General features: G+C 44.7%; 1 protein-coding gene, 3 long non-coding RNA genes and 1 pseudogene across 9 annotated transcripts in view; 2 read left to right on the top strand and 3 right to left on the bottom strand.

Moving 5' to 3' along the window:
- LOC115830903 overlaps window positions 1-9625 on the bottom strand; it is an 11733-nt gene extending 2108 nt beyond the window's left edge. Inside the window, exons 1-3 of the long non-coding RNA XR_004026443.1 lie at window positions 9083-9625; window positions 7419-7475; window positions 5686-5814 (exon numbers count right to left, since the gene is read on the bottom strand). This is a non-coding gene — a long non-coding RNA (uncharacterized LOC115830903). The remainder of the gene's footprint in view (window positions 1-5685; window positions 5815-7418; window positions 7476-9082) is intronic.
- An 8962-nt stretch (window positions 9626-18587) lies between these two features.
- Window positions 18588-24086, top strand: LOC100597722 (annotated as a pseudogene).
- A 7236-nt stretch (window positions 24087-31322) lies between these two features.
- LOC105737696 lies at window positions 31323-35008 on the bottom strand. The gene is made up of 2 exons (XR_001113369.2): window positions 34275-35008; window positions 31323-31956 (listed from the first exon to the last, which is right to left on the bottom strand). It is a non-coding gene; the product is annotated as an uncharacterized LOC105737696 (long non-coding RNA).
- A 1336-nt stretch (window positions 35009-36344) lies between these two features.
- Window positions 36345-55271, top strand: ZNF12 (zinc finger protein 12). Of its 6 annotated transcripts, XM_012496317.2 has the most exons (6): window positions 36345-36884; window positions 38087-38152; window positions 46001-46127; window positions 46377-46472; window positions 51117-51218; window positions 51333-55271. In XM_012496317.2, the coding sequence occupies exons 2-6, from the start codon at window positions 38138-38140 to the stop codon at window positions 52970-52972; spliced, it is 1980 nt and encodes a 659-aa protein (XP_012351771.1). In that variant the 5' UTR covers window positions 36345-36884; window positions 38087-38137; the 3' UTR covers window positions 52973-55271. The 6 variants fall into 6 exon arrangements, with proteins under 6 accessions (XP_012351771.1, XP_003277965.1, XP_030652314.1 ...); XM_003277917.4 differs by having other exon boundaries at window positions 51117-55271; XM_030796452.1 differs by lacking the exons at window positions 36345-36884; window positions 38087-38152 and having other exon boundaries at window positions 44948-46127.
- Window positions 55272-70030: 14759 nt separating this feature from the next.
- LOC115830904 overlaps window positions 70031-71327 on the bottom strand; it is a 7914-nt gene continuing 6617 nt past the window's right edge. The window contains exon 3 of the long non-coding RNA XR_004026447.1: window positions 70031-71326. This is a non-coding gene — a long non-coding RNA (uncharacterized LOC115830904). The remainder of the gene's footprint in view (window position 71327) is intronic.

Below are 71327 nucleotides of genomic sequence, written 5' to 3' on the forward strand. Positions count from 1 at the left end.
CCATTCTCCTGCCTCAGCCTCTCCGAGTAGCTGGGACTACAGGCGCCTGCCACCAGGCCCGGCTAATTTTTTTGTATTTTTAGTAGAGACAGGGTTTCACCGTGGTCTCGATCTCCTGACCTTGTGATCCGCCCGCCTCGGCCTCCCAAAGTGCTGGGATTACAAGCGTGAGCCACCGCGCCCGGCAAAATTAGTTGTATTATTAAGGTCAACTTACCCTACCTAGGGTAAGGTCAGTTACCCTAAATTACTTTATAAATATGCAATCCCAATAAAAATGCCAAAAAGCTTTTCCCTGGAACTAGATAAGCTGACACTGCAGTTCATATGGGGTGGAAGAAAATCAAAAACAACTCAGAGAAAAACATCATTTGGACATGGATAAAACTAGATCCAGGCCAGGTACGGTAGCTCATGCCCGTAATCCCAGCACTCTGGAAAGCTGAGGCAGGATTACTTGAGGCCAGGAGTTTGAGACCAGCCTTGGCAACACAGCAAGACCCTGTCTCTACAAAGAAAAAAATATATATATTAGAAAAAATAGAGAGAGAGACATGAGGACTTCTGCCCTCAGTTGTGATAAACTAACAGGTACTGGATATACCCTCCAACCTGAAATGGCACATAACAAAGAACAGCAGCAACAATAAATCAAAAACAGAAAGAAAAATAAAACGGAGAACATATATGAAGCAATGGTTTCTTTGTTTTTTTGTTTTGTTTTGTTTTTGAGACGAAGTCTCGCTCTTGTCTTCTAGGCTGGAGTGCAATGGCACAATCTTGGCTCACTGCAACCTCCACCTCCTGGGTTCCAGCGATTCTCCTGCCTCAGCCTCCCGAGTAGCTGGGATTACAGGCATGCACCACCATACCCGGCTAATTTTTGTATTTTTAGTAGAGCAGGGTTTCACTATGTTGGCCAGGCTGGTCTCAAACTCCTGACCTCATGATCCGCCCGCCTCAGCCTCCCAAAGTGCTGTGATTACAGATATGAGCCACCATGCCCGGGCTGAAGCAATGGTTTTCAAGGCACTGATTATCAGGCAGTAGAGTTATCTGTGAGGGATGGGAAATAAACGAGGTGAACCAATCAACTTCTGCCTTGAGCATTTCCAGGCCACGGAGCAGGGAAGAAGAACGGAGGGAGATGTGAGGAGTAAGAGCTGTGAGACGGGAAAAAGGGCAGGAAATTACAACCCATAAGGAAGAAAAGAATCAGTCCATCGAAACTGGCCCAGAATTGACACAGAGTTTACAACCGGCACAGAGCACTGAGAGAGCTCATCATTCTTTTACAAATGTTCAAAAAAATTGAGACAGGCAAGATGTGAAAAAGACCCACGCTAACCTTCTACAGACAGAAACTACAATATCTGAGATGAAAATTATATTGGACAAGATTAACAGCATCGTGGAAAAAACAGATTAGTGAATATAAAGACAACAACAGAAGTTACATAAAATGAAACAGAGAAAAAAGAATTAAAAGCAAAGAAAGAGCAACCGTGTGTTGTGGGAAAATTTCAAGTGACCTAATATACAGGCAACAAGAATCAATGGAGGGGAGGTGGTGGCTATTTGAAGAAATAATGATAAAAATGTTCCCAAAGTGATGACACCATAACCCAAGATCCAAGAAGTTCAATGATCCCCAAAACAGAAACATGAAAAAAATGATACCATGACATATTGCAATCAAACTGCCCAAAACTAGTGATAAAAAGTTTAAAAAATTAAGGGGGGAAAGACAAAAAGACATGTTATATATAGGGGAACAAAGATGAGTATGAGATCAGATTTCTCTTAGAAAAAAATGTAAGCAGGAAGACAATAGAGAAACATATTAAAAGCACTGTGGAGAAAAATCCAGGAAAAACACCTTAAAAGCAAAGACACAATGAAGACATTTGCAGACATACAAGAATTCACCATTGACTAGAAGAAATGTTAAAGAAAGTCCTTCAGGCAGAAGTAAAATGACAGCAAATAAAAATTTAGATTTACACAAAGGAATGAAGAGTACCAGAAATGGTAACTGTGTATTTTCTCTCATTACTTACATCTCTTTAAAAGATAACTGGGCCGGGTGTGGTGGCTCACACCTGTAATCCTAGCACTTTGGGAGGCTGAGGTGGATGGGTCACCTGAGGTCAGGAGTTCGAGACCAGCCTGGCCAACATGGTGAAACCTCGTCTCTACTAAAAATACCAAAATTAGCCGGGTGTGGTGGTGGGTGTCTGTAATCCCAGCTACCCGGGAGGCTGAGGCAGGAGAATCACTTGAACTCGGGAGGCAGAGGTTGCAGTGAGCCGAGATCACACCCCTGCACTCCAGCCTGGGGGACAGAGTGAGACTCTATCTCAAAATAAATAAAAGATAACTGTTCAATTAACAACAACGTAATAGATTCTGTGTGGCACTGATACCACCTGTAAAAATAAAATGAACAACGGTGTAAAGACCAAGAGGAGAGAAATGGAAGTATCCTATTGTAAGCTCTAAGCAAAATGGATATTACTTAAGAATAAACTATGATAATTAAAGTTGCATACTATAAATTCTAACTCACTAAAATAACAAAACAGTGTGATAGCTAAAACCCAACAAAAGATACAAGGTAGAATCATAAAAAATTCTCAATTAATCAAAAGGAAGGAAGACTAAGACATTTTAAAAAGAAACAAAGAAGATGAGACTAGAAGAAAGCAAAGACAATGGACTATAAGCTAACTAGTTTTATCAATAATCACATTACATGTAAATGGTCTATATATCCCCAATTATGAGACAGAAATAGACTGATGAAATCAAGCAAGATCCAAATCTTGCTGCCTACAAGAAATAATACTTTAGATATAAAGATGCAATTAGGTTAAAAGTAAAAGGATGGAATAAGATATACCATGCATGCATTACTCAGAAGAATGCTACATAAATAACAAAGTACATTTCAGCCTGGAGTATTAGCAGGGATAAGGAAGGTCATTTTACAAAGTGCTTAATTAATCAACAGGACGTAATAACCTTGAACATTTATGTATCTAATATAACACATAAAGCAAAAAGTGGCAAAATTGCAAAAAGAAACAGAACCACAATTGCAGCAGGAGATTTCAATCCCCTCTCCCCCACAATTGATACAAGTAGGCACACAATCAACAAGGACATAATACACCTAAACAACACAACCAACCAACCTGATCTCATTAACATTTATCAAACACTCCACCCAACCAGAGCAGAACAAGCCATCTTCTCAAGCATGCGCAGAAGTTTCCCAAGACAGATCCTATTCTGAGCCATAAATTTAAGAGGTTCCGTGTAGTATTTCAGACAAAAATTCAATCTAAATCTAATCATGAAGAAAGATCAGGGAAACCTAAACTTAAAGACTTCTATAAAATCATTGGCCTGTATTCTTCAAATATTATAATGGCACCGAGGAACAAATCTGTATTAAACAGACTTAAAAAGCATGAAAACTAAAGGCAATTGACAGTCCTAGACTGAATCTTCTACCAAAAACTAAAAATCGCTATAAAGGAAATTATTGGGAAATTGGCAAAACTAGAAAATGAACTATAGTTTAGATAAAAGTATTAAATCAATGATAAATTTCCTGAATTTAATTACTGTGCTATGGATATTTAATAGGATGTTCTTGATTTTATGAGATATAATCCAAAACTTTACAGGGTAAAGAGGCATGACAAATCATACCTACTCTCAAATAGTTCAGAAAATATATATATAAATATACATATACACATATATGTATATATGCATATAAATAATTAATGTGGGAAAATGTTAAGAATGAAGTATCTGAACAAAAGGAAGTATCTGGGATTTCTTTGTAAAATCCTTGCAATTTTTCTGAAAATTTGAAATGATTTCAAAATAAAATGCTGACTAGAAAATAATGCTATCAAATATCTTTTATATGTCTGTATTTGATATCAAATATATCAAATATATTTCAAAAGGACTCAGAAACCAACTTAAAGGGATTCCATCTGGCCAAAGATGGAACCACTTAATTTTCAAAAAGAATCACAACTTTGATGTACTGAAATATTTACTATCTGTTTAAACCCATAAGATTATAATGTTTGTAACATGGATAAAAAAAACATCATAAACAAAAAAAAAAAAACCGATTTCACTCATAGTAAAACAATGAAAATAACAAAGGAACATACACTCGGGACTGTGGGGGGGGGAGGGGGAGGACACATTAGAATAACCTAATCAAAGAAAAAAAAAAAAATAAAAAAAAAAAAAAAAAAAAAAAAAAAAAAAAAAAAAAAAAAAAAAAAAAAAAAAAAAAAAAAAAAAAAAAAAAAAAAAAATTATAATGGTAACAAAACAAAAAAACCTTCCTGCTTAGAAGCCTACTCGATATTTCAGAAACTTTCTTTCCTGCATGAATTACATAACCAAATAGAGAATAGAAATTTATCTTTAGAAAAGTATTCTAGGCCAGCTGTGGTGGCTCATGCCTATAATCCAACACTGGGAGGTCAAAGAAGAGGATCACTTGAGCCCAGGAGTTCAAGACCAGCCTAGGCAACATGGAGAAACCTGTCTCTACTAAAAATTAAAAAATTCGCTGGGCATTGTGGCACATGACTGTACTCCCAGCTACTTGGGAGGCTGAAGTGGGAGGATCACTTGAGCACAGGAGTTTGAGGCTGCAGTGAGCCATAAATGCGCCAGCCTGGGCGACAGAGTGAGACTGTGTCTCCAAAAAAAGAAAAGAAAAGAAAGGTATTTTCGCTAGTAAATAAAGAAGAAATGGTAGAATTAGCAGATCACCATTTTGCCTCCCCTAATGAACTAGTAAATCACAGCAATAATCAACAGTCAATGGTTCTTAAGTTCACAAAAACAAAGAAGGTAACACGTGCCTCCAGAAGTAGACAAATGCCACGTATGGTACAGCTGTGTGAAAAGAACTGAACATAAACCTGATTAGACTTCCAGATCAAACTACCAATTTTACAAGGCATAAAAGATATTTTTTTAAAATGTGCTTAAAGGTGAAACAAGGGTAACACAATCCAAACTGAGGATAACCAACCCACTTTCTTCAAAACAATGAGCACGCAAGAGACATACTATGGGAACTATTAAAAGATTTAACCCAACTGCCACATGTATTAAGAGAGTATTATGGGTTATTCCTAGCCCCTTTCAAAAAGATTCCTTATTGGCCAGATGTGGTGGCTTACACCTGTAATCCTAGCACTGTGGGAGGCCAAAGTGAAAGGATCACTTAGATCAGGTGTTTGAGACCAGCGTGAGCAATACAGTGAGAATACATCTCTAGGCCGAGAGTGGTGGCTCACGGCTGTAATCCTAGCACTTTGGGAGGCCGAGGCGGGCAGGTTGCCTGAGCTCAGGAGTTCAAGACCAGCCTGGGTGACACAGTGAAACCCAGTCTCTATTAAAATACAAAAAAAATTAGCCGGGTGTGGCAGCGTGCGCCTGTAGCTACACAGGAGGCTGAGGCAGGAGGATCGTGTGAGCCCAGGAGATTGATGCTGCAGCGAGTTGTGATCACGTCTCTACACTCCAGCCTGGGTGACAGAGCAAGACCCTATCTCAAAAAAAGAAAAAAAGAAACAAAACAAAACAGAACAAAACAGACTTCATCATTTAAAGACAAACAGAAATACTTACAGATGAATCTTTTCAAAAGCCAAGAAAAGAGAGACTCCATGGAGAAAATATCAGTTTGGAAGTAACAGATGTCAAAGGCAGACAAAGGGTCCTGTGAGGTAGGGGCTAGGAAATGCCCGCTGGATTCAACTGCAATTAAATCATTGGTAATCTTTACCGACTGACTCAGCAACGTGAAAAGGACAAAACTAAAACACTGAGAACTGAAATGAGAAACAGAAATGAGGAAATCTTCACAAGAGAGTAACTGTTTGTATTGTTTGCTGTGCAACCCAAACAGAAAGACAAACAATTATTTGAAGGATGATCACGTCTTTCATTCCCCCCATGATCTAGGACTCAACAGTAAAAACAGAATTCCGTCTACTTGGATCACAATATTTCCATCCCTGGAAAAATTATATGCACCAGGTTCTGCTTGGGCAGCAGGCCCTCTGCTTACATAAGCACCAAGAATAAGCCATAAGTTACGGTAATTTAACGGTTGTTATTAGGAAAGCTATCTGCAATTATATCGACTGGAATGAAGAAATTTTTCCAAGTCCTAGAAAATCTTTTAAATCCACAAGTAACAAAATTGGTTTCTCCTTATAATCAATGCAAGCAATGTCATGGATGGTGATATGGTTTCGGTTTGTGTCGCCACCCAAATCGCGTGTTCAATTGTAATCCCCAATGCTGGAGGTGGGGCCTGGTGGGAGGTGATTGGATCATGGGGGCAATATCCCTTTTGGTGCTGTTCTCCTGATACTCAGTGAGTTATCACAAGAGGTGGTTGTTTAAAAGTGTGTAGCGCCTCCCCCTCCCTCTTCCTCCTGCTCTGGTGATGGAAGATGTACCCGCTATCCCTTCGCCTTCCACCATGACTGTAAGTTTCCTGAGGCCTCTCAGCCATGCTTCCTATGATACAGCCTGCAGGCGTGAGCCAATGAAACCTCTTTTCTGTATAAATTACCCAGTCTTGGTTATTTCTCTATAGCAGTGCGAGAATGGACTAATACAGATGGCATTTTCCTTTTGTGATGACCGCCAAGAATATCAGTCCTGGGTATGGCTCAATTTCAACAGCCTTAAAATATACTACCCATACATATAGGCTTCACAAATCATTTTTGGTGCTGATCTGCCACACTAACTATATTTTACAGGACAATGTCTACTTCCACATTCCCATTTTAAAGTATGAATCCTGGCTGGGCACAGTGGCTCATGCCTGTAATCCCAGCACTTTGGGAGGCTGAGGCGGGAGGATCACCTGAGGTCAGGAGTTTGAGACCAGCCTGGCCAACATGGTGAAACCCTGTCTCTACTAAAAATACAAAAAATTAGCCGGGCGTGGTGGCGGGCGCCTGTAGTCCCAGCTACTCAGAGAGGCTGAGGCAGGAGAATGGCGTGAACCCAGGAGGCGGAGCTTGCAGTGAGCTGAGATTGCGCCACTGCACTCCAGCCTGGGCAACACAGCGAGACTCCGTCTCAAAAAAAAAAATTAGTTGGGCATGGTGGCACATGCCTGTAATCCCAGCTACTCAGGAGGCTGAGGCAGGAGAATCGCTTGAACCCAGGGGTGGAGGTTGCAGTGAAGTGAAATTATGCCACTGCACTGCAGCCTGGGCAACCGAGCAAGACTCTATCTCAAAAAAATAAAAGAAAAAAAAAGTGTGAATCCTTACAAACCTCTTAAAATGCATCATAAAATAAAGTGGAAGAACATATACACAAGCAGGAAAACTCACCCGCAATGTATTCATTTTCTGCTGCTCTTAGAAACGTGCAGAGACTGGCTGGTAGACCTAGAGGGGCAGAAGCAGGTCATTGAAGTCATGAGTGCTCTGGCCTGCAGCAGGAATCTCCTGCGTAAGAACCACAAAAGAAAGCTCAATAGGTTAACACCCTGTGAACACTCAGCCTACAAACACTCGGAAGGACTTAAAAGAGTGATATAGGGTTTCACCATGTTGACCAGGCTGGTCTCGAATTCTGGCCTCAAGTGATCCGCCTGCCTTGGCCAACATGGCGAAATCCCGAATCTCCTTAAAAATAACAAAAAAATTAGCCAGGCGCAGTGTCACATGCCTGTAGTCCCAGCTACTCAGGAGGCTGAGGCACGAGAATCCTTTGAACCTGGGAGGTGGAGTTTGCAGTGAGCCGAGACCACGCTGCCGCACTCCAGACTGGGTGAGACACTATCTCGAAAAAAAAAAAAAAGTGAAAAAGACTGATAGGGGAAGCACGCACTTGTAACTTTGTAACTCTAAGATAATCAGGTAGCAATTAGATGAGTTAGACTCTCATGGGTAACGTGACTCCTTTTACAAATAGTCTGCCATCATCAAATACAACGTGCAAAAAGAAACAAAAATTCCCATTATATGGCTCATGTTTTTTGTGGTTTGTTTGTTGAGACAGGGTCTCAACCTGCCACCCAGGCTGGAGTGCAGTGGTGCATTCACGGCTCACTGCAGCCTTGACCTCCTGGGCTCCATTGATCCTCCCACCTTAGCCTCCTGAGTAGTTGGGACCACAGGTGCATCCCAGCATGCCTGGCTACTTTTGTATTTTTTGTAGCGTCAGGGTCTCCCTATGTTGCCTAGGCTGGTCTCCAACTCCTGGTCTCAAGGGATACTCTCTCTAGCCCGGCAAAGTGCTGGGATTACAGGTGTGAGCCACTGCATCCCGCCCGCATTTTCTTATTGTCTCTTTAAACTGCTTAAAAATCAAAGAAGCCATAGGAATCGAGCATGTGAGCTCTCAGAAATGAAATGAATGTGTATAAAATATGGTTTTCTTTCTAAATTATCTAACTGAACTTGGTTATTGCTGCACCTAATAATCTTCTATTAAGAAAACTAGGATACGGGAGAAAGAACTGGCCTGGGAGATAGACTCCTGAGTTCTACTATGGGCAACTCCACCCACAAAGCCGGTGACCCGGTCAAGTCACCCACCTGCTAAGGCCCAGTCTCTTCCCCTAGCAACTGAGGCAGCAGGAGAGAATCCCTGCAGACTGTTCCTGCATTATTACGAGTCTCCAGGACAGATCTAAGGGGGGAATCAGCAGACACTGAAATGAGAGAACAGAGGTGCTGACGGACGTTTAGAGGCGGTCGAAATCTGCAGCACGGAGAGGAGGAAGAAGGGCTGTTAGGGGTTAGGGGGGAGTGGAGGCGGCGTCCGCACCTGAGGCTGGTGACACCCTCCACGCCCCCGTAAGCCTAGTTCTCCCAGATCTTCCCATGCAGCACCTGTTCGGTGCAGCCGGACCCTGCCCTCAAACCCAAACACACGTCTCTCCTGCAAGCGATCGAGACCCTCCCCCTGCCCCACACTCTAAGGTCCTGAACACACGGTGACTTCACCCAGGCCCTTCTCGCTCCGGGCCGGAAAACCCAAGACCTACCCTCCTGGGTCTCCGCAGCCTCTGCCTCACGGCTCCCGAGAGGCCGGGGCGGAGCTGCTGTCGCTGGCGCGCGTCTGCTTTCGAGGTCCCCTCTTGTCCACCTCACCAAGGCTGTTCTGCTCCCGAGGGGCCCGGGCCGGGCCTACGGGGCAAATCCAGACGGGTGTCCTTCCCGGGGCCCAGATCCGCCTCCCTGGGGCTCACCGTACAGCGGCGGCCTGAGCCAGGCCGCCAGGACACACACGGGCCAGGCCCGGGTCCCGCCGCCCCTTCGCCTCCTCCGCCACCTCCCGCTCGGCCCCCCTGGCCCCAGCGCCGCCGGCTCCGGGGCTCACGCTCGGGGGTCCCCGCTGGAGCCTCCACCCAGAGCGTGCGAACCCTGGCCCGCACAGCTCCGCGCCCGCCTAGGTGCTGGCCCGGGCGCTCAGCGTCCAGCCCCGCAGGCTCAGCGATTCTCGTCCACTGGAGGCCAAAGCCTGGGAACTAGAGCAAGCGGTGACCTGAGGACACACAGGAAACGATGGCAGTGCGGCGGTGGCGCGCATGCGCGAACACGCACACAGGAAGAGGTGCACACGCGCGGGAGTGCACCGGAAGTCCGGCTCCCAGGGCCCACCGTTTGTCCCAGGACAAGTACCGGACTCTATTTCCCATGAGCCTACCAGCGCCCCCCAAGTTTAGGGGCCGTTTCAAATGTCTCTATCCCGCCTAAAGGTTAAGAAGCTCCAGGCTATATGAGCTTTGGCAGCCCCGATCCCCGGACTGAACTTCGCGTTTGTCTTCACTCCCTTTTAGGGTCAAGTCCAGGGCTGCGTGACTGGGTCCTGGAGCCCAAGGCCTCTGGGTTAGAACCGAGTTTCCCATAAGGAGAAGGAAAGGAAAGGGTGTATCATGGTCACTGTGCTGAAATGCTAAGAGAAGTTTCACTCAAATACTAGGACAGGATAAATGCCCAGCGATGCTTTCCAAGGAAGAAAAAGAAAATAGAATTTGTGGCTGGGCGCAGTGGCTCACGCCTGTAATCCCACGACTTTGGGAGGCCGAGGAGGGCGGATTGCGAGGTCAAGAGATAGAGACCATCCTGGCAAACATAGTGAAATCCCGTCTCTACTAAAAATACGAAAATTAGCTGGGCGTGGTGGCGCGTACCTGTAATCCCAGCTACTGGGGAGGCTGGGGCAAGAGAATCGTTTGAACCCGGGAGGCGGAGGTTGCAGTGAGCCGAGATGGCGCCACTGCACTCCAGCCTGGCGACGGAGCGAGACTCCGTAGCTTTTCTAGATCACATAGCGAATGCCTAAAAACTGTAGAGAAATCAGGAAATACACAGATCAAATGAAGAAAAGAGATACCTGTGATCTCACCTTCCCCAGGAGGATTATGTTTAGGGTTAGGTAATGTTGACCAAAAAGAGTCAAAGTCTGTAAAGAGTTTTATTCTGAGCCTCCTATTTGAGTGACCATGGCTGGTGACACAGCCTCAGGGGGTCCTGAGAACGTGAGCCCAAAGTGGTTGGGTAACAGCTTGGTTTTATACATCTTTGGCAGTTACAGGCAAAGACATAAATCAATACATGGGAGGTATACATTGGGTCAGCCAGGAAAGGCTTTCAGGTTACTAGTTGATTCAAAGATTGGCAGTTGATTCAGAGTTAAGCGTTGGCTGAACAGTTGGAAGACGACATAAAGAAATGGGCCATTGTGGTTGCTCATGCCTGTAATCCCAGCATTTAGGGAGGGTGACCTGGGAGGATCACTTGAGGCCAGGAGTTCAAGGACAGCCTGGGCAACACAGCAAGACCCCCATCTCTACAAAAAAAAAAATTATCCAGGTGTGGTGGTGCATGCCTGTAGTCCCAGCTACTCAGGAGGCTGAGATGGGAGTATCGCTTGAGCCTGAGAAGTTGAGGCTACAGTGAGCCATGATGGTGCCACTGCACTCCAGCTTGGGCAACAGAGAAGAAGAGAAAGCGAGAGGAAGGAAGGGAGGGAGGGAAGGAAAAGAAAGGGAGGGAAAGAAAAGAAAAGCTGGAGTTAAGATAAAGGGGATTGTGGAAACCAAGGTTCTTGTTATGTAGGTGAAGCCTCAGAACAGGCTTCAGAGAGAATAGATGAAAAATACCTCTTATTGGATCTTAAAAGGTGTCAGACTCTCCAGAAAAGACCTGGACTCTTTTCTATAAGGAAGGAGATTCTCTAGAGAATACAAATTTCCCCCAAAGAGATGGCTTTGCAGGACTATTTTAAAGTGTGTCAAAGAAAATATATTATGGGGTAAAATATTATGATTTCCTTCAGGGACTGCTATCTGTCATGTGATGCTACATCAGAGTCTGGATGGACTTGGGTATCTTACTGATACAAAGAGCCTGTTTTGTCAGTCTTATGATCTGTTTTCTAGTGTTAATGTTGGTCAGCTGTGCCTAAACTCTGAAAGGAGGAGAGTATGACAAGGCATGTCCAACCCCCTCCTTCCTGTCATGACCTGCATTAGTTTTTCATGTTTATTTTGGATCCTGCTGGCCAACAGGGGAGTCCATTCAGCAGTTATGGGGGCTTAGAATTTTATTTTTGTTTTACAATTAAAATGTCAATTTTCAAAAATAGGATCATAAGGACAATGATTCATCACAATTTTTTAGTGAAATCTAACAGTGTTCTTGCCCAGTTGTTTCATAAAAACTGGTAAGGAAAAGACTAAAAATAAATTCTTCTGAGGCCAGGCGCAGTGGCTCACGCCTGTAATCCCAGCACTTTGGGAGGCCAAGGCGGGTGGATCATGAGGTCAGGAGATTAAGACCATCCTGGCCAACATGGTGAAACCCTGTCTCTACTAAAACACAAAAAATCAGCTGGTGTGGTGGTGTGTGCCTGTAGTCCCAGCTACTTGGGAGGCTGGGACAGGGGAATCACTTGAACCCAGGAGGCAGAGATTGCAGTGAGCTGAGATCACACCACTGCACTCCAGCCTGGCGACAGAGCAAGACTCCATCTCTAAATAAATAAATAAATAAATAAATAAATAAATAAATAAATTCTTCTGTTAACCTAGAATATTCTCTCCACAAATTCAGAAAATAAAGAAAACAATTTTATTATTGAATAAGCATTAAACCAGACTGTGATGCCCATCACAGGTGATCCATTAATGAGATGCAAAGATAAATAAAGCCTCCTCTTTTTTTTGAGACAGAGTCTCGCTCTGTCGCCCAGGCTGGAGTGCAGTGGTGCAATCTCGGCTCACTGGAACCTCTGTCTCCCTGGTTTAAGTGATTCTCCTGCCTCAGCCTCCCAAGTAACTGGGACTACAGGTGTGTGCCACCATGCCTGGCTAATTTTTTGTATTTTTAGTAGAGATGGGGTTTCATCATGTTAGCTAGGATAGTTTCGAAATCCTGACCTCGTAATTCGCCCACCTAGCCCTCCCAAAGTGCTGGGATTATAGGCGTGAGCCATGGCACCTGGCCAAAGCCTCCTTTTTATATAGCCTGGCAGATACAATCCATTGCATACACGCACTCAAGATAAACAGTAACTCATCCTCGTGTAAAAGGACTTGCTATGCATTTTTTTTTTTTTTTTTTTTGAGACAGGGTCTAATTCTGTCATCCAGGCTGGAGTGTAGTGGTGTGATCTTGGCTCACTGTAACCTCCACCTCCTGGGTTCAAGTGATTCTCATGCCTAAGCCTCCAGAGTAGCTGGAATTACAGACATGTGCCATCAGGCCCAGCTAATATTTGTATTTTAGTACAGAGTTTCGCCACATTGGCCAGGCTGGACTCAAACTCCTTCTTTTGATTTCTGTGTGGCTTCAAGTGATCTGCATGTCTCGGCCCTCCCCCAGAGTGCTGGGATTACGGGTGTGAGCCACCGCGCCTGGCCTGCTATGCATTCTTAAACACGCATCCTAAATTCACCTGGAAATCAAGGTGGCCACCCATGCTAGTTAATTACCTGTATCCGATGAAAAACAAAACTTCTCACATCTCCTTGACAAGCAGGTAGTAACAGCTCAAGGTGCCTAGGCAACAGGAAGATAGGGACACTATCTTCCTCGAGGTTTACATTTCAAAGACAAGGCTCTCAGGCTCTTAAGAAAAAAATTCCTGGGTTGTGACCAGGCACGGTGGCTCACACCCGTAATCCCAGCACTTAGGGAGCCTGAGGCAGGTGGATCACCTGAGGTCAGGAGTTCAAGACCAGCCAGACCAACAAAGTGAAATCCCATCTCTACTAAAAACACAAAAATTAGCCAGGCATGGTGGCAAGTGCCTGTAGTCTCAGCTACTCAGGAGGTTGAGACCGGAGAACTGCTTGAACCCAGGAAGTGGAGGTTGCAGTGAGCTGAGATGGGACCACTGCACTCCAGCCTGGGTAACAGAGTGAGATTCTGTCTCAAAAAAAAAAAAAAAAAAAAAAAATTCCTGGGTTGTAATGTTGGCAAGAAGTTCATTTACCTTTTTAAAAGATTTAGATACATATCAAAGGCACAAAAGAAGTTACTTATATTACAACGTTTATCAAGGAAATACTCTTTAAAAAGGAGAGGAGAAAAGGTTAATTTACCTTTGGGCAAATAAGACAAATTTAATCTTTTTTCTTTTTTAGAAAATCCATACAGTGAGGGCTGGGCACAGTGGCTCACATCATCTGTAGTCCCAGCACTTTGGGAGGCCAAGGCAGGCGGATTGCTTCAGGCCAGGAGTTCAAGACCAGCCTGGGCAACATGGGAAAACCCCGTCTCTACTACAAATTCAAAAATTTGCTGGGCGCGGTGGTGCGCGCCTATTGTCCCAGCTACTCTGGAGGCTGAGGCATGAGAACCGCTTGAACATGGGAGGCAGAGGTTGCAGTGAGCCGAGATTGAGCCATTACAATCCAGTCTGGGCAACAAGAGTGAAACTCTGTCTCAAAAAATAAAAAAAATAAAAAACAAAAACAGCCTCTTTTCCATCTCCCCGCCATAGAGTTGTCTGCAGTAATTTCATTCACTTTTTTCCTCAGGGTTTACTGGGTTTCTGGGTCCCAGAAGGGGAAGTTCTCTTCAAGGTACAGAAACCACGACTCCACAGAGAACCGCAGAGATGGCAGCATGACCAGACCGTGGCCAGGTGTGGAGAGGCTGCTGGGCTGAGACTTGGGCTGAACTTCTGCTGCAGGTCGACTTATTCCCATCAGCACCAAAGCCACTGGGGGGGGGGGGGGTCATCTACCAGCAAATGAAGCAGGGGCGCAGCTTGGAGGCTGTTTCAGAAGGTCCCACTGAGCCAAGGACTCAAGGCCTGGCCACAGCCCTCCCAAGCGAGGCCCAGATCATATTTCACCACACTCAGAAAACCTTGTCAGCTCATTTCAGTCCATAGTGACTTTGCTTTCTTTAGGATCTCTCTTGCACTGTCCAACCCAGAGAGTTCCAAATCTGAATGGATTCCAATGGTGGAGTTAAATCAGGCCCCACCTCAGCTTTTGAATTACAATCAATAGGGCTGGGTCCCAGCATCTGTATCTTAGCGTTCCTCCATGTGATCCTCATGCTGAAAGGCTGGTATTTGCAAATCCCTTTTTGGGGGGAGTGAAGAGTTTTTTTTTTAGAGACAGGCCTCACTCTGATGCCCAGCCTGAAACGCAGTGTTAGGATCACAGCTCACTGCAGTCTCGAACTTCTGGCCACAAGAAATCCTCCCACCTTAGCCAACCAAAGTGTTGGGATTACAGGAGTGACCACTGTGTCAAGCCAGGAAAGCCCTTCTGTTTCACTTGAATGATATTTCCGCAGCATACCTACAGCCATTGTTGTATTAAACTGCATCATTGCAGGAAAAGAAGAGGTGAGAGGTGACCGTTTTGCTTTTTTCTGAACATATCAGACCAAACCTGGGCTGTTTAGAGTTTTGTTGTTTGTTTGTTTGTTTTTTGAGATGGTGTCTCGCTCTGTCACCCAGACTGGAGTGCAGTGGCACAACCTCGACTCACTGCAACCTTTGCCTTCCAGGTTCAAGTGATTCTCCTGCCTCAGCCTCCCAAGTAGCTGGGATTACAGATGTGCACCCCCACACCCAGCTAATTTTTTCTGTATTTTTAGTAGAGACGGATTTCAACATGTTGGCCAGGCTGGTCTCAAACTTCTGACCTCTGGTGATCTGTCTGCTTTGGTTTCTTAAAGTGGAAGGATTATAGGCATGAGCCACCGCGCCTGGTTTGCCAATTTTTTGACAATGTATCAACATCATTTAAGATGGGCACAGCCTCAGTGTAGTGTGTCTAGACAAGGGGGCCAGAAGAGAGGGGAATATGCAACCAGGCTTGAAGATGGGTTAAATCAGAGCTTTTCATTCCACAGAAGAGAAATTTTAACGGGGTCAGAACATTGATCTTCCAATATTTGAAAGCCTGTTAACTAGGAAAGAGATAGCAAACTGTTTTATTGCAGGAGGACCCTCCCAGCTCTGACGATTTAAAGCATCATGAATGCAAATTTGAACTCCAGAAAAGCAGAGTTTCCTAACAACGGGACTTCCACAGCAATGGGATCTGCTTCTTCACTCAGTCTGTGCCTTTCCTATGAGCAAGAGACTCCTAGGAGAGCCGCAGCCCACTAGGAAGCCGTGTGGGAACTCACTCACAGGTTATTTTTCTTTGAGATGGAGTTTTGCTCTTGTTGCCCAGGCTGGAGTGCAATGGTACAATCTTAGCTCGCTGCAACCTCCGCACCCGGAGTTCAAGTGATTCTCCAACCCTCCCTCCTGAGTAGCTGGGATTACAAGCACCTACCATCACGCCTGGCTAATTTCTTGTATTTTTTGTAGAGGTGGGGTTTCACCATTTTGGCCAGGCTGGTCTCAAACTCCTGACCTCAAGTGATCCACCCCCTTTGGCCTCCCAAAATGCTGGGATTACAGGTGTGAGCCACTGAGCCCAGCCAGGAACCCATAGGTTTTTTGGATGGTCTCTGAATGTCATGCAACTCTTTTATTTTGTATCAAAAAAATTTTTTTTGACACAACATCTTGCTGTGTTGCCCAGACTGAAGTACAGTGGCAACATCATAGCTCACTGCAGCTTATAACTCCTGGGCTCAAGCAACCTTCCTGTCACATGAGTCTCCCAAGTAGGTGGAACACAGGTGCCAGCCACCACACCTGGCTAATTTGGTTTGGTTTGGTTTTTTTAGAGATGGGCTCTTGCTATGTTGCCTATACTGGTCTTGAACTGCTGGCCTCAGGCAATCTTCCTCCCTTGGCCACGCAAAGTGCTGGGATCACAAGCATGAGCCACTGTGCACAGCTGAGATTTTTTGACTTAGTCTTTTTGTACATGCGATATTTTATTCATAGAATCCATAAATGGAAGGGAAATTTCTGAGTTCAGAGCAATACATATGATACAAAACTTGATATACAGACTAGAGTTTCTTGGCCGAACTGGAGGGGCTGGTTTAGGTAATCCATGGACTCCCTGAAATTGGGGACACCATTGGAAATATGTGTGATCTCAGGGGCAGTTGCCTATGACTTTCAGGCCTCAAAATGTCTCTTGGACTCAAAGATGCCTTAGAGAAGAGGACCCGTGTACCCCCAGTATAGAATCTCCGACAGTGAATGTCAGTAAACATTCGGCAGAAAAGCTCTGCCAAATTGAGTGTTCTGATGTGACTTTTTCATCAAGTCAATGTTCCTGGGATCTCTTGTACATGATCTTCTCACTCTTGTATGTGATAATCTCACTCTTGTACATGATCATCTCACTCTTGTAAGGTTTCATCGTTTCTGCTTACCCTAGTTTTCTTTCCCACCCTGTTCCCTCTCCCACCAGACTGGACTCTGAAATGGGCATGTACAGAGAAGAGGAGACCCCACCATGCTTCAGGCTTTGAGTGGAGAGGACATGGCCTTTGCTGGGACAGGGAACAGAGGGATGCAGAGACCCTGAAGATACTTTTGGACAGCGGTCTGAGGTTGGGAGAGTGGCAGGAGATACCGTTAACCCAGGATCTCCAGGACAAGAGATAAGCCTGGCAGTTACATGTGTTTTTCTTCAAACTGGTTGCCAGGTTGGAATGACCAATGACATCAGAGATTCCAACCTTCCTGATTGGAAGGACTGGACTTCATGGGTGCCTGGGAGCTCAGGTGGACAACCTTCTCAGAGCTGTTCTCCACTCCTGACTTCTTCCAGCCTCGAGAACTGATAACACGCTCTTCTGGGTCCTAAGAGTCCAGAAGGCGGCCTTGGACAGAACAGAGACTAGGTTCCGTGGAATAGGACAGATTTTGGGAAAGATCATGACCAGCCATCAACCACACCCCCAGGATAAGAAGCAGAGCCCCAGCCAAGCACATCAGGGTACCCCCTCCAAGAGGTGGTGGATGATGAAGTGACGGGACCATCAGGTGAGGGGACTGGAGGAAGAAGAGATAGGATAGGATTGACTAAGACGAAGGAAGGGGGCCGGGCACAGTGGCTCACGCCTGTAACCCCAGCACTTTGGGAGGGCAAGGTGGGTGGATCACCTGAGGTCAGGAGTTCAAGACCAGCCTGGCCAACATGGTCAAACCCCATCTCTACTAAAAGTACAAAAATTATCTGGGCGTTAGTGGTGCATGCATGTAATCCCAGCTACTCGGGAGGCTGAGACAGGAGAATTGCTTGAGGCTGGGAGGAAGAGGTTGCAGTGAGCCAAGATTGCGCTACTGCACTCCAGTCTGGGTGAGAGAGTGAGACGCTGTCTTGAAAAAAAAAAAAAAAAAAAAGGGTCAGAGGTCAGGAAGGAGAACTTGAGGCGGGTGTGTGGGAAGAATGGAGAAATTCAGGCCGGGTGCAGTGGTCACATCTGTAATCCCAGCACTTCAGGAGGCCAAGGCAGGCAGATCACTTGAGGCCAGGAGTTTGAGATCAGCCTGGCCAACATGGTGAAACCCCATCTCTACTAAAAGTACAAAATTGAGTTGGGCATTATGGCAGGCACCTGTAATCCCAGCTACCTGAGAGGCTGAGGCAGGAGAATAAGTGGAATCCGGGAGATGGATGTTGCAGTGAGCTGAGATTGCACCACTATACTCCAGCCTGGGAGAAAAGGCAAGATTCTATCTCAAAAAAAAAAAAAAAAAAAGGGAAGGACTCAGAGAGCCAGGGACCAGGGAAGGACATGAGGAAGTGTTCTGAGGACAGAGATGGAAGAATGGGGAGGTGAAGGAGCAGCACATGGGGCTCAGCAGAGGAGAAATTCAGAAAGATGGCTTGGAGAAGCCAGCAGTCTGTGAGGCTGGGGAGGATGGAGAGTGGTTTGGGGTTTGGGGTCGGGGTCTAAGGTGATCAGTTGCAGAAGCATTACATGGTGGCCTGGTTTCTTTACTCAGCCCCTGGGGTAGATCCCAGCCCCCCATGTAGGTCCTTTTGCTGGCAAAGGAAGAGGGAGTGGTTGGACGAATGTGAGGTGGAGCCAGAGAAGGAGCTCACCCCTGAGCCTGAGGAGACCTGGGTGGTGGAGACGCTGTGTGGGCTCAAGATGAAGCTGAAGTGATGGCGAGTGTCACCCGTGCTCCCTGAGCACCATGAGGCCTTCAATAGTCAGACTGGTAGGAGGACACCCCAGAGAGCACCTCCAATCCTGTTCTTCTAAAAAAGAGGAAACATCCAATAACCACTACTTTCCAATGGGAAAAATATGCCCCCAGTGGGTGAGCTCTCCATGTGTGAGGACTCAGAAGTGATCACTCATGAGGGACACTTAGGAGACAATAGAGGATTAGGCTAGACTTGAAAAAGGTCAGCACTTGGGATAAGAAAGCTTGCTTTCGGGCCAGGTGAGCTTACGCCTGAGATACCAGCATATTGGGAGGCTGAGGCAAGGGGATTGCTTGAACTCAGGACTTTGAGGCTGCAGTGAGCTATGACTGCACCACTGCACTCCAGCCTGGGTGACAGAGCAAAACCCTGTCTCAAAAGAAAAACCAAGGCTGGGCACGGTAGCTCATGCCTGTAATCCCAGCTACTCAGGGGACTGAGAGGAGAATCGCTTAAACCCGGGAGGCAGAGGTTGCAGTGAGCTGAGATCGCGCCAATGCGTTCCAGCCTGGCCCACACAGCGCGACTCTGTCTCAAAATAAATTGATTAATAAATAAAAATAAAAATCAAATAAAGAAAAACAAAATCAATAAAGAAAGTGGTTTCAGCTGTGCTCTCTGAAACTTAATGTCTCTTACTGACTTTTCTAAACCTAAGTGTCTCCATCCATAGTGGGGGATACCAAGGCCATGGTCACACCCTGATGTGACTGTCTCATGAGGAGATGATGGGATTTCCTTTATGACTCTGCAGTGGTCCCTCTGTGTCTGCTGGGAGGGCATTCTGGCTGATTCCCAGCTCTACATCCTGTAGATTCTCACACCCAGGGCCTCCTTCGGCCTCTTCTCAGGGGATTCTCAGAGCAGGAGCCTCGCTCCCTTGCCCAGTGAAAGTCATTCTCCCCTCTCCCATCCGCCTCACCCGTGGCCACAATCCTGAGACTTCCCCCTGGGGAGGCACACTTCTCGCTGCCCTGCTGCTCCCACAGAAAGCTTCTCACGCTGACATATGCGTGTTATATCCTAATAACAGAGGATCCTGTCATTAAAAGATTCCTGGCCTGGGACAAAGATCTGAGGGTGTCAGACAAGGTAAGATTGTTCTCCATGTAACTGTGTTCCTGCTTCAACGCACCGCCGGAGGGAGGGCACAGCTTCCAAGCCCACAGTTCTCCCTCCACCACCTCCCACCAGATGCTCCTTCAGTCTTTTTTGTGCGTGTGTGAGACAGAGTCTTGCTCTGTTGCCCAGGCTGGAGGGCAGTGTCTTGATCTTGACTCACTGCAGCCAACACCTCCCGGGTTCATGTGATTCTCCTGCCTCAGCCTCCAAGCAGCTAGGATTACAGATGTGAACCACCACACCTGGCTAATTTTTGTGTTTTTAGTAGAGACGGGGTTTTGCCATGTTGGCCAGGTTGGTCCTGAACACCTGACCTCAGGTGATCCACCCGCCTTGGCCTCCCATGATCTGAGATTACAGACGTCAGCCACTGTGCCCGACCAGCTCCCATGATCTTGAGTCTTGGCACCCACACATTCTTTTTTCTGAAATAGAGTCTAGCTCTGCTCCCCAGGATGGAGTGCAGTGGCATGATCACAGCTCACTGCAGCCTCTAATTCCTGGGCTCAAGCAATTCTCTTTCCTCAGCCTCCTGAGGAGCTGGGGCTAGGCACATGCCACCATGCTCAACTAATTTTTGAAATCTTTGTAGAAACAGAGTCTCGCTACGTTGCCCAGGTTGCCTTCGAACTGTTGGGCTCACATGATCCTCCTGTCTCCACCTCTCAAAGTACTGGGATCACCACTCCCGGCTATTCTTGGTCTTTTTATGATTTGTCAGCATCTCCCTCAGGACTCTGCTGGTCTCTTGCAGAGTGAATGAATGGCCCCTGCCTCTCCTACGGGTCCTTTAGGATCTGAGCCCTGGGCCAGAGTCTGGCCGCAGCCCTGAAACTCCTGGCCCCTCTATTCTCAGCTCTTTGGGACAGTTCTCTGCCTGGCACACAAAAGACCCTCCTGACACCAGTTGACCTAGACATGCCCCCTCCAAAGATCCCATCGGAGCCCACCATCCTGGGAGCATCACCGAAAACCCTTCCTCCAGCTTCTCAGATTTGCATCCAACCTTCGAATACCCCTCCACCCTGCAATTTCCAAATGAGTACAGTCACCCAAACACTGAGGTCCCTTCTCTGAGGGGCAGCCCCTCCCCAGACCCTCATTCTCCCTCTCCACAATCTTCCTCTCCCTCTCTGTGTTCCTTTTTCTCCATCAGTATCTCCTGGCTATGGGCATAGCATATTTTAGCTATGCTGGCCTCTTCTTCTGGCAATACCAATGCATTCATTTCTTCCTGGCTCTGTGAGTGGTTTGCTGCTTCCTATCCCTCAATATCCAACGTCCTGGGACAGTGGGGGACATGGGATTCCAGCCTTTCATTTATCCTTTCTCTTATTTGTCCTCTTTACTCTGTGTACAAAAAAGACAGGATTATACTATCTTGTTCTTAGATTGTTGTTTCTAAAACGAAACTCAGGCTGGGCACAGTGGCTCATGCCTGTAATCCCATCACTTTGGGAGGCCGAGGCAGGCGGATCACCTGAGGTCAGGAGTTCGAGACCAGCCTGGCCAACACGGCCAAACCCCGTCTCTACTAAAAATAGAAAAATTAGCCAGGCATGGTGGTGTGCACCTGTAATCCCAGCTACTCGGGAGGCTGAGGCAAGAGAACCCCTTGAACCCAGGAGGCGGAGGTTGCAGTAAGCTAAGGTTGAGCCACTGCACTCCAGCCTGGGTGACAGAGCAAGACTTTTTCTCAAAAAAAAAAAAGCCAAAAAACAAACAAACAAACTCCAATGCCAGTGTACAAATAAAAGAATAAAACAAAAGGAACCATAAACCGCTCCTAAGGCGAGAAGAAAAGGAGTAGAGGAGTGGACACGACACTTCCCCCAGCAAGCAGACGTTTCTGGTTCTTCTCTCTCTCCCCTTCCCACATCAACCGCAAATGCCATCGACTTCCTCTGGGTTCCCACGACAGAGGTCACAGTTCAGGTCCCCCTGGCATCACTCTAATCCACTGTCAAATGCTCCCTGCTGGCATCTCCTGGAGTCTCTCCCCAAGCCAGGGGGATTCCTAGTGCAGCCTCAGCATCTCTCCAAAGCACAATGCCCTCACTGCCTACCTGAACAAATTCCTTAGCTGATGTCTTTCTAAATCGAGGCCAGGGTCCACAGTGCCAATCCCACCCTCTCTACAATCTCTACAAGCAAACTGGCTCGCCATCTTGGTGTTTCCTGGCTTGGCTTCACAGCTCCTTCCAAATGCCCTCCACTCAACTTTGCGTTTGTGTTTTTCTGTTTGGGTGTCTCGCACACATGTGGTTCTGAAGGGAAGGACCCATTCTTTAAAGTCAGTTCACCCCACAGCCTCTGTGATGCCTTCCCTCATCTTCCAACTTCTACATGCCTATAGCTCTCCAATTACATCCTATTATAATGTGACATTGGGATTAGGTCACCTGCCTTGATTACTCCCAATCCCATTAGACTAGATGCCTGTAGAAGGCAGGGTCCTGGCAAAATATCAATGTATTCAATTTCTTTTATTTTTTTGAGACAGACTTGCCCTGTCCCCCAAGCTGGAGTGCAGTGGTGAGATCATAGCTCACTGCAGCCTCCATACCCTGGGCTTGGGCGATCCTCCCACCTCAGCCTCTTGATTAGCTCCAACTACAGGGCTGTGCCACCACACCTGGACAGTTGATTGATTGATTGATTGAGACAGAGTGTTGCTGTGCCTCTCAGGCTGGAATGGAGCGGCCCAATCTTGGCTCACTGCAACCTCCGCCTTCTGGGTTCACAAAATTTTTTTTTTTTTTTTAAGACGGAGTCTCGCTCTTTCACCCAGGCCGGAGTGCAGAGGTGCTATCTCGGCTCACTGCAAGCTCCGCCTCCCGGGTTCACGCCATTCTCCTGCCTCAGCCTCCCAAATAGCTGGGACTACAGGTGCCCGCCACCACGCCCGGCTAATTTTTTTTTTGTATTTTTAGTAGAGAGGGACTTTTGCCGTGTTAGCCAGGATGGTCTCGATCTCCTGACCTCGTGATCCGCCCGCCTTGGCCTCCCAAAGTGCTGGGATTACAGGCGTGAACGACCACGCCCGGCCTTTTTTTTTTTTTTTTTTTTTGAGATGGAGTCTCGCTCTGTCGCCCAGGCTGGAGTGCAGTGGCGCGATCTCCGCTCACTGCAAGCTCCATCCCCCACGTTCACTCCATTCTCCTGCCTCAGCCTCCTGAGTAGCTGGGACTACAGGCACCCGCCACCATGCCTGTCTAATTTTTTGTATTTTTAGTAGAGACGGGGTTTCACCGTGTTAGCCAGGATGGTCTCCATCTCCTGACCTCGTGATCCACCTACCTTGGCCTCCCAAAGTGCTGGGATTATAGGCGTGAGCCACCGCGCCCGGCCGGGTTCACACAATTCTTATGCTTCAGCCTCTTGAGTAGCTAGGACTAACAGGTGTGCCACCACACCAGGCTGATTTTTGTATTTTTAGTAGAGATGGGGTTTCTCCAGGTTGACCAGGCTGGTCTCGAACTCCTGGTATTAAGCAATCCATCTGCTTCAGCCTTCCAAAGTGCTGGGATTACAGGCATGAGCCACCGCATCCGGCATATTTCTTATATTTTTAATAGAGATGAGGGTCTTGCTATGTTCCCCAGGCCCATCTCAAACTCCTGGCCTCAAGTGATCCTCCTGCTTCGGCCTCCCAATGTGTTGGGATTCCACGTGTAAGCCACCACTCTCGGCTACCAGTTGGGTTTTTGTCTCCATCCTGAAGGAGTGGGAGATGCCTTTCAGCAGGTCTCTGTCCAGCAGAGCCCTCCTAAGGAAGGCGTGGCTCTCTGCAGGGTGGGTGCCCATCCTGAGCTGAGGACGGTCCCCTGCCCTCCTCAGCTGGAGGTCTCTCCTGGTGGTGCCCCTGAGCAGTAACCTGATAGCTGTCCCCAACTACCTGGCCAATGACATGGAGGAAGACAACGAGATCCCCAAACAAAACATCTTCTACTTCCTGCACGGGAAGAACCGCTCTCAGATCCCTTGTTCCATAAGCTTCGGCTCCAGTTCTTCTGTTCCATGTGCTGGAGAGCCAGGAAAAGCCGCTCTCAGATCCCTTTTTCCAGAAGCTTCGGTTTCGGTTCTTCCGTTCAGTGCGCTGCAGGGCTTGGGTTTCCCCGGAGGAGTTGGAGGAGGTGGATGGGGCTTGGGGAGGTGGAGGAGGTGGGGAGGAATTGGGTGGGCTGGAGGCTGGACGAAGGGAGAGAGGAGTATCCTGGGGAGTCCCCGTCTTCTCAAAGGGTGTTTGTTTTTCCAGATCCAGGCTTATGACCCAGAGCACTGGGTGTGGGCACAAGATTGCGCCCGCCTTTCCTAGAGCTCCAGGGACCATGGAGGCCTGAGGTCATTGGCCTGAGGTCATTGGCCTGAGGGGAGGTACATCTGCGTCCTCCGGGGTGAAGGCAGAATATTGGGGTCTATTTTGGAAATCCGAGGAACCTAATTGCTTGATCCGGCTTCAAGCCTGGGCAACATGGCGAGATCCCCTTTCCACAAAAATTAGCCAGGCGATGTGGAAGGCATCTCTACTCCCAACTACTCAGGAGGCTGAGGCAGGAGGATCGCTGGAGCCTGGGAGGTTGAGGCTGCAGGGAGCCCTGATCCTGCCACTGCACTCCAGCCCGGGCGACGGAGTGAGACCCTGACTCAAAAATAATCATAAATACTGAGTTCGGGGAGGTTCATTATGATTGACACACTTGAGTTACCGATTTGGGTGGAGGGTTCAGTGAAGCTTTGGTTTACATCTTATGCAGCTAACCACGTTGAGCACAGAGCATGAGACTTCATCGTGAGGAGGTAGAATTATGCATTAGGCTTCTGAACTTGGGGTTCGTGATGTTGTCACATTAGAAACAGATCTAGCATGGTTACAAGTTTAGATCTTAAGTAACACAAAAAGCCCCAGCTGTGATGAAGTCCAAAGCCACATTCTCTGAGGGTGCCCTACTCCCTGGGCAGACCCACCCAAAGTCCTTGCTATGAAGCAGATCACTGGGGCTGACCTTGGGTGTACTGAGTGAGTTTTGGAGTTAGGGTCACCAAAGTGTGAGTTTCACAGTTGAACATGATGGTTCAGAAGCAGGCTATGGAATGAAGGACGGGAGATAAAACTGGATTTCTCAATTGCTCTGAACTGTAGTTAGACTTGACATGGGACATGAATAACCTTCCTGTCTAGAGAGCTGCCTCCTTGAAGTGTGACATCATCTCTCTCACTTCCAGAACACTGGGCCCAGGGGAGATGAGGATTTTCAGCAAGAACTTTATTCCAATGCTATGGCACACACCAGGAAGGAGGAGAGGAGCCATTTGTGCAGATCATCTAGAAGAACCTGAACTGTTCTAGACGGAGCTGAATAGAATGATCACATTGTCCTCCTAGGACCGGGGCCGGGGCCGGGGTGGGGGGTTACTTCTAGGAATCCATAGAGAACAGTAAGAAACCAGGGGTGTTTCTGGTTCCACTCCTTCCTGCAGCACCACCTCCCTTTTTATATTGCTGAATTCCAACCTCCCTTGGGCGGAACCTGGAGGCCCTGTTTCCTATGGACTTGGTTGCCACAGTCCAGGAACATTCGAAGGCACAGTGCAGACACTCAGATTGGCACGGAATTCTTTGTGAAATATGAGTGCCATAGACTGTAACAGACAGCTTCACGCACACTATGCATTTATTGGTTTGTTTGGAAAATGTTGGCCATCAAATAATTAGTAGGTTTATTTCAAATAGTTTGGAAATTGTTGTACTTTTGAAAACATGCTGTTCCTGTAGATTTTTTGGTGAGAGTTACAGCCGTTATATATACATAAAGATAATTTCCTTTTCATTTTAAGAGAGAATCCTTTTTATCCTAAATCTTTTATTATCTTTAAATTGTTTTCTGTGTTATTATATGCGCCTCTGAAGCGAGTACACTTTTTATCTATGATACTTCCATAACAATCTCTTCTATTTATAGCTATTGGTAGTTCTCCTAAGTTCTCATCATAGAAATTTTCATTTGCTGTTTAGATTTGTGACTGAATTGTGAGAATTCAGTTGTGATTTTTAACATGTCTTAGATATATACTAACATGTCTAATATATACTATATATTTTATTGGTTTAGTTTGAAAAGGATGGGCATAGAATTATTACTACATTTATTTTAAATATCTGGAAAATATTGGTATTTTTGAATAGACACTGTTCCTACAAAGTTGTGAGATGGGTGTTATAGCTGCTATATACACATAAATATAATTTTGTTTTCCTTTTTAAGAGAGGATTCTTTTTATCCTAAATCTTTTATCTTTAAATCTTTGTATCTATTATTATATGTGCTGCTGAAGGGAGCACTCATCTTATCTATGATACTTAATATATGTATTACACTTATAGCTACATGATAGTTCCCCTAAATTCTTATAAAAATAAATTTTTATTTGATGTTTACTGTATGTTTTTGAAATACGAGAATTCGGATGTAATTTTTTACCTTGTATTGGCATGTTTGTATGTTACTTTAAAGAGGATGTGTGTTCTAAAGGAGGACATGAGCTGTGTGTTTTCAAGAGAACAGTGCAGTGCGTCTTTTGGGGAAATGTAATAAAGATGAAGTTTTCTCACCTTCACAGTGAGTGTGATCATATTGGTCTGGATTGATTATTTGCCATCATGTGACATTTTCCCTTAATGGGGTTTAGTTATTTGAACATATTAATTAGCTCTAGAAGATAATCCTGCACTACTTTTTATGTAGAAAAAAACATAAGGCTGGGTGCAGTGCTCACACCTACATTCCCAGCACTTTTGGAGGTTACAGCGGGAGGATCACTTGAGGCCAGGAGTTTGAGGCCAGGAGTTTGAGGCCAGCCTGGGCAACATAGCATCAACATCTATTTTTTTAAATTTTTTTTAAAAAGAAAAATAATAAAAGAGAAGACCGATCCCAAGCTGGAGGTTTTGTTTGTTTGTTTGTTTGTTTGTTTTGGAGACAGAGTCTCACTCTGTCTCCCAGGCTGGAGTGTAGTGGCACGACCTTGGCTCACTGCAAATTTCACCTCTGGATTCAAGCAAATTCTCCTGCCTCAGCCTCCCAAGTAGCTGGGCCTACAGGCACTCAACCGTACATCCAACTAACTTTTGTAAAATAGTAGAGACGGGGTTTCACCTTGTTGGCCAGGCTGGTCTCCAACTCCTGACCTCAAGTGATTCGCCCATCTCGGCCTTCCAAAGTGCCGGGATTACAGGCATGAGCTACTGCACCCAGACCCCAAGCTAGAGTTTTAAAGCAGGAAATGAGGGAAAGATATTGAGAGAGGAAAACCAAGTGGTAAGAAAACTCTAAAAGTGGCAGGGCGCAGTGGCTCACTCCACTGATCCCAGCAGGAGTTCGAGACCAGCCTGGCCAATATGGTGAAACGCTGTCTCTAGTAAAAACACAAAAATTAGCCAGGCGTGGTGGTGCACACCTGTAATCCCAGCTATTTGGGAGGTCAAGGCAGGAGAATCACTTGAACCTGGGAAGTGGAGGTTGCAGTGAGCAGAGATTGCACCACTGCACTCCAGCCTGGGCAACAGAGTGAGACTCTGTCTCCCCCCACAAAAAAAAAAAAAAAGCAGTTCCTGCAACAGTTAAAGCTGTTAACGACAGGCACTCTGCCATGCAATTCTTTGTGATTTTTCTGTTTTATTTCTGGAGTCGGGGTCTTGAACTGTCACCCAGACTGGGGTGCAGTGGTGCAGTCATAGCTCACTGCGGCCTCAGACTCAAGCTCAAGTGATCCTCTTAACTTGCCTTTCAAATTGCTGGGATTATAAGCATGAGCCACCACACCTGGCCTGTGTGACGCAATTCTGATATCAACTCCCTGATGTTACGTCAAATGCCATAGGTTAAGGCCACAAGCCCCCACTAGGCTGCCCTGGCTTCAGACACAGCTGCAAGCTGTGGGTGTCCTCAGACCACATGTACTTCTCACCAACTAGCTGCAAATTTGGAGATTCCCACCGTGCCCTCAGGTTTGATAATTCACTATAACAACTCACAGAACTCAGAAAAGCATGACACTTTATTTTTCTTTTTTTTTGAGATGGAGTCTTGCTCTGTCGCCCAGGCTGGAGTGCAGTGGCACAATCTCGGCTCACTGCAACCTCCGCCTCCTGGATTCAAGCGATTCTCTTGCCTCAGCCTCCCGAGTAGCTGGGATTACAGGCGTGTGCCATCACACCCAGCTAATTTTTGTATTTTTAGTAGAGACAGGGTTGATTGGCCAGGTTGGTCTCGAACTCTTGACTTCAGGTGATCTGCCCGCCTTGGTCTCCCAAGTGCTGGGATTACTGGCGTGAACCACTGTTCTTGACCAAGCATGATACTTTCATTACAGTTTTATATAAGAAAAACACTGACAAAAGTTAAGACCGGACAAAAGCAGAGACACATAGTGGAAACTCTGAGAGGGTCCCAAAGATGACATTTCTGTGTCCTCAGGATGCATCATCCTCTCAGCACATTGATGTGTATAACCAACCAGGGAAGTACACCTGGGCCTCCACGCCCAGGGGTTTGATTACATTGGCCTGGTTGACTCAATCATTGGCCAGGCAGTGGAGTCAATCTCCAGCCCCCTAGTTCCTTTCTGGACATTGGCCTGATACCATGTGGCTCAAAGTTGCAACCTTCAAATCACATGGTCGGTCTTTCTGGTGTGGTTGACCAGAGTCAATCACAAGTCACCTTGTTGGCTTAAACTCAGGTGTGACCCTAGGGGGTCACCATGAGTAACAGACATACCTATCAGCCAGGAAATTCCAAGGATTTAGAGGCTGTCTCCAGGAATCAGAGACAAAGGCCAGAAACAACTGGGAAAAGAAGCATAGGGAAGTGTCAGAACAGCAAAGAAACATATAAATTCCTTTTTGTATGTACATATAGATAATGTATATAAAATATTTAATGTATTAATGTATTATATAGATTGCTTTATAAATACATGACATTTATATATAACATATTTATATATCTTATATTTATATATAACATATTTATATATAAATGTTATATATAAATATATGACATATTTATATATAACATGTTATATATAAATATATGACATATTTATATATTTATATATAAATATATGACATATTTATATATTTATATATAAATATATGACATAAATATATGACATATTTATATATAACTTATATTTATATATAAATATATGACATATATATAACATATTTATATATATAAATATTGTAAATATAGGGAGAAATATATAAATATCCCTCTTTATTTATTTTTGGGTTGGAGTCTCACTCTGATGCTCAGGCTGTAGTGCCGTGGCTCGATCTCGGCTAACTGCAACCTCCACCTCCCAGGTTCAAGCGATTCTCCTGCCTCAGCCTCCCGAGTAGGTAGAAATACAAGCACCCACCACCACGACTGGTGAATTGTTGTATTTTTAGTAGAGATGGGGTTTTACTATTATGGCCAGGCTGGTCTCGAAATGCTAACCTCATGTGATCCACCTGCCTCGGCCTCCCAAAGTGCTGGGATTACAAGCACGAGTCACTGCGCCTGGTCAAATTTCTCTCTATATTTATATTTATAAAGGAAACATATGTGTTTGTTGGTGGTGGTGGGGAGGGAGGTCTTGGGCTACCATAACAAAATACCGTAACTAGGCGGCTTAAATAGCAGAAATTCATTTTCTCACAGTTCTGGAGGCTGGAAGTCCAAGACCCAGGCACCATCAGAATTGGTATCTGTTGAGGCCTCTCTTCGTGGATTGCAGATGGCTGAGCAAACAGCAACATCTGTCTCCGGCTCTGGGAGGTTGCGAGACATCCAGAGTCTGGTGAAAAGCAGTGCAATCCATCTCGAGTGTGGACCTGATGACAGAATAGCAAGGGAACCTTTAGAACACTCCCAGAATATGTTGTTGAGAGAAATGAAAGAAATTAGCAAACCCCCTTTTAATGGGAGCAAGCTAAGGGGGAGGTTCAGCTGATGAGAACATGTCAGCAATTCTAGAATGACTGAGAAAGTGCCTCCAGGACTTGATGTCCTGGTACCCCGAGGCAAAAGATGTCAGGTGGTCCTCAGCACCGACTTCATATCTCAAGAGTGCCCCAGATAGCTCCAGAAAGCTCCAAAAAAGGCCATAGGCTCTGACATTAACCCCTCCCAGTTAGTAGAGGCAGACATCCAGGTTTTCTTTCTTTTTTTTTTTTTTTTTTTTGAAATGGAGTTTGCTGTCGCCCAGGCTGGAGTGCAGTGGCTCAATCTCGGCTCACTGCAACCTCTGCCTTCCCAGTTCAAGCAATTCTTCTACTTCAGCCTCCCTAGAAGCTGGGATTACAGGTGTCCACCAGCAGGCCTGGCTAATTTTTGTATTTTTAGTAGAGACAGGGTTTTGCCATTGTTGGCCAGGCTGGTCTTGAATTCCTGACCTCAGGTGATCCGCCCACCTTGGCCTCCCAAAGTGCTAGGATTACAGACATGAGCCACCACACCCAGCCGACTTCCAGAGTTTCAATAACAGAGATGTTGTTCAAGAAGAAAAGGAAGACATGGTTTGTAGATGATAGGAGCTTCAGGAAGAGAGGCCAGTGAAGGGCAGGACGTGTAGCTGTCTACCTATGGAAAACTAGCCAGGAGCCTCCCCGCAGGGACTTCAGCACAGACGGCCAGGAAAATCTGCATTAACCTGAGCCCTGGGCCTAAGAGAGGACAAGGCCTTGACTGTTTCTACAGACTCACAAGATGCAATCTCTGTGGTCCATGCCCATGATGCGATCTGGAAAACAGGGGGACTTCTAAATGCCAACAACAAGGAAATCAAATGTGCAACAAACAGAAATACTGGCATTGATGTGGGCCACGGAAAGGACTAAACAGGTGACTGCAGTCCATTGCCAAGTTCCTCAAAGGGGTGACTCTGAAATAATTAATTTCAGATGCCATGGCCCAAATAGCTGCACGAGTTGGGGAAGTCCTCCAAATGTCTCTGCTTCCTTCAGTACCTCTTTACGAAATAAGCCAAGGTACTTCCCTGGGAAATTTCCTCTTTTCTTCTCTTTTCTTTACTCTTTTTTTTGAGACAGAGTCTTGGTCTGTTGCTCAGGCTAGAGTGCAATGGCGCGATCTCGGCTCACTGCAACCTCTCCCTCCCGGGTTTTAGCAATTCTCCTGCATCAGACTTCTGAGTAGCTGAGATTACAAGTGCGTGCCACCATGCCCAGCTAATATTTGTATTTTTAGTAGAGACAGGGTTTCACCATCTAGGCCAGGGTGGTCTTGAACTCCTGACCCTGTGATCCACCCGGCTTGGCCTACCAAAGTGCTGGGATTACAGGCGTGAGCCACTGCATCCGGACTTCTTTTTTTATTTTCTTGAGATGAAGTTTCACTCTTGTTGCCCAGGCTGGAGTGCAATGGTGCAATCTCAGCTCACTGCCACCTCCTCTTCCCAGGTTCAAGCGATTATTCAGCCTCAGCCTCCCCAGTAGCTGGGATTACAGGCACCCACCACCAAACCCAGCTAACTTTTTGTATTTGTAGTAGAGATGGGATGTCACCATGTTGGTCAGGATGGTCTCAAATCCCTGACCTCTAATGATCCACCCGAATTGGTCTCCCAAAATGCTGGGATTACAGGCATGAGCCACTACACCCAGCCCCTCCCATACCTCTTTTGGCCAAGGCAGTACAATTCAGAAGAAACTTGCCAGGGAAGACTGGCAAATGGATGTCAACATGATGCCTATGGCTCCTGGAGGATTTAGATACCTCCTGGTGCTCACTGATACTTTTACCAGTTACACGGGGGCTTTTCCACACCAGACTGAAAATGCAGGAGATCACTGATCAACCTTCAACTATTCACTAGCAGAACACTGAGGGGACTGTGCGGTCACCAATACCTCCTATTGCACTTGGATAAACACCTCCCGGGAAATAGAGATGAACAGAAAGGAAACAGTCAAACAAGCAGAATGGCTGCATTCCTTCAACCAGAGGGGTCCATTAGTCTGTTTTCATACTGCTATAAAGAACTACCTGAAACTGGCTAATTTATGAAGAAAAGAGATTTAATTGACTCACAGTTCTGCAGGCTGTACAGGAAGCATGGCTGGGGAGGCCTCAGGAAACTGATAATCATGCAGAAGGCGAAGGGGAAGCAGGCACGTCTGGCTATGGTGGAGCGGGAGATACAGAGTGAAGAGGGAGGTGCTGCATGCTTTTCAACAACCAGATCCCACGAGGGCTCACTCACTATCATGAGAACAGCAAGGGGGAAGTTGGCCCCCATGAGCCAATCACCTCCCACCAGCTCCCTCCCTCAACACTGGGAATTACAATTTGACATGAGATTTGGGTGGCGACACAGAGCCAAACTGTATCAAGGGTAGTTCAACCACTGAGATTTATTTATTTGTTTATTTATTTAGAGACGGAGTCTCGCTCTGTCACCCAGGCTGGAGGCTCACTGCAACCTCTGCCTCCCGGGTTCAAGCGATTCTCCTGCCTCAGCCTCCCAATTAGCTGGGACTACAGCACACGCCATCACGCCTGGCTAATTTTTGTATTTTTAGTAGAGATGGGACTTCACAGTGTTGGCCAGGCTGGTCTCCAATTCCTGAGCTCAGGTGATCCGCCTGCCTCGGCCTCCCTTTTGCTAAGATTATAGGCGTGAGCCACAGTGCCTGGCCAACCACTGAGATTTAGAAGGCAGTCGAGTCCACTATACCGCACCTCACCTGGTTTCTTCCTCTGTTGGGGCCCCTCGTGGTCACTGTTCTCCTGGTACTTTTCAGTCCTATATATTTAAATTGATGGTAAGCTGTTTGTCCTCCCGGCTCCAACACTTCCACCTTCAGCTTGTATTACAACAACACCAGCCCTTCAAGCAACTCTGGGTGACCCCAAAACTCATTTGAACTCAGCAGCCCAAGAGTTTCATTCCTCTAACTTTAGGGAACTCAGTGCCCCTGGTCAGCATGAAGTAGATACAGAAGCATGACCTCTATCCCTAATCCCTCAAGAATGAGGGGTGGAAGGTGTCAGCAGGCAGGTGGGGGCACGGTTTGTAAATCTGTAACTGCATCAGACTAAATCTAGTTCAACTTTTTTTTTTTTTTTGACGGAGTTCTGCTCTTGTCACTCAGGCTGGAGTTCAATGGCACGATCTCGGCTCACTGGAACCTCTGCCTCCTGGGTTCAAGTGATTCTCCTGCCTCAGCACATCACCACCCCTGGATAATTTTTGTATTTTTAGTAGTGGCAGGGTTTCACCATATTGGCCAGGCTGGGCTGCTCCTGACCTCGTGATCTCCCTGCCTCAGCCTCCCAAAGTGCTGGGATTACAGGTGTGAGCCACCGCACCCCACGTTCATTTCAACTTTGATGTAATGTAGTTGGCAGTTGTTTTTCAATCGCCATGGATCTGCAGGTTGAAGGTCATATACTCCGAGCATGCCCAGATTAACCAAGCATGCAACCACGAAGTGGAACCTAAGTGCTCAGACTGAGGAGCTGGGAACCATTTAAGAACTGGACACCCTGTGGCAGGAGCCAGGAACCAATGAGATTGAGTTTTGGTGTCACTCCATGGCAGGATCCAGTCAGATCACACCTCCCAGCATTACTTCGTTGCAAGATCCAATCAAATCACACCTCCTTACCCTATGCTTATAAAACCTGACATAGCCCCCAGCTGGGAAAGGGAGATTTGAGCATTTCCTCCTGTGTCCTTGCTAGTTGACTTAGAAAAAAGCTTTATTTCTCAAAAGCTGGAGCCATGGTATTGGCCTCTGTACACATTGGGCAGCGAGTGCATTGACTGCTCGGTAACATATATGTGAACTATATGTGAACTTGAATTTCCAAAACATTTGATTTGGTTTCAGTAAAAAATACTTTTCTTGCACATTAAAGCCATAGAAGTTCAATTTCTCTTTTTTCTAAGAATTTGGGCAAATTCAATTTATATAAGTACATACACACCTCTACAAGCCAATCAGAACAGCAAACCTTTAGAAACTCTATATCGTGGCTCATGCCTATAATCCCAGCACTTTGGGAGGCTGAGGTGAGAGGATCGCTTGAGCCCAGGAGTTTGAGACCATCCTGGGCAACGTGGCAAAACCCCAACTCTATAAAGAATATGAAAATTAGTTGGGTATGGTGGTGCACACCTGTAGTCCCAGCTAATTGGGAGGCTGAAGTGGGAGGAACACCTGAGGCCAGGTAAGTTGAAGCTGCAGTGATCTGTGATTGCACACACTGCACTTCAGCCTGGATGACAGACTGAGGCCCTGTCTCAAAAACAAACAAACTCTATATCTACTTTAATACCATTCAGAGGTGGAAAAACATTAGACACTCACACAATCAGAGGTAAAGACCTTTCTAAATTACAGACACATATACTACAAAGAAATAGAGCTTAGAGCTTCAATTCTAAAATTTCAGACATGGGTCAAGAGTAAACACAAAAATGCAAAACTCACCCTTCCAGATATCAAAGAGCTCTTCTCCTCCCAGTGGGCATGAAATTCTTAATTGATTTCAGCTCAAAATAGACAGACAAATAGAATAACAAATCAGACTCCGTTGTCTCTCACCCAATAGAAGTTAGGTCTTTGCAAACATTAATCTCATTACAGAGATCACCATGTGATCAGACCATAAAACCAAATTCCTAGCCCAGCACAGTGCTTCATGCCTGTAATCCCAGCATTTTGGGAGGCTGAGGCGGGTCTATCACCTGAGGTCAGGAGTTCGAGACCAGTCTGGCCAACATGGAAAAGCCCTGTCTCTACTAAAAATACAAAAATTAGTCGGGCATGGTGGCATCCACCTATAGTCCCAGCTACTCAGGAGGTTGAGGCAGGAGAATCACTTGAACCTGGGACACAGAGGTTGCAGTGAGCCGAGATCATACCCCTGCACTCCAGCCTGGGCGACAGAGTGAGACTTTGCCTTGAAACAACAAAAACAAACAAAGTCCCAATCAGTGATGCTAGCAATGTAAACAAATCCAAACCAAGTAAAACACAGAATTGGTAAATGGGGAAATTACTGAAAAATGAGAAGCCAGCAAATTTCTATTGGCACTTTGGACTCATTTCTGGGATCCAAGAAAAGAATTACCTGGGCTTCAACCGTTCATGAGGCACTCCAGTCCTGAGGTTTTCCTGGCTCAGTCACGTGATTCCATCGGGCACTTCTGCGAAGACCTGGAAAACCTTAAAACATGAAAGTAAAATCATGACTCTCATACAGATATAAAAATGAGCACATGCTAAAGATTTTATTTAATTCAAGAGGAAACCGGCAGATATTATAACTGGTTCAAAAGAGAATCTGAGGGCTGGACATGGTGGCTCATGCCTGTAATCCCAGCATTTTGGGAGGCTGAGGAGGGTGGATCACTTGAGGTCAGGAGTTTGATACCAGCCTGGCCAACATGGTGAAACCCCCATCTCTACTAAAAATTCAAAACTTAGTCGGGCGTGGTGGTGTGCACCTGTAATCCCAGTTACTTGGGAGGCTGAGGCAGGAGAATTGCTTGAACCAGTGAGCCAAAATCTCGCCACTGAACTCCAGCATGCACAGCAGAGTGAGACCCTGTCTCAAAATTAAAAAAAAAAAGAGAGAGAGAGAGAGAATCTGAGAAAGACATATCTGCAGATCAGGAATATTGAAATGATTATATAAATGGAGAAATGCAGTCAAAGCTGGATTTTCTCTAGTGGGGATTGTGGGAAGTCAACCAACTTCCACCAGACAGAACATAACTTGCATCAATTACCTACAGTTTTCAAAGAGTTGTAAAATACCTCAAAGATAATGAACAGGGTTGGAATCAAGCAACATGGCTTTCTAAATGTGCTTCGTTTTCCATTAAAACGCACATTTCTTCTTCTGCCTGTCTCATCCTCTTCAGGAAGTAGAGTTCTGAGTAATTTTTTTCTTCTTTCAATTCTGTACATATTCTCTGGGTTTTCTAGCTATCACAAATTCAAAGTGATTTGGAAAAGCTGGAATTCCTTTTTTCCTTGTTGGGGCGAGGATGGTATCTTGTCCCAGGCTAATCCTCTATTATTTCATCCATGGGCTCTATTTACTAATGTTTTCGTTAAACGTGTCATTGTGATCATAAGCTAGCATGATGCACCCTCTTGTTCCACTTGTCACGGTTGCACATGTACACTGATTTTAAGCCTTGAGCTCTCAGGTAAGGCAGGACTGGCCCGGGCACGGTCTACGAGATGCTATATGAAGCAGAGACTTTCTAGACCTTCCCTTAAAGATGGTCAAGACATCCCCACGAAGACGTTCCCTTAAACTAAGGAGAAATTTGAGTCTGGGGTTCGGCGTTGCCAATTCTCTTAGCATTGAGCCTCTTAACCGCTAGACCAGATAGAGACATTTAAGACGGCTCCTAAATTTGGGGAGCGCATATAGGCTCATGGGAAATAGAGTCATTTTACTTGTCCTGGGACCGGCGGTGGGCCCCCGGAGGCGGACTTCCGGTGCATTCCTGCGCCTGTGCACCCCGCTCGGTGTGCGTGTTCGCGCATGCGCGCCGCCGCCGCCGCACTGCCCTCGCTTCCTGTGCGTCCCCAGGTCACCGCTCGCCCTCGTTCCCAGGCTTTGGCCTCGGGTGAGCTAGAATCGCGGAGCCTGTGGGGCTGGGCGCCGAAGAGCCGGGCCGGCACCCAAGCGGGCGCGGGGCTGTGCGGGCCAGGCGGAGGCTCAAGCGGGGATCCCCGAGCACGACCCCCGGAGCCGACGGCGCTGGGGCCCAAGGGGCCGGCCGGGCGGTGGCGGCGGCGGAGGCGAAGGGGCGGCGAGACCCAGGCCCGGCCCGTGTGCGTCCTCGACGGCCCGGCCCCGGCTCCGCAGGACGGTGAGCCCCAGGGAGACGGATCTGGGCTCCGGGAGGGACGCCCCGCCTGGATTTGTCCCGTAGGCCCGGCCCGGGCCCCTCGGGAGCAGAACGGCCTTGGTGAGGTGGACAGGAAGGGACCTCGCGAGCAGACGCTTGCCCGCGACAGCAACCCCGCCCCGGCCTCTCGGGAGCCGTGGGGCAGAGGCTGAGGAGCACCAGGAGGGTAAGTCGTGGGTTTGTGGGCCCGGGGCGAGAAGGGCCTGGGTGAAGTCACCGCGTGTCGGGGACCTTAGAGTGAGGGACAGTGGAGGGTCCCGATCGCTTGCAGTAGAGACATGTGTTTGGGTTTGAGGGCAGGGTCCGGCAAGGACGAGGCTTACGGGGGCGTGGGGGGTGTCACCAGCCTCAGCTGCGGACGTTGTCTCCACTCCCCCCTTACCCCAACAGCCCTTCCTCTTCTCCCTGCTCCAGATTGCGACCGTGTCTAAACGTCCGTCAGCACCTCTGTTCTCTCATTTAAGTGCTGATTCCCCCTTAGGTCTGCTCTTGTGGAATCATACACTGTAATGCAGGAACAATCTGCAGGAACTATCTCTTGCTGCCTCATTTGCTAGGGGAAGAGACTGGGCCTTAGCAGGTGGGTGACTTGTCCGAGGTTTTGTGGGTGGAGTTGCTCATAGTAGAACTCAGAAGTTTTATCTCCCAGGCCAGTGTTGTGTCCCCCGTATCCTTGTTAAGTGAGAGTAAGTTCTTCAATAAAAGATCCTTTTGAGTAGCACGCTGAAGTTTTTGCAAACAAAGACTCAATCATGCCGACTGTATTCCTTTATTTAGGGCATCCTGTGGATTTTCTGATCTTTATTTAAAAGAGTAAGAAAATAGATGAGTATTACAGAATTCATTTTTTGTTGTTTGTTTTTTGTTTGTTTTTGAGACGAGTTTCGCTGTGTTGCCCAGGCTGGAGAGCAATGGTGCGATCCCAGCTCACTGCAACCTCCGCCTCCTGGGTTCAAGCGATTCTCCTGCCTCAGCCTCCCGAGTAGCTGGGATTACACGCGCCCGCCACCACGCCCAGCTGATTTTTGTGTTTTTACTAGAGATAGGGTTTCACCATGTTGGCCAGGCTGGTCATCAGAATTCCTTTTTAAATCTTACATTTAATGATGGCAGATTATTTCAGTAGGATCCAGTATTCATTCACCATGAGAATCTCATCCACTCAGTCACAAGGTAGCCATGTGTGAGTTTCAAATGTGCAGATTGGTCCCCCTCCTGATCATTTTCCAATCCCTTCTGAAGGCTTAAAGGGACAGTCTCCCACAGGATGTCCTTCTTGGAACTTTCTGTGTAGGTTTTAGGCGGGAGATGACCGCCTTGGCAGGCCAGACCGCTCATAACGCCATGGCTCGGGTTTTCCTTCCCCAGATCTGCCTCCGCTTTTCACAGTCCTCCAGATTTTTCCAAGAGCAGCAGAAAATGAATAAATCCCTGGTGAGTGTTTCTGTTCGTGTATTTATTCTCTACTCTAATTTACAATACACCTTAGGAGGAGATTAAGGTTTCAAATTTTAAAATGGGAAAGTAGAAATAGATACAAGATTTGGTCAGACAGAACAGTAGCTATCAGCACCAAGCCTTTTTATCATATTCATATGCGCAGATAGCGTGATCCTTAAAGAGTTCTTGAAGCCAGAGTACAAGCGTCTCATGTTCTCGGCATTTATCACAAAAAATGATAAATACCATCCATTCTTTGACTTACGTTGACTGTAAGCAGAATCACTTTTGTTTTTGCATGAACTTTAAAGATTCCTTTGAGATCATTATCAACAGCTTTCCTAAATAATAACCCTTGAACCATTGCTGCAATTCTTGCTTTTTTTTTTTTTTTTTTTTGAGACCAAGTCTTGCGCTCTGTCACCAGGCTGGAGTGCAGTGGCGCTATCTCAGCTCAGTGCAACCTCCACCTCCCAGGTTCAAGTGATTCTTCTGCCTCAGCCTCTGGAGTAGCTGGGATTACAGGCATCTGCCACCACACTGGGCCTTTTTTTTTTTTTTTTTTAAGTAGAGATGGGGTTTCACCATGTTGGCCAGGCTGCTCTCGAACTCCTGAGCTCAGGTGATCCACCCGCCTCAGCCTCCCAAAGTGCTGAGCTTACAGGCATGAGCCACTGCGTCCAGCCCATAATATTTCTAGTAACTAAAACATTGTTGTCTCAAAGGTAGATTCTTTTTACTGCTCTATCTGTTGCAGAAATGGCCTTTTTACCCTTAAATTAGTCTCCCTAAATATTTTCTTTTCTTTTTTTTTTTTTTTTTAAAGATGGAGTCTCACTCTGTTGCCCAGGCTGGAGTGCAGTGGTGCTATCCCTGGTTCAAGCGATTCTCCTGCCTTAGCCTCCCAAGTAGCTGCGATTACAGGCACCTGCCACCACACCCAGTTCATTTTTATATTTTTTTTTAGTAGAGACAGAGTTTCAGAAGCACTTGGGCCAGGCTGGTCTTGAACTCCTGACCTCAAGTGCCACGTGATTTGCCCACCTTGACCTCCCAAAGTGCTGGGATTACAGGTGTGAGCCACCATGCCCAGCCATCTCCCTAAATATTTCTTTCTCTTAGTTTATCTGGGTTGCACAGCAGAAAGGACCATAATAAATCTCTGGCATAGATGCCCATTTTATCCCATAGCCTGTGGTCTTGGTCCTGTCCCTACCATTCCCCTGACCTTGTTCGAAAAGGTTGCCAATAATCTAGCACATGCTCTTAGTGGACATTTGCATCTTTGCCTTGGCCCACTCTGCAGTTTGCTTTGTCAGTTTCAGTGCCCTTTCTCTTCTTGCCTGCTTCCTGAAATTGATGATTTCTTTGGTCCTCATGTGCTAGTGTCCACTCTTGGCTCACGACTCTGTACCTATCTGATGTCACCCTCCTGTGCTTCTAACCACCAGCTCTGTGTTGGTTCTCCCACATAGAACTGTCCAGCCACCTGCTCAGCATTTCTTTGGAGTGTGTCCAAAGGACCCCTCAAGGTCATAGATGCAGCAGGTTCAAAATAATTATTTGGAGCCCCCCACCTGTGCCTTCTCTTGTTCCTATTGGTTCATTGTTCCATCGTCCAGCCTGTAGCCCCATCGAGAAAGATGGGATTCTTTCTAAACTTGCCCATTTTCTGACTTCGCGATTGTTTGAGTTTGTTCATGTCACATTCTAGATGGTTTTTATCCTGTCCTCTATCCCCTCCCTGCTGTCATTAAAATAGCTTATTTTTTGGTCTCTCTACTGTTGTAGAGATTTTCTTTCTATGCCGCTACTTTTCTCCACAAGCCCAGGCATATTGCATTTCCCACGTCGAGTATTTCTCCTAAAGTGTTCATCATATCGTGCTTCCCCCATGGGAAAAGCACTTGCATGGCTCCCAGAGTGGCTACTATGAAAATGAGGTTGCCTGAAGCTGGGATGGGGAAGACTGTGGGTAAAGCAGGCTTGAGAAAAGGCCAGAATTATGTTTCAGATGTTTAAAATTTGGGCTGTGTTGGTATGCAGTGAGTGGCAGCATCAGGAAGGCAGGTAGGAGTGTGTGTGTGTGTGTGTGTGTGTGTGTGTAGTTTGGGAGCTGTGTTAGTATGCGATGAGTGGCAGCATCATGAAGGCAGGTGTGTGTGTGTGTGTGTGTGTGTAGTTTGGGAGACAAATCTGGTGTGTGTGTGTAGTTTGGGAGACAAATCTGGGGTGTGTGTGTGTGTGTGGAGTTTGGGAGACGAATCTGGGGTGTGCGTGTGTGTGTGTGTGTAGTTTGGGAGACGAATCTGGTGTGTGTGTGTGTGTAGTTTGGGAGACGAATCTGGTGTGTGTGTGTGTAGTTTGGGAGACGAATCTGGTGTGTGTGTGTGTGTGTGTAGTTTGGGAGACGAATCTGGTGTGTGTGTGGGTGTGTGTGTAGTTTGGGAGACGAATCTGGTGTGTGTGTGTGTGTGTGTGTGTAGTTTGGGAGAGAATCTGGTGTGTGTGTGTAGTTTGGGAGATGAATCTGGGGTGTGTGTGTGTGTGTGTAGTTTGGGAGACGAATCTGGTGTGTGTGTGTGTGGAGTTTGGGAGACGAATCTGGTGTGTGTGTGTGTGTGTAGTTTGGGAGACGAATCTGGTGTGTGTGTGTGTAGTTTGGGAGACGAATCTGGTGGTGTAGTTTGGGAGACGAATCTGGGGGGGTGTGCGTGTGTGTGGAGTTTGGGAGATGAATCTGGTGGGGGTGTGTGTGTATGTGGAGTTTGGGAAATGAATCTGGTGTGTGTGGGTGTGTGGGTAGAGTTGCGGAGACGAATCTGGTGTGTGTGTGTGTGGAGTTTGGGAGATGAATCTGGTGTGTGTGTGTGTGTTTGGGAGATAATCTGGTGTGTGTGTGTGGAGTTTGGGAGACGAATCTGGTGCGTGTGGAGTTTGGGAGATGAATCTGGTATGTGCGTGTGTGTAGTTTGGGAGACGAATCTGGTTGTGTGTGTGTGTGCGTGTGTGGAGTTTGGGAGATGAATCTGGTGTGTGTGCGTGTGTGTAGTTTGGGAGACGAATCTGGTTGTGTGTGTGGAGTTTGGGAGATGAATCTGGTGTGTGTGTGTGTGTGGAGTTTGGGAGACGAATCTGGTTGTGTGTGTGTGTGTGTGCGTATGGAGTTTGGGAGATGAATCTGGTGTATGTGCATGTGTGTAGTTTGGGAGACGAATCTGGTGTGTGTGTGTCTGTGTGTGTGTAGTTTGGGAGATGAATCGTGTGTGTGTGTGTGTTGTGTGTCTGTGTGTGTAGTTTGGGAGATGAATCGTGTGTGTGTGTGTGTGTGTGTGTGTGTGTGTGTGGAGTTTGGGAGACGAATCTGGTGCTCTCCCATGTGCAGTCTGGTAGAGAAGGAGGAACTGGGAAGGCGCTACTGGTCAGGCTAGAGGGAGAACCAGGAGCGTGCAGTTTCTGAAGCCAAGGGAATGAGAAGCTTCAGGGACAGGTGATCAACCGTGTCAAATGCTCTTAAGAGTCCAGCCCAAGGAAGACTGAGAAATAGTGCTGGGATTTAGCTCAGGGGAGGTCATGTGACTCTCTGAGGCCCTGTGATTGGATCTGTAAGGGAAATCCTGATTGGAGAGGTTTAGGAGAGAGTGGTAGAAGAACTGAATTTGGTCTATTCAGAATTTTTTTTTTTTTTTTGAGAAATTTTGCCCTGAAGGAAAAAGAGAAATTGGATAGTAGCAGGAATAGGAGTTGAGGTTAAGAAAGGATTTTTCGTTTTCATGGGAGAGATAATAGTGGAGGTGATTCTGTCAAGAATGAAAAATAGTTGTTGCCCATGGGGTGAGAATGGCTGTGGGGCCTCGAGTCAGCCATAGGGGACAGAGATGCAAACAGCTGGAGGTGTCCCATGAGGTGGTTAGAGAAGAGGGTAGACATAGCGTTCCTGTTTGCTTCTTTTCTCAGGGAAATAGCTCATCAGCCAAGAGTGAGGGGTGAGGGCCGGGTTTTGGGAGAGAGCAGCTCCATCCTGACCACCCCCACACATGCTCAGCCAGCCGCGAGGACCATCCTTTCCTTCTGTCTGAAATCCCAGCTCATTTCTTACAATGTAAATGTAACGTACTACTCTTTTGGGAGCTTGTGTCATGATACTGGTGTTTCTCAGCTGAAAGCGATTAGAGCAGCAGCCAGTCTACCACAGACACCTGCTGTTCTGGGCCTTCAGGAGTCCCAGAGGAAGCTCCCTCCTTGCTTGGCTCTGTGTCCTTCTCCTCAGCTAGCATTTTGTCTTTTTTTCTTAGGCACTAACATCATTTGTCTTGGGGTTTGGGATATGATTTTAAGAGGCACTTCTTTCTCTCAAGGTGTTTATGTTCTCCTTGGAGGAGGTAATTCATGGATGTAATTATGGGAGATCATGGGAGTCGTTCTGGTCAATGCCTGGGAAACGCTGAAGTGATGATGAAGCAGAAGTCTGATTTTAAATGCATCCTCAGCCGGGCATAGTGGCTCACACCTGTAATCCCAACACTTTGGAAGGAGGAAGCAGGAGGATCACTTGAGCCCAGGAATATGAGGCTGCAGTGAGCTATGATTGCACCACTGCACCCCAGCCTGGGCAACAGATCAAGACCCTGTCTCGAATAAATGAATGAATGAATGAATGAATGAATGAACAAACAAATGAACAAATGAATGCACCATGAGAGTATTGTGATTCAGTCATTCAAGGAAGGGAAAGGTGGCATTTGCCAGCCCTGGAATAATTCGGGTTAGTGGCAGAGGCTTGTAAAGGCACTCAGGAGACCAGCATTAGGAGTAAGTCTCCTGGAGGGCTGGTGAGATCTTTGCTTCGTTAGAATTTGGACTTCCTGTTAAGGGACTAAGGGATGGGAATGCAGATAAATACCCAGATGGACCCAGGACCCCCCAGTGCTGGATTGAGTTTTGGTTTTGTCCTACAGAGAACTTCAAGCCTTCTAATTGGGAAAGCGTGTCATCTGTTGAAAAGATGAAATTAATAGAGACTGACAATGTGAAAAACAAATGCAGTGGGGGTTTGAGGGGATTGAGTCAGGGACACTCAAGGGTGTCTAGCTGAGATGCTAGACAGAGGGCTCTCTTAGCTAATGGGATTCTAAAAAGAATGAAATATTCTTTCTCAGGAAGATTGCTTAGAATCTCTTAATGGAAAGACTCAAAAACAAATACATTATATATGATCTATAGGACAGAAGTGTGACTGAAATGGTTTGGTTATTTCTAAGTATGTGTTTGGTCAAGATCGTGTCCCTGGCATACATATATATATATATATATATATATATATATACACACACATATATATACACATATATAGATATGTATTTTTTTTTTGAGACGGAGTCTCGCTCTGTCACCCAGGCTGGAGTGCAGTGGCGCGATCTCAGCTCACTGCAAGCTCCACCTCCTGGGTTCACGCCATTCTCCTGCCTCAGCTTCCCAAGTAGCTGGGACTATAGGCGCCCGCCACCACGCCTGGCTAATTTTTTGTATTTTTAGTAGAGACAGGGTTTCAGTGTGTTAGCCAGGATGGTCTCCATCTCCTGACCTCGTGATCCGCCCACCTCGGCCTCCCAAAGTGCTGGTATTACAGGCATGAGCCACCACGCCCAGCCGTCCCTGGCATATTTTTATTGTAAGAGGGATTCTGGTTTAAAATAGAGATTTAAAAAAATCAAAAATAAAAAGTAAAGGAGATTTTATGTGTTCACACTTATTGTAGTCATAGATATATGTGGTCTCTTTACTCATCTTCTTTCGTTTGCTTTCCTTTTGACTTTTCCTGAGCTGATGACTTTCTTCACATTTTTCCTCTTATGAGTCCTTCTTGAAAGTCCTTTGCCCGTTTTCACCTGTTGCACAGTGACCATCCTGACAGATATCAGGTGGACACACTAAGCGGGGACCTACCACTTGAATAAAGGAAACCAGGCTTACTTTCCTAAGAAACAAGTTGTTATTGCTCAGCAAGGCAGGGCAATGCCATACGTGAACTTCCAGACTCCCCTGATCCTCATGGCAGATGACGTCTGAACGAAGTGTGCACAGAGTTTCTGGAAGCTCAGCTATTGCTCTCCAGGAAGTTCTCATCACCTGCTGGGGCAGTCCTGCACCTGGATTCATCTGGCTGGGGTGGGACCCACCTCTTGCCCCACTATGTGTCCCATCAGCAGCTGGACACTCTCAGCCCTGATTACCCTCATCCTTCCCAGGCCAGCCAGGCCTGTCTGTGGCTACCCCTGTATCTAGAGCTGGGAGAGAATGGCACGGCGTCTCAGGGAGTCAGTAGAACCCATCTTGCACTCATGGATCATTCCAATCATTCCACATATGAAACCCAAGATGTTCAGTCAACACCAGGAGTTTGTCATCATCTTACGTAGCTCTGAACATGACATGGCCTTTCCTTCCACACCTTCTACACCATTCCTGCTACCATATTTTCTTGAAATCATCTCAGCCTCTTTGTTCTTAACACACAGACACTGTTTTACGATTCTTTCTTGCCAATTACATAAATAACAACCACACAACCTTCAGTTGTTTAAACTTCTGTGTTTTATGGTTAATTTTCTGTCTTAATTTGGAAAGTGGTCAGAGCCACAGTAGAAAGTCAACAATAACAGTAGATTTCATTGATAAGTATGTGTTTTATCCAAAAAAACTATGCTAAGTGCTTTTCATGGATTAGTCCATTTAATACTGGTATTATGTATAGGTAGCATTATTCCCTTTATTTTAGAGGGGATGATATTAAAGGAAACAGTTATAATGGCTAGTGTGAGTACTTGTGAATGGGACATTTTATTCATAAGATACACATTTATAGATGCAGTTTTGACAGTTTCCAGGTCAGCTGTCTGTTCCTCCTCAGAAATGTTCCTTTCTCCTAGAACGTGTACCATGGGAAGAAAGGAAATTTGGGGTTCCCAGCTGAGAATTAGGAAAACCTGAACCAAACTATTACTGATAATTCGTGTGGCAGACTGCATTCTGAACTGCTGTAGGCTTGGTCACTTGGCAGTAAAATAAAAACTAGAATGTGTGTTGCCCAGCCTGTTTGTTATTTTGGTAATTGTGGCAAATATTGTGGGTTGGTTCCAGTAGTAGCTAGAGGAGGAGCAGGTTTGAACAGGAACAGCAGTTGAATTTCAGGGATGTTGAGTTTGCCATCTGGGACATATGTGTCTGGAATTTAGGAGAGAGGCCTGGGCTGATGTAAATTTGGAAAATGTTGGTGTACAGATGGTAATTAAATTAGCCAGGAAGCAGGTGGGCTCACCATCAAAGCAGCAAGTACAGACAGCAAAGAGAAAAAGACTCAAGACAGCCGTAGGGCCCACAACATTCAGGATGACTTGGAGTAGAGGAGGAGCCAGCAAAGGGACTGAGAAGGAGTGACCAGGGAGGTAAGAAGAGAACCAACATTATTAATATTCTAGAAGCAAATTGAAGAATGTGCAAAGGAGTAGAGTGCATCCTGGGGTTCTGTGAGTGTCCCCAGGCCTGTGCTCCTCAGGGGTGAGATTCGTGCCTGCTGGTGTTAGAGTCCCCAACAGCCAGAATTGTTTCTGGCTCACCGTGCAATCCCAGTGTTGTTTTTTTGTGTTTTTTGTTTTTGTTTTGATGTATACTGAATGAACCCCAGAACAGTGTATTTCTGATATGTTTGTTTCCCTTCGACAGTCTGTAACATAAAATAAAGGTATACAACGTTCATGGTTAATTTTGCCAGTGAGCATGCTAAGATCTTGTCCCTATGTGCCTATTTCACGTCACCCAATTCCAATCACGGTGCCATTTCAGGGGCCAGTGTCATTCAAAGATGTGGCTGTGGACTTCACCCAAGAGGAGTGGCAGCAGCTGGATCCTGAGCAGAAGATAACTTACAGGGATGTGATGCTGGAGAACTACAGCAATCTAGTTTCTGTGGGTGAGGATAGCTTGCTTTCTCAGTTGCTAAAATATATGGGATTTCTCACAAATTTTATGACTTTAACTTAAAATTCGATGCGACGAATGTGAGTAAACTGTTTTGGGCACCAGGCAGGGCATTTTGGTCTTTATCTCCCCTGTGAAAAGTTCTGATTTTGATAAGGCACAAATGGCATTTTCCCCTTATGACAGAGACCCTGAAGCCAACCAGCCTGGGCTCAAGTTCTCTTTCATTTCTCATTAACAGGGTATCACATTATCAAACCGGATGTTATCAGCAAGTTGGAGCAAGGAGAAGAGCCATGGATAGTAGAAGGAGAATTCCTACTTCAGAGCTATCCAGGTGTGTTAGTGGAGGCAGTGAGGAGATTGGTAACTTGGGAGTGTTTTTCCCAGGGATTTTTTAATGGTCCCGAACCTTTAGAAGTGACTAGAGATAGTTGCTTATATGCTCTATGAACCTGAATCTCACTCCCAAAGCCTTCTTCCTTCCCCATAAGAACTTAACATTTATGGAGCTTTTCTGTGCTTGCCACTCCCCAGAATTGAATTCCAGTCACTTCTGTTGTTCTCTTAAACTTTGGGTGTTTGCTTACTCTTCTAGCATTTTCAGAAACCATTATCATGGATTTTTTAGGTATTATGTCTGACATTTAAAAATAACTTATGTGATTCTTGTTTTCTTCATAACTTCTGTTTTTTTTTTTTTTTTTATCTTTACCGTGCAGTGCCTAAGACTTGTTTCTGGACCCTGTTCTACTTTGTACTTTTCTTTCTTTGAGGTTAGACTCCAAAGTCCCCATCCTGTGCCTAAGCCAGTGGATTCTGCCACTTGTCATGTGCACCTGTGCTTCATTGGACAGTGCTGCTCATTCCTGAGACCCAGCCCTCCTGAAATTTGGTGACTGTAGTACCTGGGTCTCCCTCTTTAACCAAATGCTCCTTTTCATCTTGTTTCTTATTTTCTGTTCTGTTCCCAATGCCTTGAATGATACCCTGTCATGGCAGGTGCTTAGTAAGTATTATATACATAAATGAAGTCTGGTTTATCCTTCCACCACCTCCAGAAATGTCTTTAAAGGGTCTGTTTCTACCTACTGTGATTTCCTCGCATTATGAGTTTCTCAAAGGGTGCCCCCAGTGCCAAGTCTTTAGGCTTTGTTTTTTATTTTATGTTGCTCGCACCCAGGATGACATCTCTACCACCAGTGAGCCTGGGCTCTAGTCTGGTATTTTCTGTGATAGCAGTTACAGAGCTGCTCTTGTTCTCATCAGGCCTGGAAATTGATCATGACCTATTCCAAATTATAATTACTAATCACCTTTCCACCTCCCTTTATTTACTAAACTATACTAATCTCTTCTTCTTCTATAGTGGTCCCTGTGAAACCACTGAAATTCTCATCAGATATTACTGATCTCTGGATTACTGGATTTTGTCCAGTGTGAAATGTCTTCATTGTCCGCTGTATATCTTCAGTTTCCTTTGACTTAATGTAAACAAAGACTAGATTCTGTCATGCCTGGATTGCTATGAGTCCTAGCTGGATTTGCAGTATGTCTTCATCTAAAGTTTCCGGTTGATACCATTGCTAGCCTCACAAGATGAGCCTATAGCTGGTTACATTTTACTTCCTAAGGGGAATTTTAATTCCTTATCCCTTAAGGATCTCAACAATATTAGCCTTGTATTACCTGGAAAAACTAATTTTCTGTTGTTCCCCAAAACTCTCACTAAACTCCATTTGGTCCACACTCCTAATGTCTTCTCTTCATGAGACTATTGTCCCTACAGCTTTACATTTCATTAGAGTGTGCTTTCCTTCCCCACATAACACATTCTTTAAGTCTGAGCTCAAATTTTCAACCCCTCCCTGAAGTTTTTCCTTCCTGACTTTTATCATGACTTCTGTATCTCCCTTCCCTCGACTTCAGTTTCACCTAGGGGTGATAGGATAAAGAAGTGAGTCTGATTAAGTCATCTGCTATTTGATAGTGTCTGTATTTTGCTTGAGCTGTTTTGCTCTTGGATCATAGTCCTGTAAGGAAAGGGGCATGCTATCCCTTGATGTAGTGTGTAACAGAGAGAGATATTTCTTTCTTTCTTTGATTACGTGAGAAGCTAGGCAGGTGAAAGAACTTTTTTGTCCATCCATTCAGAAATAATGTACAGGCAGTTATTTCTAAATATGCATGCCTGGGCCAAATGCAGTGGCTCACACCTGTAATCCCAACCCTGGGAGGCTGAGGCAGGAGGATCGTGTGCAACCAGCCTGGGTAACATAGTGAAACCCTGTCTCTACAAAAAAAAAAAAAAAAAAAGAAAAAAGAAATAATGCATGCCTGGGTCACATCCCCATATATTTTGCAAGTAGCGGAAAAACACCTATATGATTCAGATTAAGAACAGCTTCTCTGATTTTTGTTCAGAGGTTCAAAGGAAATAGGAAATAGGACCATCCTTCCTAGGAGAAAGGTTGTGGTTAAGAAAAGAGAAGAAGGGCTGGGCGCGGTGGCCCACGCCTGTAATCCCAGCATTTTGGGAGCCCGAGGCAGGCAGATCATGAGGTCAGGAGTTTGCGACCAGCCTGGCCAATATGGTGACACTCTGTCTCTACTAAAAAATTAGCCAGGCCTGGTGGTAGTCCCAGCTACTCGGGAGGCTGAGGCAGAAGAATCACTTGAACCTGGGAGGCGGAGCTTGCAGTGAGCTGAGATCGCACCACTGCACTCCAGCCTGGGTGACAGAGCGAGACTATGTCTCAGAAAAGAAAAAAAAAAAAGAGAACAGCGCTGCATGAAGTAATTAAAACTCAGCATTTTACATGGAGTGCTGATGTTCCAATGCAAGGCTGAGTCACTTTGTACTAAAATGATTCTGTAGACAGTATTCTCAACTTCAAGGGGAAATGGAATTGAGGTGAGAAAGGATTTGAGAAGTATTTTTTTTAAGCATGGAAATCCCGTACAAAGGTAGGTTTTGAGAAGATGAAGGCAGGAAGTCAAGCAAACTGAGTGAAACAATAAGGGTGGGGACTGTAGGTGAAATGTGCTGGGCATTGATCAGGCACACAGTGATCGTAGCATAAGGCAAGGATAAGAGATAGATCATGACCTATCTCTCCCAGCTTGATGTGCCATGAGAAGGTGTAAAGTGCAGAACCACTTCCTCCAAAACAACTCTCTACTTGGACATATCTTAGGACCCTCCTTGTGCAACAAATAGCTTGCTTTTCCTGCAACAGAATATTTTTGTTAGATGACTGTCATCCTAGCTTGGAATCAATAGTGATCCCAGGTGGTAAAAAGTATTGTCTCTTAGATTTTTTTCTCATTTGATCTGTTGATATTTTGGCAGTGGGTTCAGGGAAAGCACAGGTTATAGGGGTTACGGTTGATATCATTTCACTTAATGTGCATGATAGCAAGTACAGTAGTCAGGTTCATCCAGACACTTCTAAGGTAAGTAAAAATAAAATTGTTATTTTAGGAGCATGGTAAGGGATCTGATTTTTTTGTTTGTTTTGTTTTGTTTTTTGAGACAGATTCTCACTCTGTCGCCCAGGCTGGGGTGCAGTGGCGCAATCTCGGCTCACTGCAACCTCCGCCTCCCGGGTTCAAGCAATTCTCCTGCCTCAGCCTTCTGAGTAGTTGGGATTACAGGCGCCCGCCACCACGCCCGGCTAATTTTTGTATTTTTAGTAGAGCAGGGTTTCACCATCGTGGTCAGGCTGGTCTCAAACTCCTGATCTCAAGTGATCCGCCCGCCTTGGCCTCCCAAAGTGCTGGGATTACAGGCGTGAGCTACCACACCCGGCCAGGGATCTGATTCGTAAGGTTTGTACACTAAATGCTACTCAGGAGTAGGAAAGCACTCACACTGAGAATTAAGTGATGGTAGTATGTCAGGGTGGGACTGGCTTAAGCAAATGGTCAGGAGACTGAAAGATGGGAAGAATAATTGCTAAGCTTATCAAGCATGTGTTTTGTGCCAGATGCTGCTCTGAGCACTTCATTAACTGCTACAATCCTACAACCACCTTATGAGGTAGGTGCCATTATCTCCATTTGGCAGGTGAAGGATACTGACTACAGAGAATTGCTAAGTAGCTTGCCCTAGGTCACCTCACCAGAGTTCATGCTATTAAATATACTGTTCAAATAGGAACAAGTAGAATTTCATGGTCAGAATGAATTTAGCATTAAATCATAGCATCATTAGAATACTAAAGTTTCCAGTTGATCTCTTCGCTATCCTCACCAGATAAGCCTATAGCTCTGTGGACTGTTTTATATTTCCTGTAGGATATATATATACATTCCTGGGATTCTTCATCCAAGTGAAACAGAATTACAGGGCGAATGCCCTGGTTATAGGGCTGTTCCTTTAAACATGAGGAGATTTAGTTTATTCTACTATGTGGAATGAGGAAAGAAGGCAAAATAGTTTGGAAGGGTGTAGTCTAGTGAAAATGCTACCACAAAAGTCTTAGTATACAGTGCTAATGCCTTAAATTGTAATCTCTCTCAACTTGGTATGAAGTGATATGGTATAAAGTACAGCTTTACCTCCCCCTAAATGAATCCCTAGTTGAATACATCTTATGACCCTCCTTGTCCAACAGCACTCCTCATCACTCTACCCTGTCAGCCATTCATCCAGCATTCTTCGCCTACCAGTCATTGTTCTGTGTTATATTTTATCTTCTATACCCAGTTTTGAACAAAATATAAAGTAGATCAAAAGTGCATGTGTTTTTGCCAGTTTACTTCCCCCTTTCTCCATTCCTAGAGGGGTGTGTGTGTTTGTCTGTGTGTAATTTTAAGCAAAAGAATAAAGGAGAAAAGTACACTTGCAATTATTTTCATCTGTTCATGAAGCTAGCATCTACTCACAATGAGATGCTTGTGTACAAATCATGAATCTCATTCCATATCATATATATAGGAAGATGTACAAAAGTTGGTTAATTTTGTCTCTCTTTAGATGAAGTCTGGCAAACTGATGACCTAATAGAGAGAATCCAGGAAGAGGAAAATAAACCTTCAAGGCAAACCGTGTTCATTGAGACCCTTATTGAAGAGAGAGGTAATGTTCCTGGCAAAACTTTTGATGTAGAAACGAACTCTGTTCCTTCAAGAAAAATAGCCTATAAAAATAGCCTCTGTGACTCATGTGAAAAGTGTTTAACGTCTGTTTCAGAATATATTAGTAGTGATGGAAGCTATGCAAGAATGAAAGCTGATGAATGTAGTGGATGTGGGAAATCACTCATCCATATTAAGCTTGAGAAAACTCATCCAGGAGATAAAGCTTATGAATTTAATCAAAATGGGGAACCTTATACTCTAAACGAAGAAAGTCTTTATCAGAAAATTCGTATTTTGGAGAAACCTTTTGAATATATTGAATGCCAGAAAGCCTTCCAAAAGGACACTGTTTTTGTTAATCATATGGAAGAAAAGCCCTATAAGTGGAATGGATCTGAAATAGCCTTTCTCCAGATGTCGGACCTCACTGTACATCAGACATCTCATATGGAAATGAAGCCCTATGAATGCAGTGAATGTGGGAAATCCTTCTGTAAAAAGTCAAAATTTATTATACATCAGAGGACTCACACAGGAGAGAAACCTTACGAATGTAATCAGTGTGGGAAATCCTTCTGCCAGAAGGGAACCCTTACTGTGCATCAGAGAACACACACAGGGGAGAAGCCCTATGAATGTAATGAATGTGGGAAGAACTTTTACCAGAAGTTACACCTCATTCAGCATCAGAGAACTCACTCAGGAGAGAAGCCGTATGAATGTAGTTATTGTGGAAAATCCTTTTGCCAGAAGACACACCTCACACAACATCAGAGAACACATTCAGGAGAGAGACCTTATGTTTGTCATGACTGTGGGAAAACCTTCTCGCAGAAGTCAGCACTTAATGACCATCAGAAAATTCACACAGGTGTGAAACTCTACAAGTGTAGTGAATGTGGGAAATGCTTCTGCCGCAAGTCTACTCTCACGACCCACCTGAGGACCCACACGGGAGAGAAACCCTATGAATGTAATGAGTGTGGAAAGTTTTTCTCTCGGTTGTCATATCTCACTGTACATTATAGAACTCATTCAGGAGAGAAACCCTATGAATGTAATGAATGTGGAAAAACCTTCTACCTGAATTCAGCCCTCATGAGACATCAGAGGGTGCACACAGGAGAGAAACCTTACGAATGTAACGAATGTGGAAAGTTATTCTCCCAGTTGTCATACCTCACTATCCATCATAGAACTCATTCAGGAGTAAAACCCTATGAATGTAGTGAATGTGGGAAAACCTTCTACCAGAACTCAGCCCTTTGTAGACATCGGAGAATACACAAAGGAGAGAAGCCCTATGAATGCTATATATGTGGAAAATTCTTCTCTCAGATGTCATACCTCACTATACATCATAGAATTCATTCAGGAGAGAAGCCCTATGAATGTAGTGAATGTGGGAAAACCTTCTGCCAGAATTCAGCCCTTAATCGACATCAGAGAACACACACAGGAGAGAAAGCCTACGAATGTTATGAATGTGGGAAGTGCTTCTCTCAGATGTCCTATCTCACTATACATCATCGAATTCATTCAGGAGAGAAACCCTTTGAATGTAATGAGTGTGGAAAAGCCTTCTCTCGGATGTCATACCTCACTGTACACTATAGAACTCATTCAGGAGAGAAACCCTATGAGTGTACTGAATGTGGAAAAAAATTCTACCACAAATCAGCATTCAACAGCCATCAGAGAATTCATAGGAGAGGCAATATGAATGTAATAGATGTGGGAAGGCTTCTCTGAAGTCAGACCTCATTTTATATCAGAGAACCCTTTCAATATAGTGAATCAGAAACTCCTGCCTGAAGTCAAACACCTTGTACATCAGGGAGTTCACACAGGTTAGTGTGGACATCCCCTTGTGTGTTGGACTCATAATCTGAAGACTCACAGAATGGAAACCATGATTATAACAAGAACACATGGTATAACAATACTAGACTATAGACAAGTAAAAATTTATAAATATTCAGAATGTATATACACGTCTCCATGGATTGGAACTGTTTTGCATATCAGGGAATTCATAGCCAAGGGGAAATCTATCAATATAAGGAATGTGGAAGACATAATCCTTTGGAAACTGTTAATACTAAAAGATGTGTTTCTGATACAATAGCAAACTTGAAAAGAAAAAAAAAAAAGAAACAGAGAAGATTCCTGCTGTGAATAAACATACTCCTTGTGTAAATAGAAGCTGTAAAGTCATCAGGATAGCTAGTTAAGTCGGTAACCTTAAACTCATGTAAGCAGTTCCCAAAGAACATAGGACTTACGTTTGGGGTAGAGGGTTGTTTTTATTACATTACATTACATTACAGGAATTGTATGTTCACTTTGAATCATGTTTGAAAAAAACATTGTATCCTTATTTTGTAATTCATATGGTAAGAGTATTCTAAACAGCACTACGTTAATATCATTTGATAGGTATAAAGTATACTTTTTCTTGCGCTCTTCTCTAGGATTTAATGCATTTGATCATTCTTAATGGACAATATCAGCTCTAAAGGGCCAATGCTTTTATAATGTTTTCAACTGTATCTGAGTCAGCCAGAGAGATAAATATCCATGTATAAAATAGATAGAAAACTTTGCTTAGGTAATTTAAAATTGTTAATGCCAGTTCTCCAGAAGTGAGGAAATCATTGCACTCTATACAGTTTTAAGATATACTTAAAATATTCCCATTTGTAGCTATTGTTTTTTTCTACTATTTCTTATTTGAACACTTACATAACGGTGCAGAGCACGATGCTGTGTAACGTAGGAATTAACTGTGTTTTCATTTGATATCGTACTGCTTTTAAACCTTGTGTTCTACTCCTTCCTGTTACTGAATGAAGAACACATTCTAATAAGGGTTTGTGGCAGACATTGCTGAGTGACTTTCTTAGTCACTCCCTTACTCTGCTGGCTGAGTTTGGTTATCCATTTATCCTCAAAAGGAAGTGAGATAAATCCTGATTAGTTTTAACCAATGACACTCCCCTTCTTGTTGCCAGCAGTTGATTTACAGTGGTCACAGGGCCCATTTCTAGACATAAAACAAAGGATATACCTGACAGACTACTTCTGGAAAAGGTTTTCTCAAAGGCCCAAGGATTCAAGCAAAGGGAAGTGGAATCTTGTGGTGAACAGTACCTTGTCTGGATGTGGTGCCTGGTAACCATCTTTCAACAATGGATTATAGTTTGATCACGGCCTGAGCAGAAAAACTGAAAGACCCTGAGACGTAGATGATGTCTTTGAGCCACTAAACCAACCAGCCTTGTAGCCACTCCTCCTTTGGACTGTTTCCTTTGTGAGAGACTAAACTTATTTTTAAGCCAGTTGATTTAGGATGCTCTGTTACTAATAACTGAAGACATTCTAATTGGTACAGACTTAAACCTTTATAGGACTTATGCAGTTCAGATGTGGACTTTAGGTAAGTCATTTATTTTAAGCTGTTGATATAGAGATTTATTTTCTGTAAATTTTGACATAAATAGTTTGAGCATTAGAAATCAACTTGAAACAATAAAATGTATGCTTCCTTGAACTGTCATATCGTTGACCTGCAAAATTCACCTTTGGAACGTGACACAATGTTAGGCATACCTCCTTTTTTCTAATACATGGAATAAATTTTGTTTGAGGTAATTTATGTTCATGTATCACTGCTACAGTGTTAGCTGACAACATATAGTATGAAGTAAGGATCTAATTTTGTTTTCTCTCACATAATTACTTGATAGCTAATCATCTGATTGATTTACTGCTTTACCACTGAGCTGAAATGCCATGTTTTTCACTTATTAAAATCACACATGGCTCCTGTCTTTGTTACTCAGCACTTTTTCTCCATATTCTTCAAGATGATTGTGAGTATGGTACATAACAGGAATTACATCTGGTAAGTTGTACAGTTTTGTGTAGGAACTCTATATTCATAGCATATTTGTGGAAATGATACCTACAGAGGTTTCCCCACACTGGTGTGTCATTATACGTTAATTGTACAATATGCATTTTCAGTAAAATATTTGAAAACTGTAAATGGCTTGGCATTTTCTTCTTCTCCTATGGATTGCCTGCACATCAAAGGGTCTCGTACGTATATAACTGGTCCTGAACTGCCTCTTCAGTAATGTATTCAGTGTTCATAGTAACATGTTTATAGTTTAAAAGATGCCAATGTTTTCATAAATTAAGAGGGATTTTTGGCCCATCTTAACATGAAGCCCACCAGGAAACACATTCTTAAAATTATGTTGCTTTTTTCTTCCTGTCACAGAGATAACTACATCAAAAATAAATTGCTTTTCCTTCATTGAATATAAAGTCTATGATTCCTGCACAGTTGATGCACTAGCATGGGCTGCTAGCTTGTTATAGTGCAAGCCCGGAGGTGCCATGGAAATAGGAGCAGTGTTTGGGTCCAGAGAACTAAGGATGTGAATGGGGCTCTTTTGTGGGAAAGGTAATGGCAGACAGAACAAATCTTAAAGACTAGTTGAATTGTAATCTTTTTCCCTTTACTTTTACGGTCCTCTATAGTATGCCCAGCAAATTATAGCCCACCACGGTGCCTTCATAAGATAGGAGAGCAGCTCAGTGCTGTGGGAGCACTTAGGTTCCATTAGAGCATCCTCTCCTTACTTCAGAAGCCAGTCATTGCTGCGACTGGAGACATTCATTTTTTTGTTTGTTTGTTTTTGTGACGGACAGAGCCTTGCTCTGTCACCAGACTGGAGTGCAGTGGCACGATCTTGGCTCACTGCAAACTCTGCTTCCCAGGTTCAAGCGATTCTCCTGCCTCAGCCTCCCAAGTAGCTGGGACTACAGGTGCTCGCCACCACGCCCGGCTAATTTTTGTATTTATAGTAGAGATGGGGTTTCACCATGTTGGCCAGGATGGCCTCAATCTCCTGACCTCGTGATCTGCCTGCCTCAGCCTCCCAAAGTGCTGGGATTACAGGCGTGAGCGACTGCACCCGGTCGACTGGAGACATCTTAAGGAGGCAGTGCTTAGGGTGATCATGTCAAGTGATATCCTGAGGGTCAGTCAAGGTGTGGGGGGGTCTCATTCCAGGCAGTGGTGATAGGGGATTTTTTTCTGTAACACACTCTTCCACTTAAACCCACCCAAGAGGAAGAAACAGGAGGATTAGGCCTTCTCCCTGCTACTCATTCTCAGCCAGGATTTGCAGTATCCAAGTAAAAATTCAGGAAAGTAGTCAGACACATGAGGAATTGGTACTAAGAGACAGTACACAATACCATCTACGTGAAAAGGCGTAACTTAATGAAATACGGGCATCCAGACAGATTTCAAAATGTTCTTAATACATATCTCTTTTTTTTTTTTTTTTTTTTGAGATGGAGTCTCACTCTGTCGCCCAGGCTGGAGTGCAGTGGTGCGATCTCAGCTCACTACAGCCTCCACCTCCCAGGTTCCAGCGATTCTTCTGCCCCAGCCTCCTGAGTAGGATTACAGGCACGTGCAACCGTGCCTGGCTAATTTTTGTATTTTCAGTAGAGACGGGGTTTCACCATATTGATCAGGCGGGTCTTGAACTCCTGACCTCAAGTGATCCCCCCGTCTCGGCCTCCCAGTGTGCTATAATTACAGGCTTGAGCCACTGCGCCCCGCCTTAATACGTATCTTTGAAGAAAAATATAAAGATGAATGGGGTGTATGTAAAAATATAGTTAGCAGAAGAAAGGTGGATTGTTGAGCATGCATAATCGACATGAGGGAAATAATAGATGAGATTGATAGACGTGATACACCCCAAGAACAAGTTAGCAGGCTCTGTTGTAAAGGCAGATATTTCCTCCAGGACACCAGAAGAAATGAAGAAATGGAAAAGTCAAAAATGAAGAAAGTGAAAAATCAAAAACTGAGATGTAGAGGATAGTAGAAATAACCATATACTACGATTCCCAAAAGAAAAAGAGACAACATGCAAGGAAAATATACAAATTAAAACTTTCTTGTAATTAAAAAAGAATGAAAGGCCTCAAATTGGAAGAGACTGATGTGGTGCCAAATGGAAAAATAAAGAAAATCTTGGGCCAGATGCGGTGGCTCACACCTGCAATCCCAGCACTTTGGGAGGCCAAGGCGGGTGGATCACGAGGTCAGGAGATTGAGACCATCCTGGCCAACATGGTGAAACCCCGTCTCTACTAAAAATACAAAAAATTAGCCAGGAATGGTGGCGGGCACCTGTAGTCCCAGCTACTCGGGAGGCTAAGGCAGGAGAATGGCGTGAACCCGGGAGGCGGAGCTTGCAGTGAGCTGAGATCGTGCCACTGCACTCCAGCCTGAGCAACAGAGTGAGACTCTGTCTCATAAAAAGAAAATCTTGTGCCATCTTTTTTTTCATTTATAACCTAAATGATTGTATCAAATGTTCTACCTGAAAAACCAGCACTTCTAAATGCTGTACTATTGTTATGATGGAATTCCTTGTATATACATCCTTATGTGAATGAACTTCCCTGGAACATATAAACTGATGGTATACATTGCATAAGGCATAGACTTAATTTTTTTTTTTTTTTTTTTTGAGGCAGAGTCTCGCTCTGTCACCAGGCTGGAGTGCAGTGGTGCTATCTCGGCTCACTGCAAGCTCTGCCTCCCAGGTTCAAGTGATTCCCCTGCCTCAGCCTCCCGAGTATCTGGGACTACAGGTGCCCACCACCACACCAGGCTAATTTTTTGTATTTTTAGTAGAGATGGGGTTTCACCGTGCTAGCCAGGATGGTCTCGATCTCCTGACCTTATGATCCACCCACGTCGGCCTTCTAAAGTGCTGGGATTACAGGCATGAGCCACTGTGCCCGGCTGCAAATTTTTCTTTATAGACTGGAATTTCTTCATAACAAGATTTGTGAGACGTCCTAGGTGAACATCCTTAACAGAGATAAGTAAAATGTGATACAAGCAGTAGAAAGCTGTGAGCAGTTAGAAGTAAAATGCTAGACTGGCACGTAGCACATTTGATAAAATCTCTTAGATATGAATGGGAAAATTGATTCAACAATATTTAATATAGCTAAACAAAATGTCAAAATTTATCATACATACACACATCTATTATATAGGTTTACAACACTACTTAATGTCATAAGTTTCAGGCAATGCTTACGGGGGAGGGAATGGGGTGGGGTCTGGTATGAAGAGGAAAGAAAATCAGGTAAAATAAGAGGGGGAGTCTGTCTTAATCTGCCTCCTGTTGCTGTAACTGAATATCTAAGACTGGGTAATTTATAAAGGAAAGACATTGATTTAACACTTCTGGAGACTGGCAAGTCCAAGGTCTAGGGGCTGCGTCTGTTAGCAGCCTTCATGCTGGTGGTGACTCTTGCAGAGTCCTGAGGTGCAGAGGGCATCACATTGTGAGGAGGCTCATGAGAGAGCCAACCTGGCTTTTTATAGTGATAACTAACTCAATCCTCTGATAACCCATTAATCCATTAACCCATTAATGCATTAACTTTTTCACAGGGCAGAGCCCTCATGACCCAATCACCTCTTAAAAATGCTACCTTTAGTTCTGTAGGGGACAACCATTCAGATCATAGCCAGGTCCTTGCAGAAGCCAACGTTGATCATGCCTGTAATCCCAGCACTTTGGGAGGCCGAGCTGGGTGAATCACTTGAGGTCAGGAGTTCAAGACCAGCCTGGCCAACATGGTGAAATCCCGTCTCTACTAACAATACAAAAATTAGCCAGGCATGGTGGCGCACGCCACCTATAGTCCCCACTACTCAGGAGCATGAGGCAGGAGAATCGCATTGCTTGAACCCAGAAGCAGAGGTTACAGTGAACCGAGATTGTGCCACTGCACTCTAGCCTGGGTGACAGAGTGAGACTCCATCTTTAAAAAAAAAAGTAACCAATGTTGATAATAAATAGTCTGTTCAGTTTTAGCCAGATTTTCATGGCTCAGGTGCCTAAGTGAAGTCTATGCCTTTTTTTAGCAGCTTTGCCCTGTGCCAGCTTTCATGGAAATGGTTGGACTGCTCAAACTGTTGGACACATCCTTGCTTTGTTGTTTGGACACATCCTTGCTTTGTTGAACGAATACTCCATCTATGAGTATCTGCATCGCATGACAGAACTCTGTAACAGACTGCTAATTGCACTACAGTGTTCCCCCTCTTTTGTAGGATTCCCCCTTCCTCAAGTCTCAGCTGGGCACCTAATGAGATTTCTTTTATTTTTATTTTTTTAGAGGCAGACTTACTCTATTTCCCAGGCTGGAGCACAGGGGTGTGATCATAGTTCGCTGCAACCTCGAATTACTGGGCTCAAGTGATCCTCCCCCTCAGCCTTCCAGAGAGCTGGGACTTCAGGTGTGTGCCACCATGCCCAGCATTTTTTTTTTTTTTTTGGTAGAGAGTCTCACTGTGTTGTTCAGGCTCTAACTGGAGAGTTCATTTCTCCACTTTCCTGTTAGCTAACTGTGGCCAGGTGACTAGGTTTTGGCACTCAGGACGTGAGTAGACAGCTGGACAAATGGACAGGTAAGATGGGAAAGCAAAGCCTTAGGATGCAACAGAGTTGCCTAGATGCCTGTCAGGACCAGAGCAGGGGGAAGATGACAGAGACAACTGTCCAGGCAGATGAGACCTGCCAGCCATTTGCACAAATGGGGCCCTCATGACACATTGTCACCAGTGGGGTTGGGCGGAATTGTTTCATCACTTGCCACAGGTGAGGTGGCCAAAAAGCCAGTGTGCCTTCTCCATCCTCTCTCCCTTTCTGCTAATGAGCAGATTCACCTTGGAAACCTTATGAAGGAGAACTGAGAAGCCACTTATAGAAAAACTGAAGTCCCTGGAAGCCACTCTCTTGAACAAGAGTGCTGATTTTGGACTTGGTGTGATTAAAAGCTGAAGTTCTATTTTGTGAGCTGTTACATTTGCATTTGTTAAGAGGAAATACCACTCAAACAATGGAGAAGGCATCCAGCAAATCCTCCAACTTCAACAAAAAATTCCTCCCACCCTACCTGGAAGCTGCAAGTCCCTGGGTAAAGCAGGTAGGTAAAAAATCAACCTCTAGGGCATTCAAATTAGGGCCACCTTCCCCAAAGAAAGCTAGAAAGGAGACAATTGGAAGGAAGATGAGGCAGGCCTGGGGCCCCAGGAATGCTCAGTGGGTAATGGTGATGTCTCTGGGGTCAGGGAGAGCAGCTGGAGTGACCCCCCAGTCTCTGGTCATCAAGGGATTGTTCAAGCCAGCTGGATTGAGTGGCCCCCCTCAGTGGGCAGTTCATTGAGGTCAAATTTAAATGCAGATTTAATCACAATCCCTATAGGCTTTGTAAAGAAGAGCCTGTTAAGTCTATTCTAAAGGTCATCTCTGAGAATGAATTGTAGGAAAAGCCAAAAAGTTTGAAAAACAGGATTGTTCTTTGATGTATGGAAAAGATTATAAAGCAAGAGGAATTGGAACATGATCTTCTTTAGCATAAAGTATTAATAGTTCAGTAAAATAGAATAAAACTCAGAATTGGAGTATGGTCACACACCACATAACATTTTGATCAGTGATGGACCAGATATACAACAGTGGTCTCATAAGATTATAATGCCGCATTTTACTGTGCCTTTTCTTTTTTTTTTTTGAGACAGAGTCTCGCTCTGTCGCCCAGGCTGGAGTGTAATGGCGCAATCTCGGCTCACTGCAAGCTCCACCTCCCGGGTTCACGCCATTCTCCTGCCTCAGCCTCTCCAAGTAGCTGGGACTACAGGCGCCCGTCACCACGCCCAGCTAATTTTTTGTATTTTTAGTAGAGATGGGGTTTCATCGTGGTCTCGATCTCCTGACCTCGTGATCCGCCCACCTTGGCCTCCCAAAGTGCTGGGATTACAAGCGTGAGCCACCGTGCCCAGCTACTATGCCTTTTCTGTGTTTAGATACACAAATACAACTGTGTTACAGTTGCCTAGCATATTCAGTACAGTCACATGCTGTTGAGGTTTGTAGCCTGGGAGCGATAGGCCATACCATACAGCCCAGATGGTAGGCTTTACCACGTAGGTTTGTGTAAGCACACTGTGTGACATTCACACAATGAAGCATTTCTCAGAATATATTTCTGTTGTTAAGCAAAGCATAACGGGACTCACAAGCTATGCCTAAGCAGGCCTAAAACTTTAAATTAGACAAAAACCAATAAAACCAAGCTGCTGACAACTCCCAGGTGAAACCAAACAAAAAAAATGGCTCTACAATGACCTCCCATTACAAACTCCCAACAACTGTCATTAACCTCTCTTAGATAGAATGTCCTTCCCTGGTAAAATCAAGACGGGCCAAAAGGATGGTGGAATGAATGAATGGTCACCCAGAGAACTTCCAGCTCTCCAGGTTTTCAGCTTCTCTTTCTACAAAGATGTGAGAAAGAGTGCTGAGCACACAAAAAGCAAAGACACTACTAACAATGACCTACCCCGTGATAAAAATAGTATTTTGGCCAGGCACGGTGGCTCACGCCTGTAATCCCAGCACTTTGGGAGGCCGAGGCGAGTAGATCATCTGAGGTCGTGAGTTTGAGACCAGCCTGGCCAACATGGTGAAACCCCATCTCTACTAAAAAAATATATAAAAATTAGCCAGACGTGGTGGTAGGTGCCTGTAATCCCAGCTACTCGGGAGGCTGAGGCAGGAGAATTGCTTGAACCCGGGAGGCGGAGGTTGCAGTGAGCCAAGATCATGCCATTCCATTCCAGCCTGGTGGACAAGAGCAAGACTTCATCTCAAAAAAAAAAAAAAAAAAAAAAAAGTAGTATTTCAAACCAGGGACAAAGAGATGGATTTCTTAAATGGTGTAAGGACAACTAGCAATTCATTGCAAAAGTAAAGATTATATCCGTATATGAATCCAGACCTCGTCAAGAAAAAAAGGCAATGAATAATTTGATCAATTAAAAATGACATTGTATATGAAGAGACAGAATACTTAATATGCAACTAATTTCCAAAAGAATATTTTCTGCTCTGGATTCTTGCAAATAAGAAATAACATTACAGTCACCCCTTAGTATCCATGGGGGGATTGTTTCCAGGAGCCCCTGTGGATACCAAACCCTGCACGTACAAAAGTTTCGAAGTTGACTCTTCGGAACCTGTATACAAAGTTGGCCCTCTGTATCCTCAGGTTTGCATTCTGTGAATACTATAGTTTTGAGCTGTATATGGTTGCAGATGTGAAACCTGCAGATAAGGAGGGCCAACTATTGGGAAAAAAAAAAATACAAGTGAACCTACTCAGTCCAGACCTGTGATGTTCAAGGGTACCTGTATTTCCTTATTACATATAAATTTACAGAGCAGAAAGCAGCTGCTGAATCATTTTCTCGAAATCATTCTTGCCCCCAAACCACTGTGGCTAACACTTCTGAATTACACAACTTCTTTTAAAAAAAAAATGTATCCTGTCATCACAGCACTTTAGGAGGCCAAGGCGGGAGGAGCACTTAAGCCCAGGAATTCAAGACCAGCCTGGGCAACATAGAGACCCTGTCTCTACAAACAAAAACTATCCCTCTTCAAAGTTAGGATACCTTACAGCTCCAAGTCACAGAAAAATCTCAACTCCAACAGGCTTACACAATAAGAAAAATTAATGACCTCAAGTGCCCAATCCAGAGCCACCTCAGTGTGGGTTAAATCAGTGCTTCATAACATCAGTGGCCAAGCTCTTCTATCTCTCCTCACCATCCTCCAACTACAGCCCTGGGCCACAAGATGCAACCAATGGATGTATTCAGAAGGGCAATGTGATTCTGCTCATGTCTCTTCATCAATGATAAATCCTTTCTCAAAAATCATACAGAACACTTCCCTACACATCCTAGAGGTCAAGGCTTGGTCATATGCCCAACCCAAACAATCCCTGTTGAGGAGGGGAAAACAGGCCACACCAAGGCTTTCATGCAACAAAGCAGCAGAAGGCAGTCTGCCCCCTTGCTGCAAGGAAATTCAGGTAGAGGAGGGAGAAAGAATGAGGACACAACAGCTGCCACCCTGTTAGCAAATGGTTCCTGGGCTCCTACCACTTGGGGGCTATGAAACGTACTTCTGGAGGCACCACTTAGAAATGTGTCAGGAGTAGAAAGAGAAGTGTGTTTTCTTTATACAATACTATTTTCACTTTCAGCATAATGAGCACTACTGTTTGCACCTAGTTCTTAACACAAGCTTGAGTTATTAATGGTATACCCTGCCTTTGCATTATGTCTTTTTTTTGTGATGGGGTCTTGCTCTGTTGCCCAGACTGGAGTGTGGTGGCACGACCACAGCTCACTGCAAACCCAAACTCCTAGGTTCAAAGATCCTCCTGCCTCAGCCTCCCAAGTACCTGGGACCACAGGTGTACACCACCACATCTGGCTAATTTTTCAACTTTTTACAGAGACAAGGTGGTCTCGCTGTGTTGCCCAGGCTGGTCTTGAACTCTTGGGCTCAAATAATCCTCCTGCCTCAACTTCCCAAAGTGCTGGGATTACAGGCATGAGCCACCATGACCAGCCTTTGGTTACATTCTGTTTTTATTGAAGTGACTAAAACCCAAAACAACTGAACACTTTAAAGGTTACTCTTTGGCTTCTTTATTGACAAGCAGATCAATAAACATGGGCAGAGCTATTTATATACGCCAAGGAACAGTAACAGAATTGCTAAGTGGTGCAGTACTTCTCCAAAACTTTTTATTATTAGATTTTTCAAACACAACTCTTTTAAGAAAAACAGTCAATACCCACGTGCCTGCCAGATCAACACTTGCTTAAATTTTGCCATTTTTGCTTTATCTATGCATGCATCTTTTTCCTGAACCACTTCAAGGCTGCAGACATCAAGCCAGTTCATCTTTCTGTATTCAGCATGTTTGCACTTGAAAAACAGTCCCTCCACCCTCTCTCTCTTTTTAAAAATGATGGCAGCAGCTGGGTGCAGTGGCTTACGCCTGTACTCCCAGCACTTTGGGAGGCTGAAGCGGGCAGATCACGAGGTCAGGAGATCGAGACCATCCTGGCTAACACAGTGAAACCCCATCTCTACTAAAATACAAAAAATTAGCCAGGTATGGTGGTGGTCACCTGTAGTCCCAGCTACTCGGGAGGCCGAGGCAGGAGAATGGTGTGAACCCAGGAGGCAGAGCTGGCAGTGAGCCGAGATCGTGCCACTGCACTCCAACCTGGGCAACAGAGCAAGACTCCATCTCAAAAAAAAAAAAAAAAAAAAGTCAGCTTTTTGAAGAGACCTAGCCAGGTGTCTTCTAAATGTCCCATATTCTGGATTTGTTTTCTCGACTGAAGTTGTTCCTCTATCTCCCATATTTCCTGAAAACTAAAAGTTAAGTTGAAACACTTGATTCAATTCAGGTTAAATATTCTGGCAAAAATAATACCAGAAAATGCAACTACTTTGTATTGTATTTCATCAAGAGGCACATAACGTCACTAACATTAATGATGTTTTGCTCAACTGGTTAAAGTGGGACAATGTAAAGGCACGTTTCTTTCCACATTAAATGACATATCTGCAGGTGATACTCTGGCACTACATAAGCATCCTGTTTCCCTCACATCTAATTGACTGTAGCATCCATTGATCAGTACCTAAATGCACTAAGGGTTGCAAATTAGTGACTTTTCAAAATCTATCATTCCGTCTGCATTTATTAGCTGACATTATTCTATAACAAGTAGCTTTCCATGACTGGAGATAAATGATTGATCCTACTAAAGGCACAGGGTGAAAATCTAATTCCTTCCCTCTAATTACAAAGTAAGGAGTTTGTGTGAGATCCACCACCCATCATGGGAATGCCTTTGGTCTCTTTCTCTTTTTTGCATCACTATGGACTTAGAATTTTCTTTATTCAAAATGTTATTTTCAGTTACAGCCATTGTTTTTGTTCACCAAAACGCCTCACATTTGGCCAGAGGAGCCACTTCTAGCTAGCTTCTGTTCCCGCTCTCACATTACCATGAATCTTTGAGTGCTTCCCTGGTTTCTGACCCAGGACGTTCCAGGCTTACCTTGGGCACTTCAGGACCCAGACCTAGACCAGCTGCTGCTCCAAGGAGTCCTGGTTCCTTGAATGGCAATGGTGGGGGCTGAATTTGCTCATCACTACAGGGGAACCATTGGTTCTGGGCTCTCCCGTAAACAGAGTTAGGAAATAAATGTTTTTTAAAAATAATGAGGGATATTTTCAATACATATTTATCATTATGGGGAGTTTTATATAACTACTTTGTTATATTCATCTCTTCAAGTGGAAATTTTGGCTCCCAGTAACTTTCACTATTTTTGCTTTATCCTACAACTATCTCAATCTATTCCCATAAAATAGGTTGGAAATAACACCAATATTACTAACGTGGAAATTAATGAATGACATCTGTCATTTTTTAAGTTCTTTTTGTCCTAAAACAGAAACAAATCCCACTAAGGATGTGCTCATAATACTGCATTTAAAAGTCTCTTGAAAGAATGAGCTCTTCTACTTAGTGAAGTTACCCATTTGATATAAACTTCAGTTGATTTCTTCTTTGCTTTCAATTTCAAAATGTGCTTTTGAGTATGTAAATTACTCATATTTATCCAAAAGTCAAAACTTCACGAAAAGGTATATGTGAAGAAGCCTTGTCTCTATCCTCAGCCCCGCCACCCTATTCACTCCTATCTCCATAGGTATTCACTTTTGAGTTTGTAACTTACTCTTCAGGTTTGTAGTTTGTAGTTTATACTTATTTGCAATATATATATATATTATATAAAATATACTGGCCAAGCACAGTAGCTCATGCCTGTAATCTCAGCACTTTGGAAGACTGAGGCAGGAAGACTGCTTGAGCCCAGGAGTTCAAGACCAGCCTGGGCGACACAGTGAGCCCCATCTCTACAAAAAATTTAAAAATTAAAAAAATATATAAACATATATAATAGAGAAATATATATACAAAATTCTATGAAAATACATACTATTTCTTCCTCTCAATTCTCACACAAAAAGCAGCAAGCTGTACAGTTTTCTGTACTCTGCATTTCTCACTTAATAACATTTTGTGTACTTTAAATTTGTCATAGATGTCACATATCAAGTACACTGTACTATTAAGATACAAAGAGGCCAGGCACAGTGGCTCATGCCTGTAATCCCAGCACTTTGGGAGGCCAAGGTGGGCAGATAATCTGAGGTCAGGAGTTTGAGACTAGCCTTGCCAACATGGAGAAACCCTGTCTCTACCGAAAGTACAAAAAGTAGCCAGGCACGGTGCCAGGCACCTGTAATCCCAGCTACTCGTAAGGCTGAAGCAGGAAGAATCACTTGAAAACGGGAGGCATAAGTGGCAGTGAAGTGAGATCATGCCATTGCACTCCAGCCTGGGCAACAGAACGAGACCCTGACTCAAAAACAAACAAACAAACAAAAGATACAAAGAAACAGTGGAGGCATTTCATGTGGTAGATGTGTTACAACAGTTCTTAAGCTATGGAGAGAGATTTCCTGCTGACCACTCTGTGGGGTTCCACTATGTAAATCAAACACAGGCCATGTATGTATGTTGTATGCTGCCCACTAACAAATGTAAGCCCATCTTACCTCAAGTACTCAAATATCTAATACTGCCAGCTTGCTGCTGCAACTTGTTTTTCAAAAGGTTTCATATTCCAACAATGAACGTCATTAGCATTAGATGTATATCACATTTTCTAAATTTGGTACCTGAAATGTGATTTCAAGTATTACAGTATCTGTAGAGGAAAAAAAAGTATCTTGGCCAGGTGCGGTGGCTCATGCCTGTAATCCCAGCACTTTGGGAAGCCAAGGTGGGCAGATCACGAGGTCAGGAGATCGAGACCATCCTGGCTAACACGGTGAAACCCCGTCTCTACTAAAAATACAAAAATTAGCTGGGCGTGGTGGCAGGCACCTGTAGTCCTAGCTGCTCAGGAGGCTGAGGCAGGAGAATGGCATGGACCCGGGAGGCGGAGCTTGCAGTGAGCCAAGATCGTGCCACTGCACTCTAGCCTGGACAACAGAGCGAGACTCTCAAAAAATAAATAAATTATCTCTATCTCCTAAACTGATAAGACATCCCCTCAGTACTAATTCTCTGCTTATACTTCAATTTTTCCTGAAAGCCTTCATGCATAGAAAACATATAGTTTTACACCAGTATCAATCACCTGACGTGCAAATGTGCTGGAACTTTGTAAATGCTTTTATATTTGTTATATTGGTTTTTCCCTGTGATTTATGTGAAACATACTGTATTTGATTTCTTGGTGGATACTAACATACAAGATGTTCTCAGGGGTCTCTACTCATTTGAGTTTTCTGTATTTTTTTTTTTTTTGAGATGGAGTTTTCATTCTTGTCACCCTGGCTGGAGTGCAATGGCATGATCTTGGCTTACTGCAACCTCCACCTCCCAGGTTCAAGCAATTTTCCTGCCTCAACCTCCCAAGTAGCAAGGATTACAGGCACCTGCCACCACGCCTGGCTAATTTTTGTATTTTTAGTAGAAATGGGGTTTCCCCATGTTGGCCAGGCTGATCTTGAACTCCTGACCTCAGGTGATCCACCTGCCTCAGCCTCCCAAAGTGCTGGGATTACAGGTGTGAGCCACTGTGCTCGGCCAGTATTTTCTAAGATAACACAAAATATTCCCATATCCATTTCATTTGTGGAGAGCCCTCCAGTCCCTATATCTTGTGTTTTCTGATGCCAACAAAGGATTTAATTTACACAGACGGAGACCCCTACATTATTTACATTCATAAGGATTCTACCATGAATTTTGGTTTGAAAAACAAATTGACTTTACACATGAGGATTTCCCACATTTGTTACAATTCAGAGTATCACTCTTGTGTGGGGGACGACTTCATACAGAAAGATTTCCCACATGTATTGCCTTCATATGGCTTCTCCCCTGTATGAGTTCTCTGATGATTGATGAGGTTTGACTTCACATAAAACATTTTCCCAAATTCATTACACTCAAAAGCATTCTTCCTGGTATGAGGTCTCTGATGCACAGTGAGGTGTGATTTCATATAGAAATACATATCACATTTGCTACATTTATAGGGCTTCTCTTCTATGTGAGTTCTCTGGTGAATGGTTAAAGGTGACTTATAGCAGAAGGATTTCCCACATTTATTACATTCATGAGGTTTCTCCCCTGGGTGTGTCCTCTGATGTTCAATGAGGTGTGACTTCTGGAAGGTGTTTCCACATTCCTTACATTCATACACCAGGTTTCTTGCCTGGTGTATGTTCGATGATGTTTAGTAAGGTGTGACCTCTGGTAGGTTTTCCCATTCTTTACATTCACAGTGTTTCTCCCATGAATGTATTCTCTGTTGCTGACTGAGGGCTGACTTCATATAGAAAGATTTTCTACATTCATTACATTTATAAGGCTTTTCCCCATATGAGTTCTCTGATGTACTGTTAGGGTTGATTTATGGCAAAAAGTTTTCTCACATTTGGTATATTCATAGGATTTCTCTTCTCAGTGTGTTCTCTGATGATCAGTGAGGTTTGACTTCATAGAAAAGGCCTTCCCACATTCATTATATACATGGGATCTCTTTCCTGTGTGATTTCTCGGATGAATATTAAGATGTGACTTCAGGCCAAATGCAGCAGCTGATGCCTGTAATCCCAGCACTTTGGGAGGCCGAGGCAGGCTGATCACTTGAGTTCGAAGTTTAAGACCAGCTTGGCCAACATGGTGAAACCCTGTCTCTACTAAAAATACAAAAATTAGGTGGGCGTGGTGGCAGGCACCTGTAATCCCAGCTAGCTGGGAGGCTGAGGCATGACAATTGCTGGAACCGAGGAGTTGGAGGTTGCAACAAGCCAAGATCACACCACTGCACTCCAGCCTGGGTAACAGAGTGAGACTCCATCTCAAAAAATTAAAAAAAAAAAAAAAAGATGTGACTTCAGATAGAAGGATTTTTCACACTCATTACATTTGTAAGGTTTCTCTCCAGTGTGAGTTCTCTGGTGTATAACTAGGGTTGTAAGGACTTCCTATGTTAATTACACTTATTTGGCCTCTCCCATGTGAATTCTCTTATGTTTAGTGAGGGCATCCTTGTTGTAGAAGGACTTCTCACATTCATTGCATCCATAGGGTTTCTCCCCAGTGTGAGTTCTCTGATGCACAATGAGGATGAGGATTGAATTCAGATTTTCCACATTCACTACATTCATATGGCTTTTCCCTGGTGTGAATTTTCTGATGTTTAGTGAGACCTGACTTCACACAAAAGGATTTCACACATTCATTACACTCATAGGGTTTATCTGTGTGTGTTTCCTCATGTATAATTAGCGCTGATTTATAGGAGAAGGATTTCTCACACTCAATACATTTATAGGGTTTCTCTTCTGTGTGGTTTCCCTGATGTACATTTAGGGTTGACTTATAGTAGAAGCACTGATTTTCCACATTCATTAAATTTTTTTTTTTTTTTTTTGAGACGGAGTCTTGCTCTGTCGCCCAGGCTGGAGTGCAGAGGCGTGATCTCGGCTCACTGCAAGCTCCACCTCCTGGCTTCACGCCATTCTCCTGCCTCAGCCTCCCAAGTAGCTGGGACTACACGTGCCCACTACCACACCCGGCTAATTTTTTGTATTTTTAGTACAGACACGGTTTCACTGTGTTAGCCAGGATGGTCTCAATCTCCTAACCTCGTGATCTGCCCACCTTGGCCTCCCAAAGTGCTGGGATTACAGGCATGAGCCACCGTGCCCGGCCAACAAATTCATTATATTTGCAGGGTTTCTCTCCTGTGTGTTTTCTCTAATAATCAGCAAATTGTGACTCCTGGAAGAAAGTTCTCCCACATGCAGTACATTTGAAAGGTTTCTCCCCGTATGTGTTTTCTGATGTTTAGTGAGGTTTGGTTTCACACGGAACGATTTCCTCCATTCCTTACATTCATATGGTTTCTCCCCTGTGTGAGTTCTCTGATGATGACTGAAGTTTGATTTTGCTTAGGATTTCCCATTACACTGATAGGGTTTCTCCCGTGTGAATCTGATGGACTCTTAGGACTGAGCTATGACAAAAAGGTTTCTTACAGCCACTACATACATAAAGCTTCTTTTCTGACTGAATTATCTGGTGATCAGTGAGGGCTGACTTCACAAGGGCTTTACCAGATTCATGGGGTTTCTCTTCTCGATGCATTATCTGAGAGTTGGTAAGTTGTCATTTCTGGAAGGTTTTCCCATATTTATTACTTTCACATGGTTTCTCTCTTGTGCATGTCCTCTGATGCTCAGTGAGGTGGGAATTCTGGCAAGAGTTCTTGCAATGACTACATTCAAAAGTTTTATCTACTGTGTCAGTTCTACGAGGTAGAGTGAGAGGTGACTTGTGACGGAAATTCTCATTTTCACTAGCTCCATGGGTTTTCACCCCGTATTAACTTTCAGATGTTTGAAGAAGGTTGACTTCTCACACTCGTTAACTTCAGAGTGATTCTTCCTTGTGTGAGTTTCTTGATGAACTTTGGGAGTTGATGTGGCACTGACATTTCCCCATGGTCCTTATAATCACAGGGTTTCTCTCGTTTGAGCTCTCTCTTGTGTGATGGTGGCTGCCTTCTCAAGGAAGCGATTCCATGTTCATTATCTTCCAAAGGTGGGCTCAAAGCTTGAATTTCCTGTTCCTCAATAAGGTCCTCACTATGACTTGGTGACTTCCCACCTTGGTTATATACAACAGATTTCTTCCCAGTATGAGTGTTTTCCTGATTACTATCAAAAAGCAACTTCTCACTTACATTAATTTCATCAGTGTTATTACTGGAATAATTTTTGTCACTAATACTTGATTCTGAAACGTATGCAAACTCATTCCACATGAGTCATACTGACAGGCTATTTTTCTTGAAGAAACTGGGTTTGCACTCAGATTAAGGTTTTTCCCAAAAACGTATTCCCTCTTCTTAATCAGTGTGTTGTGACTGAGGACTGAAGTGTACCACAAATATGTATCTCGATTTTCCTGGCTTCCCTTTATCAGGTCTCTTAATTTCTGGACTTC

Source organism: Nomascus leucogenys, chromosome 17 (assembly GCF_006542625.1).
Source record: "Nomascus leucogenys isolate Asia chromosome 17, Asia_NLE_v1, whole genome shotgun sequence".
Classification (NCBI taxonomy): domain Eukaryota; kingdom Metazoa; phylum Chordata; class Mammalia; order Primates; family Hylobatidae; genus Nomascus; species Nomascus leucogenys.

Bases quoted from the DNA above. Each gene is read 5' to 3' on its own strand.
- ZNF12 (XM_030796451.1), top strand. From the start codon at position 45,935: ATGCTAAGATCTTGTCCCTATGTGCCTATTTCACGTCACCCAATTCCA. The intron at 46,128-46,376 runs GTGAGGATAGCT...TCTCATTAACAG, and splicing joins CAGCAATCTAGTTTCTGTGG to GGTATCACATTATCAAACCG. The intron at 46,473-51,116 runs GTGTGTTAGTGG...GTCTCTCTTTAG, and splicing joins CCTACTTCAGAGCTATCCAG to ATGAAGTCTGGCAAACTGAT.